The sequence below is a fragment of the Ptychodera flava genome, chromosome 12 (assembly GCF_041260155.1).
Source record: "Ptychodera flava strain L36383 chromosome 12, AS_Pfla_20210202, whole genome shotgun sequence".
Classification (NCBI taxonomy): domain Eukaryota; kingdom Metazoa; phylum Hemichordata; class Enteropneusta; family Ptychoderidae; genus Ptychodera; species Ptychodera flava.
The window spans coordinates 27,004,507-27,076,595 of NC_091939.1; the positions used below are offsets into that span (position 1 = coordinate 27,004,507).

The 72,089-nt window shown below is 37.2% G+C and overlaps 4 protein-coding genes across 5 annotated transcripts in view; 3 read left to right on the forward strand and 1 right to left on the reverse strand.

The window, feature by feature from the left end:
* Nucleotides 1-242: 242 nt before the first annotated feature.
* LOC139145539 (leukocyte cell-derived chemotaxin 1-like) lies at nt 243-4,568 on the forward strand. The gene is made up of 5 exons (XM_070716769.1): nt 243-806; nt 1,656-1,793; nt 2,299-2,412; nt 2,697-2,850; nt 3,635-4,568. The coding sequence occupies exons 1-5, from the start codon at nt 702-704 to the stop codon at nt 3,724-3,726; spliced, it is 603 nt and encodes a 200-aa protein (XP_070572870.1). The 5' UTR covers nt 243-701; the 3' UTR covers nt 3,727-4,568.
* A 4,461-nt stretch (nt 4,569-9,029) lies between these two features.
* On the forward strand, nt 9,030-28,219 carry LOC139145540 (uncharacterized). 2 transcript variants are annotated; one of them, XM_070716770.1, is made up of 13 exons: nt 9,030-9,259; nt 12,443-12,586; nt 14,594-14,808; nt 15,185-15,412; nt 16,224-16,245; nt 16,859-16,919; nt 18,273-18,366; nt 19,685-20,010; nt 22,036-22,156; nt 22,431-22,558; nt 23,382-23,610; nt 24,356-24,447; nt 25,013-26,066. In XM_070716770.1, the coding sequence occupies exons 3-13, from the start codon at nt 14,643-14,645 to the stop codon at nt 25,133-25,135; spliced, it is 1,590 nt and encodes a 529-aa protein (XP_070572871.1). In that variant the 5' UTR covers nt 9,030-9,259; nt 12,443-12,586; nt 14,594-14,642; the 3' UTR covers nt 25,136-26,066. The 2 variants fall into 2 exon arrangements, with proteins under 2 accessions (XP_070572871.1, XP_070572872.1); XM_070716771.1 differs by lacking the exons at nt 9,030-9,259; nt 12,443-12,586; nt 22,036-22,156; nt 22,431-22,558 and having other exon boundaries at nt 14,600-14,808; nt 25,013-28,219.
* A 17,032-nt stretch (nt 28,220-45,251) lies between these two features.
* On the forward strand, nt 45,252-48,419 carry LOC139146136 (leukocyte cell-derived chemotaxin 1-like). Its single transcript, XM_070717564.1, has 5 exons — nt 45,252-45,506; nt 46,136-46,270; nt 46,623-46,733; nt 47,493-47,640; nt 48,112-48,419. The coding sequence occupies exons 1-5, from the start codon at nt 45,420-45,422 to the stop codon at nt 48,210-48,212; spliced, it is 582 nt and encodes a 193-aa protein (XP_070573665.1). The 5' UTR covers nt 45,252-45,419; the 3' UTR covers nt 48,213-48,419.
* Nucleotides 48,420-68,858: 20,439 nt separating this feature from the next.
* The window catches only part of LOC139146223 (probable serine/threonine-protein kinase pats1), a 15,547-nt gene continuing 12,316 nt past the window's right edge, over nt 68,859-72,089 (reverse strand). The window contains exons 4-6 of the mRNA XM_070717631.1: nt 70,748-70,893; nt 69,677-70,123; nt 68,859-69,455 (exon numbers count right to left, since the gene is read on the reverse strand). Of these exons, the coding sequence (XP_070573732.1) occupies nt 69,441-69,455; nt 69,677-70,123; nt 70,748-70,893 (608 nt within the window). The 3' untranslated portion in view covers nt 68,859-69,440. The remainder of the gene's footprint in view (nt 69,456-69,676; nt 70,124-70,747; nt 70,894-72,089) is intronic.

Consider the following 72,089-nt stretch of genomic DNA (forward strand, 5'->3'; position numbering starts at 1 on the left):
ATGAACAATTTACGAAAGCGCCAGTGTAAAATTCAGTGACTCTAACCTCAATTATCGATTGCAAATCTGTAAAATCAAGAAGCAAATCTTTAGGAATAGAAGATATTCTAGAGTAAACGTACCATTATTTGGTTGGTTGTGGCATGCCGACATCATGCCAACGACTGCGACCCCGTATCCTCATTACATCAATCACTACGAATAATGTTGTTTGGCATCCTACCGTATACATAAAATAGCGCATTAAAAGCTTCACATTGTGCCTGCCCAGGTAATTATCGTTACCACTCTCTTTCTCATAAACACGGTCGGGTAGCTTCAGACAGGGTGGTCCACATTTTCCTTCCTGGTTCATTCTCTTTAGCTTTGCAAAATGGTAATCGTTTGCTTTTAAAATTAAGAAAATGAAGAGTGGACCGTCGAGACTAAAATTTAAGAGCTCTACCTGTATGACCTTATACAAAGATTTGGCATGTTTCCAACGAGGAACACTAAGTGTGCTACCTTTAAGACCTTGTACAAATATTTGGCATATTTCCAATGAGGAACACTTCCCTATCGATGGAAATGTATATAAGGGCATAAGTAAAGGCGACAGTCTCATCTCCAACAGACGGCAGGGTCAGTGTCGGTAACTGATTCTAACATTCAAGTCGTACCCGTAGTTGAACAAGTCGTACCCGTAGTTGAACAAGTGACCAATGAAGACAATGAAATCTTTGGTGATTTTCTTCGTGTGCCTGTTTACGACGGCAGTCCAGTCAGCTCCTGCTGATTCTCAAGTGACAAAGGAGCCAATTAAACAGGTAAAAAACATGCAATTTTGTCTTTATTTCTGTCGTTATACCATCCTTATCATATCTGCTGATTAAGGGAAAAAAACCGAGGGGCCCTAGAGCAGTCAGTGTAAAGCGACATCTCTGGTGGATCGGTGATTTACTTTTGTTTTTCGTACAGCTTACCTTACAGAAGAAATGATACTGCTGAGGCTCTTTTATTCTTGTCTTTAAAGCTTATCATAATCGTTTATTTTTAAGGCAGAAACCGCAGCAGTGTACATATTGGCTTTCGATGTGGGTAATATTACTTATGTATTTTGACGAGCGCTTAATGCAATAGTACATTATGTTCGTTCAATAGTCGACAATTGTAGAAAAAACATTTCGGCCGCGCTAACTTTATTATCATCCAAGCCCCAGACAACACACTCAATCAGTTAATGTCATCCGCGCAGTGCACTGTGTACCATCCGTTCAGCTTTGTGGTAATTCGGTATAAAGACACACAATCATTGAATGTGGCTTTTGACCTAGAACAAATGCCCCCTCGCGTGGCACAAGTGTAAACAAGGCTTGGTGAATACCACCATGTTCAACGTTATGTTCTCTTCCGCCCCTTGCTTGCCTTTTGTTTTCTCGTATTTTAACTTGTTTCATATCGGCAAATTTTGAGATAAAAAATGAATAGATGCCGTTTAACAAAGTCTCGCGACATCAATAGTGATGCAATAGAAGGTAAAACAGCTTCAATACTAGATGCTAAATTTCACGTTTAGACTGTGTTGGTAAGTTTTCCTTCCCTTTCCTTCCTTCTTTCCGTATATATTATATTCATCTTTATTAATCTGTCTTGATGTCTTTTGCTCTGTATTCCAGGGAATAAAATACACCATCCCAGTTAAGTTCGAAGGCGTTAATCAAGAAGAGACCGTTACCATAGATGAAGAAAAGAACGTAGAAATATTCCAAAGTATCGGATCAGATGATGTCGAGATTGTGGAAGATTTTGATGCGGTAAGTCTCGAATTTCTCAAGAAATTGGACATTCTTATTGAAATAAACAGTGCACTGATCACATTAGATTTACATCGTGATCTGGTATATTTCGGATGAAATATGTTAGTGTTGTACCTTTCTAAATAGGTACATCATTACTTATGGATGTAACTCTCATTTCGTTCCTTATATTGTCTTTTGAATTATCTCAAAATGGCGAAATCTTTGAAATTCCGATTTCAGATATATACGTAAACTCCTCAGAGAAATCAAACGGATTTTGCTTGATCAAAGTGTGGTCGGCAACATTTGTTATTTTCGATGACTTTAAATTCGCTCGTCATCAGGATATCGATCATTAAGTGAGTCGCCATAGCGAAGAATTCCATCGTAATATAAAAATCTAGTCTCTCATTTCGACAACACACGGTAACACCGAAACTGATAAATTAGACAGGTTTTCCCATCACAGTTTAAGTAAACGAGTACAGTTTTAATCAACCTCTACCACTATCTGTCATAGGGCATCGAAGGAATGGTACCGAAGGGTAGCGATTCGTGTTATGTAAGACCTTTGGACATGGAGGAGAATATCCCGCCAAATGAGCTGAAGTTATACATTGAGAACAGGTCACAGGTAAGGCAATCTAAGCACTTCTATATCTTTATGAGACAAATTTGTGCTTCAGTTCAGTTTGTAGCTGAGGGATGGAATGATCTCGACTACGTAAAATGCTTGAAAAATATTATCTAAAAGAAAAGTGATGAACAAGATTCTTATACTGCAGCGCGCAGTAAAATCATTTGAAAAGATCTATATAATCTATTAAATAGTTCAAGTTACCCTGAACTGAATCAAGCAATAATGACAGCTTGTAGCCTTTGTAAACCTATAAGGAAAATTCTCTATAATTTGTCCAGAATAAAAGTCAAGAAGACGAGGGCACGAGATATAAATTTTATACCCTTGCTGGCAACGCTATTAAAAATCGATCCGTCGTTGGAGACACCATAGCTGAAAAGTGTGAAGGAAGGGACATCTTTTGGCTGAAACCACTTCCTCATGGCGAGCATGGTAAGTCTACTGTGGATGTAATGTATGGGATATTGAAAGGTTTGTTCCTTAAAAGCACGGTTTGCAACGAGTATCTGCTCTTGGTAATCTCAAATCTTTGATATTTAAAAAACAATTAAAAAAAATCCCATTTGCAACAAGTGTATAAGGGGTCCTATCAGTGTTTTTACGTGCAGTCTTAACGCATTAAATTGTTAAATAATGAAGAGCAAATGTAACTTAAAGGTAGCGGACTCGATCCCAGGGATCGAGTTTGTTCCAGTCTGTAAGAGAATTATTGAGGTGTGATAGCCTTTTGTTTTCCATTGAAATTGTAATCTAGTGAGTGAATTTCCCAGCAAGTCAATCTAGCGCCTGTCCCATGCCTTTAAGTCCACAACGATCGACAATGCGTGACTTTTCCGTAGCTTTGTAGGCCTTTACATGATTTAGATAAAATATTTTTCCCTCTTTCATTGACCTTTCATCATTTGAGTAAGGTGAAAGTGTTCAACCTATGAGAGATTTAAAGTTGTTTCTTCTTGCTATTCGCCGTTTGTCCATCGCAAAAGCAGGAATAGTCAAACCATTTGATGTACATATTTAAGCAAAGGACGGAATAACCGTTGCAGGAAGCAAAGGACTTCATTGCATTTGAGAGATATTTTGATAGCCTCACTATAGTCCACTGTACATAACTTTTCATCTAAATAAAAATCTGAAACTTGAACATCATAGGCAATATTAAACAAAATACAAAGTGTATAAGTAAATGTTGTCTATTTTTACTTGTTCTCTTCAACAGCACGTCACAAACGCGGATGTTCCTATAGTTGTGGATGCAGGGCATCCTGGTCGGGCATTTCCTGTGGATGCACACTTCGCTGCTCATGGTAATAATTCGCATCGTATTCATCGAAGTAAGGACAGCTACTCTCGCCCTTGATGAAAGCAAACTACTCATGATTCGTTCAAACTATGTGTGAAGAAAACATTCCGAATTCCCATCTGAAGGTAGTGTGCGCCTAGCTTCCACAGTGAAAGACTTAAACTTGTGATCAAAGTTTCCTAAATGAGACTGTCAACCATTCTCTCACTAAATCAAGGCGAGAAAAAAAATTACCTAACATATACCAATATTTGAGATTCAAAATGGCTGCGTTAACTCTCTTGGACAAGAGAATTTTCGAAAAGCAAAGACGAAACAATTTTTACTCAAGGAGCTTTTAAATGAGTTTCCATAAGTGTTAGATCAAAAAAGAATTTTAAAAAATTGATAGTTTGGTTATCTGTTCCCGACAAGTTTTTACCCTATGCATTGAAAAATACACAGTAGACACGGATTCGGAACATTCATTAATTGAATCAATTTTCCTCATTGACATTTTAATCAAGTGTTCTCTAAGACCGTTAAATTCTTTACTTTATTGTAGAATTGTTATCGTACATATCGAATGATCTTATTTTCTTTGTTGATTGGAATATAGGACGTTAAACAGACAGGTCAATTAAGTTAACGTCAATAATATCTGTAATAGTATTAGTTTAAATCCCACGTGATTAATTTCTTTTGATCTCATGTTTATTCAAAGATTGCACAACTCTTGTATGGTAAGAAGATGTATTGAACAATTGAAATTTTTTCATGTACGCTTCTGAAGTCACATTTGAGTATTTGTAAATGTTTTATTATTTTACTAACGTTTCGAATTTTCTAATAAAATAACAACTTCATCTAATGGCCTTGTGCAACAATTGGTTATATCAATATAGGGGTGGTAAAAAATAAAAACTACTCTGTCTCGTTCTTTCAATGACATCAGTTTAACAGGATGACGGTATTGTATGGTTACCTTGTCAAGCGATATCACTTTATGATGAATAATGCATGCATTTGCTATAAAATAAGACGTCAAGGAGATTTGAAACGCAAAACTCCGAAAGAGAGAGAGAGAGAGAGAGAGAGAGAGAGAGAGAGAGAGAGAGAGAGAGAGAGAGAGAGAGAGAGAGAGAGAGAGAGAGATATCTTGATTTTGCCGTGAGATGTATTAGAACTGCGTAGTATTGTGTATCTTTGGTTATACAGAATCAATCTTTGGACATATAAATCCTAAATGCTCCTTATTGCATTCTATTTCGGGGAGTATGCGTACACACAGTACCACTTTCAGAACTTCATGTTTCTCGATGATGGACTGCACTTCGCCCTCAGTGCTCCCTGATGATGATATCGAGGCCATCTCAGAGGGAGATGTTATGTTAAACAGCTTTTTCCGAAGTTACTTGTCATTTGTGCACTTTTACAACGAATCCATTTCACGGAAAAGCTATATTCTACAATTTAGTGTTGAGCAAAATAAAAATAATTATCTGGTTCGATTGTATGCCTTGAAAATTAGGGTAGGTAGGCCGGGATTATTTTTGCCATTTATTTTTGCAATTATTCAAAACAGTGTAGCGGTGAAAAGTTTCATCAAAACATGATTTCAGATTGGATGGTGTTGTTATATCACAACAAAAGACCAGTGTTGATATTGCATCTTTGAATGTTATCATAACTGGGGTGACTCATCACAATTCTTCAACATGAAATTGAACTGTTTATCATCAACTTCAATCCAGGTTTTCGTAGATGAAACGATGATTCACTCATGTTAAGGTGCTCTCAACAATAGTATTCATGTGAACATCAACCCCATCTCTTATATAACAATAAACTCCATCCCTGAAATAAGGGGATATCAGACAATACTATCGATGTACACATGAAAATGATTACCTACCCTAGTTTTAACTCGAAATACAGAATTCAAAAATCGACGACAGTATAGCTGGATCGATCGATCGTACGCGTATATGTAAACTTCCGTTCGATTGACCAAATATGGATTTGGAAGATAACTTTACTATCGTATCTCAAGGTTATGGCGCAGACCGATGTTACGATGGCAGATGTAAACGTGTGTGAAAGGACGAAGAACGTAGGGCTTAAGGGGCAAAATATTCATCTTGAGAAGTTCACATTGAATAAGAAATTTTTATCATTATCGCTTTTCAGTCCAAAGAAACTGGTAAAAGTGTTAAAATAATGCAAAATTAAAGTTATTGTTGCTTCTTTTCAAATGTTTACCATGTACTCTGTGGTCGTGTGCATGACGTACTGTACTGGAGCAGGGTTGTTGAAAAGTCACGATTTTACTAACTTGCCTTTTTATCAGTGTTAGGTTATTTGTTCTGAAACACAAAAGAATAAACAACATTTCATATTACCAAATTATGTACTGAAGTACTTCAAAATTCCTCATTCCTCCTGAGAATGGTATTTGTCGATTTTTCTCGTGGTTAGCCAAAGAAAAGGCAGCAAAGTTTACCTTAACATCTTAAAGTTGTTGCCATAATATTCTGAAAGTTCTGAAAGCTTACAGCGGTGCTAGTGGCGGCTATCAAACGAGCTCGGGTCAAAGGTCACCGCCATAGTACCGCTGCGAACCAACCATGGGCTTTTTTGGTAGTTTACTACAACACCGATCGGTGTCGCTGATTTAGGTCGCGGAATAATAAAATGAATTAATCTTTGAATAAATCAACCTGTACCTAATGTGTCACTGAACATCTACGACTCATCACCTACTCCTGCTAACTATCCCGATAGTGACAACATGTATTTTTGACCGTTTTTCGATGAGCCGTTGACGGTTCCTGCTCGTATTTGAACTTTTGACCTCCAACGTATTCAGTGCGTTGTACGCGCGAGCGGGCTAACATCGCAGAAACCGTCGACGGCTCACGGAAAAATGGTTGAAGATACACGTTCTTATTGTCAAGGTTGTTAGCAGGCGTAAAGAATGAGTTTTTGACAGTGAATGAGTGAGATGATACAAGTCTATTTAATCAAAGACGAGTAGATTTCATCATTTTGCAAAGTAAATCAACGACACCTATCGGTGTCCCAGTAACTAAAAAAGCGTATGGGCTGGCACGCAGCGGTACTGTGGCAGTGACCCTTGACCCAAGCGCGTTCGATAGCGGCCACTAGCACCACTGCGATATCATATTTGTGTAGCGTGCATCAGTGAATAGAGTTCAATAACGATCAAACGCATTTTAGGACATTGCACTGTCATGAACATGTCTCTGGCGAATTCTGTTTACTGCCCTCAGGCTTGGATTTTCGCCCATGTTGTAAATATAATATGGATGCCCGATTATCTATTTGTCTATCTTCTGTCATAGTGTCTAATCGCCTGCATATGCTTCTATGGCCTTTTTTTCGACCGTTTATCTTGATACGCCTGTAAGTGCATTTATTGTCCATTTCTCCTTCGATATATCCATCAGTCCATTTGTCATTCACTTTTACAGCCTTTCTATCTTCATTGCGTTAATAGCCTGTTTATCCCTCTATCTGTTTGTAAATCTATTTTCGTTCATATTTCTGTACAAATGCAGCATAAACTCTTATGCCGCTTAAGATGCATGTTAGTATATATACGGTTTGAAGACTTCTACGGAGATGAGAACAATTGCCTATAGTTCACATATAATAAGACCTCATTAATGCTTACATCAACTCTGTTTTATCGCTAGAGGTGCACTGAAGAAGGCATTCAATTGCTTCAACCTTTGGCAGGATGTACATTCCTCTGCTAAGCCTTAACCTTTTATATGGAAAATTGCCTTAGGGTAAATCGAAGTTTGATTTTTTAAAACCTCTTAGGCTATTAATCAAGACGTTAGGGAGATGTCGAACGCAAATCTCAGGAGAGAGAGAGAGAGAGAGAGAGAGAGAGAGAGAGAGAGAGAGAGAGAGAGAGAGAGAGAGAGAGAGAGAGAGAGAGAGAGAGTTGGAGAATAGGCGTCTTGTTTTTGCACAGAGATATAGTAGGAATGCATATCTTGTGTTGCTTTGACCACAAAGTATGCATCTTTGCATATAACTCCTGAATACTGCTTATAATCGCTGCATTCTGTTTCGAGCAGTATGCAGACATTAGAGTACAGCTTGAACAACTTCACTGTTTCCTATGATGGAATTCACTCCGCCCTCAGTGTTTCCTGATGGTGATATTCATGCCACCTCAGAGGGCGCTGTTATAATTAAAAGCTTTTTTCCGAAGTTGCTTGTCTTTCGTGCACGAGTCCATTTCAGGGAAAAGTTATCGTTGTGTTAAATAAAATAATTATCTGGTTCCGATTATACGATATCAAGAATAGGGTAGGTAGGTCGGGATTATTTTTTACCGTTTATTTTTGTATTTATTCCAAACAATGTAGCGATGAATAGTTTCTTCAAAACACGATTTCAGATTGGATAGTGTTGTCATAAGTGACTCATCACAATTCTTCAACATTAAATTGAACTGTTTATCATCGACCACAATCCAGGTTTTCGTGGATCAAATTATGATTCACTCATGTTAAAGAGCTCTCAACAATAGTATTCGTGCGAATATGAACCCCTGCTCCTATAAAACAATGAAATCCATCCTTTAAATAAGGGGATTTAAGACAATACTGCGGATGTACATATGCAAATTCGTACCTACCCTAGTTTTTATTCAAAATAGAGAATTCAGAAATCGACGATAGCATGGCTGAATCGATCGTTTATGTGAACGTTTGCTTGATTGACATAATACGGATTCAAAAGATAACTTTACTAGTTATATTTTAATGCTACTATGTCACCAGGGCGATGCAACGCTGGCAGCAGTACCAGCATGTGTGAAAGGACGCAAACGTAGGGCTTAAGGGGCAAAATATACATTTTGAGAAGTGCACAATATAATAATTGGGTCGGCAGGTAACATTAAGGATAGCTTGGGTTACCGGAATCACATGACTATTTTTACTTTCATGAACATGCAACTATATAGCAGCTTCAATTGATCTACAAAGTCCTGTGCCAAAATAAACTACTTAATGTCATGATCTGATCATGCGCGGTAATGATGTACAAATAACTCATTTCAGTATAGCAACAGCTTGTGACTAATTGCCGATTGTTTTCTCAGAACATATGTACCTTTACAAAATGAAATATGACAGATAGCAAGGAAATTACTTTTATGATATGTTTTCCTATGAAGCGATAACAATTGATCTAATGTTTGCCTGCTTGACCTAATAAAGGTGATTCTCATCGTTAAAATGAAAGTGTAACTATAAAAACAATGTCAATAATTAGGCAAACCAATTTGTCGAAAGGGGCAGTTTACAAAAAAATGTATCTGCGCTTGCATCATGATGAAGTTTAATCAAGCAAACAACGACAGGGGGAAGCTGGTAAATTAGCAAGCAGGTTTATCTTATCAATACCATTATTTCTGCGCCGTTTTCTATATAATACGCTGTAATTTGTAATTAACTACAATGGATCTTCAAGCAGTCATACTCTTGATGCTCCTTCTTAGGCGCCAAACTCATGCAGGTAAGTGACAACAGAGACTAATAGAATCTCACACCCCAAGGACCTGGGATCAGATTTCTCACACGAGTTGGGGATATTTTGTCTCACACGAGCCGCAGGCGAGTGTGAGACAAAATATCCCCAACGAGTGTGAGAAATCTGATCCCAGGTCCTTGGTGTGTGAGATTCTTTTTCTCACATGACCACAAAATGCGTTAAATTCATATTGGACACGTACAATATTATCAAAAATCGTGACAACTCTGTCGTCTGCCGCTGTACTTTGACCTGCTTACTTTGTAGTTCTAGTCCGTGTGTTACTCGTCGTGCCATTGGATAACATTTTGCGCGTGGAACAAAACAGACTGCTTATCATCCAATCAGAGGTCGTGTAATATTTACTGCAGAGTGTGGGACGGTTTCTGAGAGTGTGGGATCGATTTATCCCACACTCTCGATCCCGCACTCCCAGCAGCTAGGAATGTGAGAAAAATTATTGAGTGTTCTTTTCTTGAAAATTTAAGTAGTCGTTTTGTGTCCGCTTTTCTGGTGTTCTTATGTTCTCATCTAGTCATTCTACACCTTTAATCTTTGTATACCTTCCGAATGACAAATTTACATTACAGAACGAAGTGACTGTGGCATCTATCGTCTTGTAAGCGCTTTATAAAATTGGCAATGGCAATGTTTGAGGTATACGCTAAAGTTTTCGGTAAAGCAGTTTTGGTAAATTAACCAAGATGGCGGCCGCTGTACATCATTGCCCACGCGACGTTTTAACGTTTTAACTTTGAAAAGTGGTACAACTATTTAGAAATGGTATGTAAGATATAACTAACAGGGTTTCTATAATCCTATAATTTCGAATCTCGGGTGTACAGTTTTCTTTTTGTCCCGGAGATAACATTATTTCGGTTGTATTTCGTGTGTTGCGACCCCATTTTGAAACTTGGCTGATCGTGTTGGTTCTTATTAGTTGGAGAAACAATGCTCATGCAAATCACACAGAATTAGACAATGTTTTTCATTCAATATCAGCGTAGACAGAAGAAAATGTCTTTCCGCGATGTCAGTTGGTTCGATGTCAAAAAATGGTTTGGTAGTTTCAAGATATGATTTGGTCCGTTTTGTAATTGAGAATTATGAACGGCTAGTAAACTCACACGCACTATGTCTCGATGTAATTTAATGGACCTTTTGAAGTTTCCAAAACTATACTCTCATGTTTACCTAACTTTTATATAAATCTAGAGTACTCACAGTCTTTTCCAATTCGTATCGAAAACATTCTGCGACTCCGATCCCCACGTACTACGTGATCAAATTGTCTTCTTCACTGTCGGTGTAGCATGTCGAAAACCTGAGCACTCCCACTGTGGGAGTGCTCATGGGCACTCCCATGCCGATTTGTTGTACGGCATGGGCAAAACGTGAACGAACGCAGAGATTGAAATGTAAAATGCCAACTCGCATATTCATGCTGCACTTCCACGTTGAAACTTCATTTCTCAGCGGTATCCCATTCCAAACTCAGAGATATCAAACATCGCCTGATAAAGTTCCAGTTGCTGTAAAATTCAATAAGGAAAATGTTAAGCTTTTATATCTATTTGCGTCTCATCTTTGTTTGGCAGACGATTGCGTCTGCCAAGATTTGCCGACATCATCAATATGATCTGCCCGATTACGTTCGATCGTTTGTGGTTTAGGCGACACATGAAATGGATATTTCAACGTATTCCGCACACACACACACACACACACACACACACACACACACACACACACACACACACACACACACACACACACACACACACACACACCGACACAGCATAGGCAAATACACAACACATATCCATTAGTTGATCAAACCACGGTCACTCAGAAAACATATCTGTAATGCCACAATCTTGCTCATTTCAACCACCTCTCATTCATTTCCACTTCAACTGTTTTGACGATTGGATTTGAAGTGGGCAACAAAAACCTGGTCTAAATGGGAACAAACCGGGAAGTGTATACTGATAGCTCTGCCGAATTCTTGTTTGATGCAACACTTTGTTGCCACTTCATATATTTGAAACAACATATGTTTTATCAGCAAATGAATTGCGTTGTCTCCGACGCCCACGCTGTGCCTGAGTCTTCGGTCCATGCCGACAAATAAATCATCTTGCGGCTAATTATCGACGATCAATTATTCATGAGCTTATTTTAATTAACTTGCTAATAAGGGAACAATTACAGGCGTACGTAGGCGTGAGTGGGCTTGTAAATTAATGAAGGGGGTGGGGACAATTAACAGATGTGGACTGTTTTCTTTGAAATACTACACAGAGATAGCGAGGGTAAAGTAATAGGCACAACCCGACACAGGTAAGGCTTGTATAATTAAAAAAGTTTAATACATGACATTTTTTGATCATATTCATAATTTCTAGACGAATAATGCCTGCAGTACCCTGTGTGGTTGAAGCCCCATGTAGACAACAGGGTTCGCATATTTGCTGGACTGCTGTTGCGGTTACTCTGCACGGTTACTCTACCAAACCAATAATAGCAGAAAATTTTCTTTCCGAGCGTCACATTGCAAGTGCGCTACTAAAAGCTATGACTAGTCTTTACCAATCACCAACTTCGTTTTGCATCATAGTGCAACAAATAGGCATATAAAAGTCGCTTTATGACACTTATAGTCACCGTAAATACTGACTCTCGGTTGCTATGGTACTTCTCCCGTTGTTTTTCCCTTTTTCTCTTCGCTCACCTGTCTATCTATCTGTCTCCTCTTGTCGGAGCCCCTCCCCCTCGCTATCCCGAAACAGTAAATTCGTACGAATCGAAATCGTGCCCTATTATTGTCCCAATTCAGATATTAATCAGGTCTTTTAGCATATGAATTTTCGAAAATGTACAGCTTTCAAAGGCACTCACAAACACACAAACGACAGGTTGAAACAATCGTGGCAAAAAGAGACCTATTCACAGCTCACCATGTTTGATGAGGCAAGCACTGAAGAAATACAATTTATGCGAAATGCAAAAGAAAAAAAACAATTCAAAGGTACAGGTATATCTCACGCGATAACTTTACTGTAGACTGTCATGCCAACTGCAAATAGCCGATAGATCATGGGTGCATAGAGAAAAATACATCATATTTCCATTTGCTATAGATACATTTACTAATTCCAATTTCAGTTGAAGATGTTCATGCAAATATCCGATCAGTTGGCGGAACTGGTCAGAGGCAGAAATATTTCATAATGGAGAATGGGGCACTGTATGTGACGACTGCTTCAATGAGCATGCTGCAAGAGTAGTTGGAAGACAGCTTGGAATTAGGTACTGTAGTGCTTTGATATTTTAGGATCAAATTACAATATACAATGAAAAAATAATGGACTCTCTGATCTGATGCAATCAATTGTCGAGTGTTCCTCTTTAGAACCATGGAGAGTTAAATAAGAGATGGGCAGGAAACTGTGGAAAATATCAGAGAACATGTCACTTCCACTGTGAACAGCCACAGACTCGCCAACCCCATGATGCCATCAATTCTACAGCATTCCTCTCTGTATGACTTAACATGGTAACTTTGTACAAAAGTTAGCATTTGTACAAAAGTTCTTTTTCATATGAAAATTGGCCCAACACTGTCGGTTTAGTGGATTTTGTAAACTTATGAATTCATGTGGATGCGGAAATGATCATAACGTCGTTTTACCATGCCCATCGAAAAATCGAAAATTAAATTATTACTCCTACCTTTCAAATTATATGGTGTCTAATATACCTCCCATCATATAATAACTTTGTACCAATGACAAACAAAATAATCGCTCCAATATTATCAGCGTTGTATGATGTGGTAGTACCTTTGAAACGGAGCTAGGGGTGTGCTTTTGACCATTACTTTAACATAACCTTTGATTAACACTGCAATTTGGAATTGTCACGGAAAACGGTCCCGTCGTATGTGTAACTTGTCGATATAATGTTGCATACGGTATGATGACCAAAGGAGGTCGACTCTGACTCGAACAGAGCGTTAAATTGAGTCAAAACAAGACTTAGTTCAATTCGAGGTAGTTCGCACCTCGAAAGCGAAAGGCTTAAACTTTTGCTCAAAGTTTCCTCAATGAAATTTTCGATCATTCTCTTATTTACCAAATCAAAAATCAAAAATCTGGTGTTATCGTGCAAAATTTGGTACTAAGGAGACAAAATAACCTGACATTTCCTGCTATTTAAATTCAAAAATGGCCGCCATCCCTGTGTTAACTCTGTAGAGAAAAATGAAATTTTTCTATTTTCGAAAAACTAAATGGCCGTCAAGGTGAAAAGTTCTCTTTAGCGAAGAGCTTTAAAGTGGTAGTGCCCTACAAGTGGTAGGTCAGAAAATAATTTAAAACGTTTCAAAGTCCGAATATCTGTCCCCGAGGTTCGTTCTGGCTTAAGCAATCAAAAGGGCAATACCTACAATGGATTAACAAAAGAAAATGACGATGATATCAATGACAGAAACCCTGAGCCGCAATTTATTGTATAGCGCCTTGACTCTTTATGATTCCCCAGTACTAGTATTATCCAATTAATAAAGTTTAAAGCCAGTATTTGTACGGTTTGCTGCTCGTTTACCATTTCAACCAGAACGTGTCTGACAGAATGCTTTTGTATTGTCCATAGACAGAATACAACCATGTTCTGTTACTATCGTATTGTATTTGTAGGGTCGACGATGCCAAGACGAAATTCGTTCAATTATGCCTTTATTGCTACAGTTCCATGCTAATACAATATCCAAATCCGTAAAATGTGACCTTATCTCAATTTCTTGTGAACTTTGACCCCAAGTTCCACAACCATTTATAAAATTCAACCTCTCGCTGATTTCCATCCCCTTTTCTTTTAAAATGCGTTTGAGATCCTCATTTCAGGTCATGACATTCAAGAGCTACTACCACAAAGGCAAAATAAAAACAAATATTTTTAATCAGACAAAACCCTTCAACCCAAAACATTTCCCCCCCCTGTTCAAGTTTCACGCGTGATTTTGTCAAGTTTTGCCTATTTCCAGAAGGCGCACTAACGGTAAACGCGCCAATATCGTTTTATACGTTTGGCACATATATAATTATAAGATTTAATCATGGTTTGGCAACAGAAATTATGCATAATCAATGCTGGCAAACAAAATCTCTTAAATATACCATGAGAATTAATCTAAAAGTGTCGGAACGATACAAACATTTCAGCACTGAAACTCAGATCCACTTACCGCCAAATTGGTATGACTAAACATAGGTATAACTTACACATGCTTCTCTCCCCTATTGTTGATACATGCAGTTGTATTACTACGCATGTCACCGATAACCCCTTCGGCACAGGCAACGGTATGATATGGCTTGACGATGTCTTTTGCACCGGAACAGAACACTACCTTGATCAGTGTTATCACCTTGATTGGGGTTCTGATAACTGTGAACACTGGGAAGATGTCAGTATCAAATGTGCTAACTCATCTGAAGAGATTAATCAAGAGCTATCATATTGTTGCAATAGTACGTATCATATTTTGACTTTAATTTTTCTTTGTTTCAATATACGTTTTCAAACATAGTCGTTTATGTTTTTCTCATAATTCTGAAGTTAAACACACGAAAATAAATTTCCGCCTTTTCCTTCCTTTTTTTAAATTTATGTTTCGTGATTAAATTCCACTGAGAAAAAAGAAAATGACGAATACAAAAATACCACATAGACAAAAGTGTCCCACCATAAATGTTTTATCATTTTTTACCTTATTTCCGTATAATTGAGGAAGCATAATCTGTAGAGTAGCAGGGCGTCAAATCGCTGCATGATGACATGAGATCTGTGATAGCCATGACTAGCGAACTAACAAACATATTTCCTTGTTCGTATTTTAATTTACAGATCAGTACGGTTCTCTTATGTCCTGCCCAGAAAACATTGAGACATATGTAGATTTTGTAAACCAAACAGCAAAGGTATCATGGTCAGCCGAAAGATTATTTCATACAAATTGCCGCCACCCGAAAGGAAGCCATGAGCCGGGAAGTTACTTTGGCGTCGGTGATACTAATGTTACCTATGACGTCATTGACGATGGTGTTAGTTGCTTCTTCACTGTAACAGTGAAAGGTATTGTCGTGCTATTACTTCGAACAAATAAAAATGCCTTACTGTTAATTCATAGCGTGTATTTTGGCTTATAAACAACGTTTAGATTAATCCATTTCATCAGACATATGACGCATGATATCAAAATTCAAAGAAAGGTGTTCGAAATTAGTGGAAACGTGCAGCTAAAGTAGTGCTTGGTGTCCTGTCATCATGTTCCTCGACTGCATGCTTAGTATGCACATATGGGAGTATAAACTTTACAGAGTCACATTGGGTGAAAAACAGTAAGTTTATTTCAGAAAGGACCTTCCGTCATTTGCTGTTGCTTAACCACATGTTAAATAGAATTTACATAAAACGGGTAACATGTCACTGGAGTGTCTATCCATTATTTCCTGATGAGCGAAGAATATTGGGATTTTTTATATTCCTTCCTGCAGAACTCTATGATTCTTCACTGTATATGTTGAAGCAGACTTCCTGTTTAGACTTTCCTCTTCCCTCCTAATTCTCAATCTTATCACATTAAAACAAAACCAAATTATAATATATGTTTCAAATAGCCATGAAAGCCTGAGATGGAATAATTCTGATTTGTTTGCAGGCACTATCAAACCTACATTAAATAAACGTTATTTTCTAAACTTTGTTGTTAATAGACAAATAAATCATACAAACGTGTATTTGTTTTCGTGGTTACTGTCCTTGGCAATAAATAGAATTATTACAATTTTCTGATCAGCGTGTCACAGCATAACATATGTTGAACATGAAAATAATGTTTGTGTGTACATATTTTCCCTCCTATATTTACACCTGTACATCTTAGTACAATCAACAATCAATAAAGGGTAAGTTATATATATATATATATATATATATATATATATATATATATATATATATATATATATATATATATATATATATATATATATATATATATATATATATATATATATATATATATATATATATATATATATATATATATATATATATATATATCGTATATCGTCATCCTCTAAACAAGTCTTAAGTTTTTATCGAGCCTTCTTACTATTAAACTAGTTTCCTAAAATTAAATTTGGCTGACTGTTGATGAAAAAGCAATGTAGAGTGGTAATTGTAGTGGTAAAGTTTAATTTACTCACATTTTCAAGGGGCCAAACAGCCTCTTGAAGTCAAACAATCTAGTACATTGAATTGACTTGTCTATTCTCTCTCAACATGATCGTGACATAACAAACACTATAAGTAAACATTTAAAGTCTCAACAAAGCTGTTGATTTTTCCAAAACGTTTTTGAAAATATCTTCAATGTATAAGATGGTGCCGTTTAAAAATTAAGAATATTGCCCATAGAAGTGTTACAATGTATAGTATGTCCATTCATACATTATTTAAAAAATTGTATACATTGTTTAAGTATTACTGTGCATGTATTTTCTAAAACACCAATAGGAAGGTGGAAACACTATTCAAGACTTCAAATGGAACAGATATGAATATGTCATTGTCGCAGGTTCGTAAGTATTATGCAAATTGTCCTTATCTTATCATTTTGCTTGTCATCAACTCAGCGTCTAGTATTTGACTTGCTTTATTCCATAATGTCATTATTGCTGAATACGGAAATTATCTTGTGCCTATCCGTCAGTAGTGTCCTGATGAAGATAAGATAACTCGGTTTAAAATATAACCTATAGCAAGGGCTCCAGGAAAACAAATGACCAATTATAGCAATTGAACAGTTGATAAGTTAGCAAAGACAATTTACAGGGCTCGAAATTAACATTTTTGCCTGGTAGTCCACTTGGGCTACCATTTTTCGAAGTTGGTAGCCCGGTGACAATGGCTGGTAGCCCATGAATATTTTAGCATCTTTTGTCGTTAACCAGACAAAAACGACTATAATTTTTCAAGATTTTGCCCATGAAGTGAATTTTCTAGTCATTTGATGTGAATACTTGCACACCTTTAATACTCAAGGAAACAGGTATAATGGACGATAGTGATACTCAAAAGTTTGGTGACCTATTGACAACCCGTTTCACTCTCAGAGTTGTATGCAAATTTTGATAGTCGTCATGACAACAACACGACCTTCTCAGTATTGAGACATACTGTAGCAGGTCATTGGCCATCATTTCCTGTGCTTGTCATTCAAGTACGTCAGTTCAGATATTGAAACTTTATTGCAAAGTTCCACCGAACGCCTGGTCGTCTTCGTAATTTGCATTACAAAGTCATAGTATGGCCTTTCTGTGTCTAGCTTGGTTTGACTGCATTTAGCTTGTCCAAAAGTGACGGACCAGACATTGCATGCCAAATACTGACTGAATTTCAGGTCCCAGGATTTGGTAGTCCGTGTGGGCTACCATTTCATGGATTTTGGTAGCCCAAGAGAAAGTTGGTAGTCTGTGGACGCGGGACTACCGCTAATTTCGAGCCCTGAATTTACATGTGAATTGGTACTAGCAACAACGACATGATGCACATTTTGAGAGCATGTTTGATCGTCAATTCAGTTGTAGCAGCATATTCAGCAATTGCGAATAACATTTTAGTTTCGACAATCAACAAACTGGATTTGAACCTGAGTTATTTTGGTCTATGCAAGTTTATCCAAGAGAAATGTTGTATTTGTTGAGAATTCACAAACTGGCGTGACATTACTGTGTAAATATCAACGTCTTCACAATGGTGGAAAATCATTGTATGGTCGAGTGGCTAATGCGCCTAAAAACATATGCATATGATAAGGTGTACTTACATTGATAAGAGAGTATTAATAAGGGATGAAAGCAGAGAACATTGTCCATTTAAACGAACCATTTGGTGACAGATTCCGTTTACATTCTTTATATTCTGACAGATTATCGAAAGATTTAGTGAATTTCCCGCCATAATCTCCAACCTTGACAAAATATCTTTCTCATCACCAGAAGAAATTCAGGCCATGGTAGAAGGTTGGTAAAGTAACCACACCATAGATTTTGAACAACTCGTCGCATATCCTGCGCAATATCAACAAAATGTCTTTAAAAGTCTAGATAAGCAGTATATAGCTTGTCATCCTGCCTTTTAATACCTATTTTGCATTGTTAGCGTTGACAAAGTCTAATACGAATTACAATTTATTCGACTGTCAAGAAACGAGTGCACAGTACAAGCTGCGTTGACGAACTGTATAGCGGCCGTTTTAACATGCTTCGGGGAGTGTAAAAAGATGTGTACATACAAACACGGACAAATATAGAAACAGACTAGCAACGCTGCTTGCCTTTTGTTCCATGGTCGTCTCGGTAGACTATTGCCTTTTCATATTAAAATGAGCTTCAAAAGGTTTTAAACTCTTTGGAGATTTTGTTTGTGCTTGATAATTGCACGAGATTATGCGAAAAATACGACGAGATGGCATCGTGCTGCCAGTCGCGTACCAACCATAGTTACTTTGTGAGCTCTCAGGGCAGAAATACTGCTTCACGCCACTCAAAACATAACACGCCAGCAGTTTCATAAACATGTCCTTCCTTGACGAACGTATAAAAGACGGTATGACTGACCGTAAACTATTGAGTAAAACCAGACAGTATCGATAAAAGACTTTCAATTTGGTTCAAATACACTCATTATATATTCCTAAAAATATGACAGGAATTTTTTAAAACGGTAAAACTCACTTTCCTGAAGCTCAAAACACTCCCGTTTTCGCCAGCACGCCAATTCCGCTCAGCACCACACGACAACAACAACACAAACTTTGCCGAACATACTTTCGCTTAACAATTGGCGAAAATCCGAAAATTACCGAAGGATGCATGGTCGGCACTCTACGGAAAAGCGAGGCGAGAGCTACCTGAGGCGAGGCGAACATGGATGGGTTACGTAACCGCTTCACGCCTTGAACAATACCCGTTGCTAGTCTGTTTCTATATTTGTCTGTGATACGAAATAAAAAGAAGAAAAAATCATCAAAAATTAGTCAGATGCCATTTCAAAATTAGTGCTGACTTGTTGTACTGGTCATTGCTCCTTTAAAATTTTATCTTCAACCTATATAAAGATACTGCAGTCAGTGTTAAAGAGCTCTCGTACGAGTAAGATTTTGCATGATAGATATCCTAAAGGATATGCGATGTAGTGCTTATGCACAAATGAATAAGTAATTTTCACTTTGTCTTTTGGTCGCTCACCAGATAAGACAGATTAATATACTTAATAAATTAAGCTTGTTTCAGATTGTTTTCAACGTGTTAACCACTCTGAAATCCCCGTACCTTACAGAGATTCTGGAGGACATAAATAAGGGAATTATGGCTATCTTATCAGTCAAAATGATCAACGAAACCAGTGTTATTGGCGAAGAACTGCTAATTAAAATCATACTAGACACGACCAACAGCCTCTCTATCTTCGTTCTGCGAAATACTGAACCAGGAAGCGGTCAAGTCGTATTGGATACACAATACATTCGTTTGAACTTGGAGAGTGACTCTGCAGAGAAAGTGACAGACGCCATTATTAAACTTGGAGATGGCGATGGGTTTAGCATTCCTGCAGCCAAGAAAATATTCTCCAATCAGTCATTAGATGGAGCTATTAACAGAATAGTAAGTTTAAATTTATATTGCTCTTCCTCGACAAAATAGATTGGATATAAATTCTCTAAAATTGCTCGAGAAACTCAATTTTCATCCAACATTTTTTGCTTACAGTGTGATTTTTTTTTATAGAAATGTAAAATGTTGCCGGGCAAAATGAGATACAAAGGACACTGGTGACTGTACTCTTTGTCCCGTTGTAAGCAGTCAGAATTCCCAAAACATTCAGACTTTAGGGTTGATTTAATCACAGGGGACAGGAGTAAATCCCCCGGGGATGGGTTCTTTGGGCAAAGGTTTAATTTATTTTATTTTATTAATTTTGACTGTGATATTTCAAATAAAGATTTAGACTCCTTTCTTTATTACCTACAAGTCCTTATCTCCACTCCAACCCTTGTACACAGCACTTGAATTACTGAGCTAACATAACCCTGTTGAAACCATCATATTGCCAACTAGCTCATCGGCTGTCCGTATCAACACATTAACTGATTAAGTCAAGGTACGCCGCAGCTGTCCCACGAGTGGGAAAATAAGTTTTATTATCCTACGTGAGGCACAGCTGTGGTGTAGACTTAATCAATTAATGCTAATGCTCATCGCCATCTCCGAATGCAATGATGGCGTCTGTCACTTTCTCTGCAGAGTCACTCTGCAAATGATAATCATACAAAGCTAGTAAATATACCTCTGCCGAACTTCAGAAAGCGATATTACAATTTTCTGGCAGGACAGCGTATTAGAAGGGCAGGGCATTCGATAAAAGTTATATACAAAATATGTATCAATCCCGTATAGAGGAACGGTATGACTGTATTAATGTTTCTTGAATGGTCTTATCAGCCCTCACAGAACAAATTTGCACTGTATTCATCAGACAATTTAAGTGAAAATTTGATATCATATCAATTATTCATTGAATATTAAATTGGTATTTTTAAAAAACTTCATAACAAAGGTGCTGTTTATTGTGCTTCGGGGAACTTTTAACGGATAACAAAATGCATTTAACTTGTTTTGCACAAGGCGATTAGGAAAACAAGTAATGTTTTTATTTGTGATGTTAGTCCTCTGTTCTCCTCTGAAAGTCATGAACAGTCATTCGAAAGTTGCTCAGAGATGAAGCTTTTGAAAAACTTGCCCCTTGAGGCTTTCTTCTTACAATTAATCATTGAGATGCCCATGATGTTTCAAGCCTGAGCCTGTAATTTCTAGAGATATCGACGTTCCAGATGTTTTGAATTGCAACCTGTTGAATTTTGCCTAACATTCGGTACAATCAGTATTAATCAGTCCCAATTATATGGTACCTTTCCCTAGTACCATTTGACGCTCTTGAACCAAAAGTTATCTAGGGAGGGTCCATGTATCAAGACTTCAAAAGCCTCCCCAAGTAAATTATGTCCATGTCCTTGACCACCACATATCATCCTCGATGATATACATTTTTAATATTGTGTAAACACAGCTATCGTATCTGTTAGACAAATTATATAAATTATATAAATGCTTCACACTAATTCATTTTTATGACAGTCCTTAAATCTATTTTAACATTTTTTTCAACTGTCTGCAATTAATCGCACTGAATCAGCGAGAATAATAGCATCCAAAATCTTCGAGGTCTATGGATGGGATTATTCACAAATTAAGATATTTCGTCTTTCTTTTACCGCATCGGCACTAGTGTCACATAATGCTTTCGGCCTTCCCACAGTTTAATATCGATTTATCTCACACTGTCGATCTCACACTCCCAGTAGCAAAGGGTGTGAGAATTGTATATTCTCGCTTTTAAACTGCGAGAAGTACAATTCAGACTTGACGTGCACAATCTTCATAGGTATGACAAAATGGCATTTATCGCAGGCACATTATCTATTCTGATACAAAGAAAAGAGAATTCTCGCATTTAACGAGAAAGGTGTCTATTTCTCACTAAGTTCTCGCTCTATCTTCCCATGGTGACAAAGATCTGTTTAAGAATTGTGCACATGTAATAAGTATATCTTTTCGAATTGTTTCTTCCAGGCCACACGATTCAATAGACGATCCTTCAAAATGAAAAGTGACAACAATGCCAATACCATTTCAACAGATTTCAATGTGCTTTCCTTGTCTTTCACTGACAGAAATGGCCGTGAAATCGAAGGTAAGTTTCTGTGTTGGAATACCTACGTTTTCCAGGTTGTCATCATATAACATTAGAATCAAGCAGAAATATATACGTATCACATACTGTAATAGTTATGGTTTTAAATACTGTTATTTGCCTGGCACTTGTTTTTGCTCTGTCTACCATTTCAATTCTAGATAGCAAACTTCCTTAACTGTGACTATGAACAGGTTATAATTTTGCATTCATTGGGAGCCACACGTCATTAATGTATTTCTGTGTTGAAAATCATTCCTATCAAATATCCAAGCGAAAGAAACAAATGAAGATATTGGCATTTGCTTCGCAAGTGATCCACCTCCGCAGGAAACGTTTGTGCTAGTGACTGGTGTTTACAACGTTATTGATAACGTCACGTACTTTGGCATGGGCATTGAGGTAAGATGAAGCTAATCAATAAGTTTCCTGTACTCCTTCGCATTTGAGAGAGAGAGAGAGAGAGAGAGAGAGAGAGAGAGAGAGAGAGAGAGAGAGAGAGAGAGATATCCCCTAAATGTACATACATTTCAAGGATATGGCCGGCGACGATAGAGAGATAGATAGTTGACGAGTAGTTTAGAAGGTTTTGTGTAATGACGGCACCTGGAAAACGACTGAAAAGGAACTTTAACAACATTTCTCTGACTTTAAAGTATTCTTAAGTTTGTAAATAAACAGATGCATATTTTATAGAAATAGGGGGTGACGCACTAACCGTTAAATTTTATTTATGGACAAGAGCGATAATTTTGGATTTCGTCTCGCCCGCGCCCATAAATAAACATTAATGGTCAGGGCGGAGTCTGTTATTTCCATTATATTATCAACGAAACAAAGAAAGCCGACAAAATTTAAGAACATTTTCCGCGCGAAAGACAACGGGCCCTTGCAAATCCGGAGATTGGAAAAAAGTGTCTAATCGTGGTCGAGAAGTGCTCCATTCGATGTTTCTAGATCTTCTATTGACAATTTACGTTTCAGCTGTAAAGTTACATGTTTCCGATACTGTGAGTTGTTAATATTATTACTCATATTATTCACGGGCATAACCAACCATTACTGTGTACTGTTGGTCAGTCACGTGGTTAAGCTCGATCAAATAAAATGGGACGGACAAGGCATGCTAATACAATGTTTGTTCGTGGTCAAGTTTATATCTTTATGATTTTGATAGTTTATTTATGCACTTGACAAGTTTAAGGTCATCCTTCTCTTTTGACAGATAAAAAGGCTATTTCATGCAACTATAATCTGGTTTGAAAATTCCGACATTCTCTACGGAAACGCGACAGCATATGTTTTCAAAGAAGAAGTGGAGTATTCAGAGGAGTACCGTGGCTACCAATTTTCTGTAGAGGTCCGTTTTGATGTAGACCACTCCAGTATCTTCATTCCTGAGCAATACTTTATGATGAATGGGGATTATTATATGACCTTTACTCTTGTGTCGAGTAAGTTTCAATAAGTTCCTTATGTGATTTTGCGTAACGTACATGTATAGTTTACACAAAAGATTGGCAGACTCAGCACTTTTGTGGCGCTGAAAATCAACCGTTCGCCTTGGGACTTCAAATGGAATTAGCAGCATTATTTTAGCAAAAGTCTTGACCAAAAATTTCAAAAGTTTAAAATGAAAGCCCTACACCGGCCCAAAAAGGAGCTGTACCATAAATTATATGTTGATCGTATACCAACGATTGCAACGTAAATGACGTCCGCTGCGAACGGTACATGCACACTGCCTGGCCAAACACAGTCGCTTCCTCTTCTGTTAATGGTAAGGTGCGTATCTACAATAACTATTCAACTTTCCAACTATTTAAGGACAGATTACTTTCAAACATTTGAAATGACTGATTGAACTTCTCTCTCCGAATGAGAGACCACGCAGCTCTGAAGCACACAATAAGCGAAACTTGTCAAGGTAATACAAGAGAACCTCATAACGTTCTGGCAAACCAACAATTGATTACGCTTGCAGGCATCAATCACGCATCAACTTTCAAATTTCAACCGCACATACAGTAGACATCAATGTCCCTCTCTTCGTCAAACTTTCACAGTCTCTCTCTCTCTCTCTCTCTCTCTCTCTCTCTCTCTCTCTCTCTCTCTCTCTCTCTCTCTCTCTCTCTCTCTCTCTCTCTCTCTCTCTCTCACACACACAATCATTTGAGTCGCCTTGTTTATTCATTGTAGAAGTGGACGTCACCTTCTTGATGACTTTGAAGCAAACCAAATGCAACTACCTGGATGATGGAAGCTCCGTTTGGAATACCGACGGATGCAAGGTGTGCACTGTTCTTTGTTCATGAAGTGTGAACAGGGGTAGGAGATAACTTATTGTTCTAAACAGGTCGAAGTATGGACAATTAGCAGCAAAGACGGCTGACGAACACGTTTTACCAACCAAAAATGTTCAATTTTACAATCTTCAAAAAGCCGGCTTGATGAAAACCAGTAACTGTCTAACACGCCTAGGCCTGCGATAGGCACTATTAATCCGTACCGGAAAAGTCGTTTTTTTAATTTCTGGGCAATACAAGAGAACCGGACAACGCCTTTAGAGCTTATTTGACTATGAAATAATAAATTTGTCAATGATATTATACTTTATCGGTTGAAAACAAACACAAATGCGTATAGATTTTCAACAAATGAATTCATCTCGTAACAACAAAATAAGCACCCATGATCTCAGAGAGAAGCTAAAATGGTCAAATCTGGAGTCGACGAATTTTGGGAACAATTTTATAATCCTAAATGGCCCAGATATGACAAACACGTGTCTTTTCTGTGTTATATCTTTATCCTGGATCACATTGTATCACGTAAATTCTATTATTTTATTCCTAGATATCGCCTGCATCAAATATCACAACAACTGTGTGCTCGTGTAACCACCTGACGACATTCACTGAAGACAAGATCTTCCATAATGTTGAATATGTTCTGTCGAAAAATTTGAGGAATTTGTAAAAGCTGTGTCATTTGAAATACTTTCTGCAATTTATAAAAGAATATATTTATAATACCCTGTTGATGTGTGACCATTCCAAAGTGCTCTCACTAAAAGTTTTTGTTTCTTTACTAATCGTACATTCTTTTAATGTAGTTCAAAATAGTTTTGATATTTTAATTCCCGATCAATCACTTTTGTTCCATTTTAGTGCCTATTGAAACCTGATTGACACACTTGCCTTATTTCCATAAAATATTTATTAGTTCATAGGAAAAGAAAAAAGTATCTAACTTAACCAAGTAATTCAAATGTGACTTAAAGGGTGTTGCACGGAACTACGATTATATATTTTGAAGCTAGAATAACTTAAAATACAATTATAAATAAAGATAGTGTAATGTTATCTTACTTGAATTAGCAACGTGCATAGCACAGCACAAGTAGGACCGTTTCCAGCTTTAAGTATATACAATTGAGTCGCATGATATAGAAAATACTTGAAAATACCACATTGGATAGCGTTGAACTACAATGACATGTTGCGAATATATATTTTAGGCATAGTGACCACAGGTCGCATTATACCATTCCGAGTTTTAACTCGTATAATAAACACTGCTAGTAATAGTCACGGTGCGGTGTTGGTGTTTTTGTCAGGTTTTGAAATACCAACTATATTTGTTTATACTATTCGTCATAACGTTTGCCAGTCAACAGTGCCAACAATTTCAGTTGCATTGATATTCATATTTCAGGTAATCTTGTATACACACACTTAGTCTAGTACACAGACGTGTTTTTTTCTTTACATCGAGCAATGTAATATTTATAAACTTTCTCCGAATGTAAATAAGTCTCGTGTCAAAATAGCCATTGATCAAAGAGCACCTGTTTAGTATATATTTGCTTTTCGATGTATCAATATTTTGACGTAAAACATTTACAACGAACCCGAACACGTTTGTTTGCCATATTTTGATGCATTCTATTGTTCTTTTTACCTTTACCATTGGATATTAGCGTACTTCCATCCCCTCTTGTCCGTTGTCGACAGCTGTATTACCCCTATTTGTAACAATTAACCCTATTTGTAACAAAACCTAATTTTCAAAAAAAAATTGCCGTATTCCTTGAAATCTTAATGAAATATGCATATTTGTATGTTTGGGGGCTATTTTCTTTTTTTTCCTTGTCGAAACTCATTTTTTCTGAAACTGCTCGTTAGATTAAATTTCGTTGTACATGTTCCTTGGGATAATAGGTCTACTCATAAAAGATAATCAAGTTGTGCAGATACATGCCAAAAGTTCGTTTCGGGGCAATTTTCACCAATTTCGGTCAAAAATGTCAAAAAATCTTGTTTTATGACAGAAATCATACTAACCCCATATGTGGTTAACTTTTGTTACAAATAGGGTTGATTTTTACAAATAGGGGTGACATAAACCAGAAGCTATCCTTAATATTCGATATTCGTATTTCCTACTGAAAATCATTTTTGTATGGATGCATCTCTCTCTCTCTCTCTCTCTCTCTCTCTCTCTCTCTCTCTCTCTCTCTCTCTCTCTCTCTCTCTCTCTCTCTCTCACGTATTACATTCTAACGTAGACATTCTAGCTTCTGTATTTGAACAACAAACGTACGTGGAACAACATACTGACACATAAAAACAATCAACCATTCAACACGTCTCACCAATAAAATGAATTTTAAGCGACTGATGAAGAAAACTCTGTTTTCGAACGAGGCGCCAAAGGATCTCAGTGTCACATTAATCTTGCGCTCCAGTGCGGATTAACATAAAGACACGTAGATTACGGGTACGTCTCGCCATGGCTAATCAACATTTGACATAAAACAGCCAAACATGATGTACACTTATAATATACACAATATCATACACAAAACGCAAACAACCCAAATATGAAAGATGTGTGGAGTTGCTTTCCCTTTACTACCTACAGCTAGGCCGGTCGTTCGTCAAGTGTCATTCAAGTCCCGTGCGATCTGTACACCATCCGGGTAATAAAAGCCCCTTTACCATTGGCTCAGCTATCCCACCTGGTTCATCCTGTCTATTCAGGTGCGGCTATCTAATTACAGTACTATAACTAAATAAGTCTAACTAAATAAGATATTGGTCAGTTAGTTTTTATGTAGGGCTAATTAGACAGCATTTGGGACACTAAGCTATACTAGGTAGATTACTTAGCTAACACTGAATACCATGCTGAGTCTCACAGCAATGATGTCACCAGTGTGCCCTGTCTGTGCTTTGACATCATTCTATTAAAATATATAAATTATTAATATGTTTCCTAGCAACCGTTGATATGAAACTCTAGTTGTAAATTGCCTTAAGGGTGATATTAATAAATCAAATTTAGTCTAAAATTTCCTATTTGACTTATTTACAATACATATTATGCGCTGGTTGCTAAAAGTAAATGTTGTCATAGCACTGTTGCTATGGAGTAAATATCAAACGTCGAGTTGTGTATCTATGAAAATTAATAATATCATAACACATGCTTGTAATTTAATTTTTTTTAAGAATTTCTTAAGCAGATTGTTATGGAAAACATGTTGCCTAGCAACAACATCATAAAATGACCTCCATGTTATTTTTTTGATGGCTAATGGGATTTTCTGTAAGAGTAGACTTAAAATATTATTCATACCAAATTGGATACTTGAATCACAAAGTGAACAATTCTCATGAAATTTGGACCTAATCTGCTGCACTATATGGACAGATAGACAGACGGACGGACGGACTGACAGGCAGATAGACAGAGACAAAGAGAGGCCGACGGCAAAAGTAAGTAAGCTAGTAAATTTGGGAGCTGACATAAATGACTTCGCGGGTAGCGAACCCGATCATGTCTGCCAACACCTCCTTTACATATTTTGCACCCTGCTTTTTTTCTTGTGTTTTTATTACGTCGAAAACGAAACAATTGTATCTGTCACTCTGGTCATGATAAGCTTACTTTTCTTTCATATGGACAATTGTAGTTCATGTTATTTGTTGTTTCGTTTTAAATGTCATGTAAATGTTAACGGTTCCAACGTTTACAGGAATAAAACAGTGTTTGCTGAGATTTAAGCTGGTCGCTAATATATCACGTGTTGGCTGTCCTTAAAAGACACGGGACACCCTGTCTTGTTATCAAAAGTAAAAATTCATAAAACAAATACCCGTTTACGTTACACTTCGTCATCTATCCCATATTGACAATGGAGAGCCAATACCATGACATTTTACCTTTGCATATATATGTATAGAAATAACGTAAAAATGAATAGTTGTTTTGTTACGTTTTCCATCGTGTCAGGTAAACAAATGACGCTACAGGTAGAGTTTGCACGTTCTAAATATGACCAACTCACTGAGTTTTCTACCAGCCACTTTATTTGTACATTTCTCCTAGCATAAATGTAAGTTTTTATCTCGCGTTGAATTGTCTCAAAAATTAAATTCTGCTGAGATTATGACGGAAGATTTTGATCTTCCCGACGCTTTGCCCTTCCCTGTCTCAATGAAATGTTCCCATGACGTTGTTTCTAGTCAAGCATGACTGAAAGGTGATTTCAAGTTCACTTGGGTTTTAGTGGTGTCAGAAAGCCAGTATGGAATGATTTTCCCAATATCGAAGTTGGGTTAATGATGAAACAGGAAACAACATTGAATCCGACTGTTTGAATACAGTTTTTATTGTAAACATCACAAATCAAGATAAACGGCAGTCCTGGCTGTACTTCCCCAAAACCATTATTTTACGTAAGTATCACAAACGTAGCCAAACCCATTGCGCCATCATACCTTGCTCTGACGCATCGTTTTTCTATCCTGCTGTACATACTTAATTACGCTGATTGAGGCAAAATATACCCAATAATATAGTCGCTCACAAAAGACAGGCTTCTATCATTCACAGATGTAGGCAATACAATTAATAGGGCTAGAGCAGTACATTGAACTCAGACGGAGCGACATTGTCGACAACTCAAAAAAAAGATTGCGGTTTGGTCAAGCCCAAATATCAGCCGTTTACGTTTAACCACCCGATATCTTGTGATAAATTGCGGAGAAAATTTCGCTGCTGTTCAATTTTTTAAAAATTTACTGACTCCCTGAGTTGGTGTTAATTATAAAAAATACCCATCAGACCTTGCGTGCCGCTGCAGATAAGCACCTCATAAACGGAAGGAGAGCAGCCATTTATGCACCTATTAACGTTTCCACCACGGGGCGGGGGTGAATGCAGGACTAATTCCCCTCTCTGATGTCAATTGCACAGGGTGAAGGAAACAGAGGCTCATGCACTGGTTGCATATGGTTGATGAATGCGAGAAAATGTTTTCTCAAAACAAATTTACCCTCTATGGAGGATGGTGTTCTCTAAGTAACTGTGAAATGGCTGGTGATCTGTGGAAATCGCTCTCCTAAAAACAGCACCAGAAAAAAAAATTAATCACTGTGTCTTTTTTGTTATGTATAAAGAGAAGGGAGAAAATACCGGATGTGTATTTTGATATGATGTAAGGAATAGGACAAGCAGTGTTCTGCCACCAACATTTTCATAGCATATTGGCTAATTTTCAACATTTTTTAAATACTACATATGTTTAAAGGCCTCTGTTGCATTCATGAAGAAATATATGAAGTTATACTTTTACAAGGACAAGTATCGTAAGTCTTTTATGATTTTTTCGTACAAGTCTTCAAAATAGTATACGGCATACATATTAGATAACCTGACATTAAGATAAAAAAAACTTGCTAAGACAAACATGTTTGGCTTTTAACATATAGGTATTTTTAACTCCATGGCCGGGTTTTGAACTATGCCCTATACAAACACTAAATTTTACAAGATTGTTCAATCGTGCTACCAGCAGTCGACAGTCAAGTTGTTGTTTTGCCGCGTTTATTTTGTGGCCTACTACAAGTAAAACATCATGTATGCTCGTTGGTCTTTAACCAATTACAAAACGCCGATTGTTACCGCGGCGATACCGCTATATCGACGTGATAACAAGTTCGCATTTCATAAAGCAAAGTGAATTTATCATAACCATTACGCCGAGGTGCACGATCCGTCATGTATACTCTCGGAGGCCGAACGAAGGGCTGCAAATTGTTTCGACAGATACCATTTTACGACAGACAAGCAAAACTCACTGTTATCCTGAGCCGTAGGCCCAGATTTCGCAAAAGTTAACATCTTTTTAAAGTTTTACACTACGATAACGATCTTTTTTCAGTAGTTTCGAGTGTCGGACCATAATTTCAGGGTCATTTTAATTATTTTTAGCTTTGAAAGGGCTATTGGTTCTAGCAATCGCTAAGATAAAACAGTTCGATCAGAAATTATGCATTCATTTCTGTGAGTGGCGATGTGTGCCATTCATCACGTCGTCCGTAATTTCACCATACATGATCTCGATAGCATTATGATCCGCGTTTGTCATGCGTATTTTCCCAGTGGGCCTATGAAATCTTGCTGCGGCAGCATAACTGTTCGATGAACCGTTTATTTAAACGCTACAAATGAAAATCAAAGCCAAGAAAACGGAGTCAGTTACAAAATACGTGAGAAGGAAGGGCTACATTTGTACGTACGTGTAGTTTGTAAATTTCGAATTGGTTTTAGTATGAAATAGTGAAGTGGTAGGGTATGGTCGTCATTGTCAGGCCAGACACTGATTCACTAAAATTAGGAGAACACTCACTAGACGAGTATTATTGTAATATTTTTTTATATTGTTACACCAAAATCGATCCATTCCATTGCTGGAATCTGTATGCCGAGACGTAATTTATACTGAACTGAACTGAAAATTGCAAGCATAATGTTTTTAGCGACACCATGCTATGCACGTCGACCGGAGGAGACCAGAGTAAATGTCATGTAACGTCGCTACACAAAAATTACTATTTCGGGAGATTGTCAACCCCCCCCCCCCCCTGTTTGTTCAGAAACACTAATAGGTTGTGCGAAAAAGTCAGCACATATCTTTACCATTATGAACATGATCGAACTAAAATCCCTCGAAATATAGCTGCATAATAGCTGAAATTTTGGCTGTTTTCTTTCGAATGTTTAGCCTTGGCTAAAGACTACATTTGCAGGTATTCTTATATATCAGTGGGCATCAGGGGGACCTCAACCGCCAGCGACGCAGAAGTTTCTTCAAAGCATATGGACGTTTGTGTGTCATGATGGCTGATCGATATACAAAATACAGCATAGTTGATACAGCAGACTTCATCACCTTTGTCCCATTCCTAGTTTTTACTAGAGAGAGAGAGAGAGAGAGAGAGAGAGAGCACATTAAATTTGCTCCAAAGTGTTCCAGTCCGCAATATCAATTGCACGGTTGACTTTCCAGACAGCCTCAAACAAGATTAAAATGTTAGAGTTGTAAGGTCACGTAGGGTTAAAGCACTTATCAATGTTTTCCACGGGGGTTGGGGAATGCGAGGCAACAGGGGAAATTGATCGCACATCGTATCCGGGAAGTTGGGAATTTGATCGCTACGGTACGCCACATGTTCATATTGCAGTATTTGCGTAAATTTGCCTACCTATTTTCTCTCTTTTCTTTGGTAAGATATTTCAGTAGATTCTCGATCGGATTCAAATTTACAATGAACGGCACACAGTCACCAGCGAAGACAACATAGCCAAAAGCGCTCGGCTACATCCCCATCTTTGAAAAAGGGTGGCTCACAACCGAGCTGAGTTGTTACAATTTTCTGACTGCGACGCCTCCACACATTGTTGAGTTCATGAAACATTCATACACACACACATACTATGAGGTTATTACGACAATACCGCAAAGGATGCACGAGGACATTGGCGCAGTTCGCGTCGGGCGATGCGCGGCGCCAATGTCCGAGTGCATCCTTTGCGGTATTTCGTAATAACCTTATTATTATACATCTTACATTCCTGATCGGGGCATCAAAATGTCGGAGTAGTGACCGTTTTCGTGCAATGTCAACAATTTTTCTTCCGATTTTATCGCGCCAGTGTGGAACGCTACCTCGGACGCGCTTCTGCAAGGTTTAGAGTGTGTGCACTACACACATACGTACGTACGTAACGTACAGAGCGCGCGCGAGACTTGTTTCGTTCTGGCACTCGTCCAAGGGGATAGGGGTAGTGCGCGCGACAGGGAGCCTGTCACCTGGGAAATGGAATGTGTCATGTGGGAATGCTCACGTTTAGTCACGGAATATGAGATCAAAGGTCATAGGCCAGGCTTTTGCGCAAGCGCTTCCCTCAAATAACTATTGCTGTTCGTACATATATCTATACTGCATACAACTGTACAGTCTTCTCCGCTAGGTGACAGGGTACCGTACGTTGTGAGTTCGAAATAGAGAAAGTGCATGAGCACAAAGTGAGTATCATTTTTTTGTCATTTGTGATAGACTTGTAACAGAAGGGAATGAGACGCAACAACTGTTGCAGCACTATGACTATGACTTATCCATATCTCATTCATTTTACGTGGAAATGTAGAGACTCGCAACATATCTCTATTCATAATAATAGGTTTTGCTTATCAGTGTTTTCCTTCATGTTATTCCTTGGTGACATATTGTATTTGAGCATTGACATTGACATTTTATGATATCCATTGACATTTAGAAAATTTGGAGTTGCACACCTGTCACATGGGAATGAAAAGGCTCTCAACACATCTCCAACCGCTAGCATGGAATTATCTATAAATGTTTATCTTCATTTTCTTTCTGGTGACATATTCTGAATCATTTTGAGCATTGACATGGGAATCTTGTTGTATTGATTTGCATTTAGAGCATTCAGAGTCACACACCTGTCACGTAGGAATTGAGAGTCTGTCAACACATCCCCAACAACCATAATTGTGTAACTTATCTATGTTTCCCTCAATTTTCTTTCTTATTGACCTATTCTGAAACAATTTGAGCATTAATATAGGAATTATGTTGTATTGATTGACATTTAGAGCATTCAGAGTCATGACACACACACATGGGAATGAAGAGTTTCTCAACACAGCTCCGACACAATATTTTATGTCTTACACATCTTCTCATATCTTTTAAGTTTTCCTCACCTATTCTCAACCCCTTTAATTTATTACATTTGAATTTTGTTTTATTACTTGTAATTTAGACCTTTGGGAGTCCCACACCTGTCACGTGGGAATGGAGAGTTTCTCAACACAGCTCCAACCACCATATTGTGTGTCTGACACATCTTCTCATATCTTTTATGTTTCCTGACCTATTCTAAACCCTTTTTAATTATTGCATGTGAATTTTGTTGTTTAACTTGTAATTTAGACCTTTGGGAGTCACACACCTGTCACGTGGGAATGGAGAGTTTCTCAACACAGCTCCAACCACAATATTGTGTGTCTGACACATCTTCTCATATCTTTTATGTTTCCTGACCTATTCTCAACCCTTTTAATTATTGCATGTGAATTTTGTTGTTTAACTTGTAATTTAGACCTTTGGGAGTCACACACCTGTCACGTGGGAATGGAGAGTTTCTCAACACAGCTCCAACCCCCATATTTTGTGTCTGACACATCTTCTCATATCTTTTATGTTTCCTGACCTATTCTCAACCCTTTTTAATTATTGCACTTGAATTTTGTTGTATCACTTGTTATTTAGACCTTTGGGAGTCACACACCTGTCACGTGGGAATGGAGAGTTTCTCAACACAGCTCCAACCACAATATTGTGTGTCTGACACATCTTCTCATATCTTTTATGTTTCCTGACCTATTCTCAACCCTTTTTAATTATTGCATGTGAATTTTGTTGTTGAACTTGTAATTTAGACCTTTGGGAGTCACACACCTGTCACGTGGGAATGGAGAGTTTCTCAACACAGCTCCAACCCCAATATTTTGTGTCTGACACATCTTCTCATATCTTTTATGTTTCCTGACCTATTCTCAACCCTTTTTAATTATTGCATGTGAATTTTGTTGTTTAACTTGTAATTTAGACCTTTGGGAGTCGCACACCTGTCACGTGGGAATGGAGAGTTTCTCAACACAGCTCCAACCACAATATTTTGTGTCTGACACATCTTCTCATATCTTTTATGTTTTCTGACCTATTCTCAACCCTTTTTAATTATTGCATGTGAATTTTGTTGTTTAACTTGTAATTTAGACCTTTGGGAGTCGCACACCTGTCACGTGGGAATGGAGAGTTTCTCAACACAGCTCCAACCACAATATTGTGTGTCTGACACATCTTTCCTATCTTTTAAGTTTTCCTCACCTATTCTGAACCCCTTTAATTTATTACATTGGAATTTTTTTGTATCACTTGTAATTTAGACCTTTGGGAGTCACACACCTGTCACGTGGGAATGGAGAGACTCACATCATATCTCCAACCACTATGCATTACTTATGCATATCAAGTTTTTCCTCGTTTTCTTTCTTGGTGACCTATTCTGAAACCGTTGAAGTATTGACATGGGAATTTTGTTGTATCAATTGACATTTTGAGCATTCAGAGTCACACACCTGTCACGAGGGAATGGAGAGTCTCAACATATCTCCAGCCACTATAATGCTGTGACTTTTTCTTGATCTCCTACATTTATGTTTTTGTGAGCTATTCTGAACCAGTTTCAATAATCACTTTGGAATTTTAGTTATCTATTGACATTTGGAGCTGTCGGAGTCACACACCTGTCACATGGAATGGAGACTCTCAACACTTCTCCAAACACTATAATGTTGTTACTCATCAATGTTCTCCTTCATTTTATGTTTTTATGAGCTTTTCAAAAGCAGTTTGAATATGACATGATAATGTTTACCTATCCATTGACATTTTGAGCAGTCGGAGTCACACACCTGTCATGTGGGAATAGACACTCTCAACACATCTCCATCCACTACAGTGGTGTGACTTATTCATGTTCTTCATCAATCTAAGATTGTAGTGTGTGATCTATTCTGAACCAGTTTGAGCAATGACATTGGAATTTTATCTGTATTGCTATTTAGCCCAGTCGGAGTCATACACCTGTCACGTGGGAATGGAGTCTCTCTTATACCACATAAACCTCATAATGACCATCATCCTTGCCACTTATACCAAACTTTCACAAACAGTGCATGAATCTCTTGTAACAATACTCACAGCAATCATGTAGATATCAAGATAATGGGAATTTTAACATTCGGTCAATTTAAAATCTGTGAGCAATAAGAAATAATGATGATGTAACTATGCTGATGTGTTGTAAGAGTATTTTGAAGAGACATTGATTTGAGAAAGTAATAGTGCATTTTATCATACACTTTAACACCTCTTACCATCCCCCGTCAAAACATTAGATTTTCATTGTTGTAAAACACTACACAGGTATATTAAGTTGTCTTGCTATGTTTTCTTTTTTGTACTCAGATTGGCAGTTGACTATGTAGACGAGGTACTTTGCAAAGAAGCAGTTGTCTTGTGTCAAGAAGGAAAGGCATAAGCCTGGAAGATGCAGACATTAGCTTTGTATAGTAATAGAGATTTTGCACATATGAGGGTTGGGTGAAAAGTTTTGAGCCTAACTACAGAGCGATGCCAGATCAATGAAGCTTGGTTTGAATATATTTCAACTCTTCAGATGGCAACCTAGAAAAGGGACAAACTATCAATGGAAAGTACTATTTTAACCTGTTGAGGGAGTTACGGGAGGCTGACAAAAATACGACGAGGGAAAGTTGAGAAAAGGTGTCTTGTTCCATCCGGACAATGCTCCACCTCACAAGTCAGTCATTGACATGGCAACAGTGCATGACTGCGGCTTCAAACTCATTCTACGTGCCCACCATACTCTCCTGACCAGTAGCACCCTCAGACTTTCATCTCTTCCCCCACATGAAGAAATAGTTCGCTGAAAAGCATTTTGTATTTTTAAGGCAATTTTTGTCATTTTTGGTCAAAAATCTTTTTCATAAAAAATAATTGTCATAGCTTTGATATTTAGTATACAGGTTCAAAGAGGTTATCAACATGTAATCTATTCAAAATATGATGAAATGTACAATTTTGTAATTTTGGAGCAATATTTGCCATTTTTGGTTAAAAAGTGTGTTTCTAAAAACCTGCTTGTCTGATAGCTTTGATATTTGGTATACAGGTTCCTATAGGTCACCCTAGTGTGATATATTGACATTGTGATGAAATCTTCTATTTTGTATTTTGACACAAGTTTTATCATTTTTTGTCAAAAACTTTGTTTCGCAAAAGTTACTCATCTGATAGCATTTTTGTCAAACTGCCTGTATAAGTGTCCACCTAGTGTCAGAGACGGATGGCAAAGACACTGTAGGTATAAATGACAGTTTTCTATGCGTGCTACTGATGAATGTCTGTGTAAATATGGATCTGTAATGAAACATTCTTCTGTCATAACAATACATTGTATTGCCAAGGGACCTCTGCACTCAGTATATATTTCATAATTTGGTGTTATGCTATGTACGTCCTCTATACTGTCCGCATGCCTAAAGTAGCTACAGGGACTTTGACCCTATGTTTCATTGTTCTCCTTGTGTACCGGTAGTTCTAGTCTGTTTGTACATCACTGTATTTACACAAAATGAATACAACCTGAAAACTCCTGCATGGTAAGCCATGAACATGTTGTATTACCTATGTGGTCCAGTATTTTAAAATAGCTCAGACGTAGTACACTCTGACTCAAAATATTTAGGTATGAAGTATTTCACATGTACTTACATATTTGCTCTGCTTCAAATGCATGATTGACATAGCTACGTCTAGAACACTACAATATGTATTTACAAAATGGGAACACGATTAGAAACAAGAAGTGACATAAATGTGAAACACAAAGTTCAGTTCTAAAGAGAACAAGTGATTGATCTTCATGAAACTTGTGGAAAGAGCATTGGTTGCACTGAACTGTTAGCAGAACAGGAAACAGGCAAGCTGTGTAACTGAGGAGTTGCCAACAATGTCAGGTGTAATTATCATCTAGGCTGTAAATGATTAAAAAGGGAAACTCAAGCAAATTGCTAAAACTCTGTAACCACATACCAGATTTTGTTGAAACTTTGTATGGAGGTTCTTTATGGTAATTCTAGTTACATTTGTTCAACTTGTGGTTAAAGTTTTGAAAATTGTCTTTGTGATAAATTTTCCCTTTTTGGGTCAAAATCTTCTCAAGAAGTGTTCGTCAAATTGCTTTTAAACTTGGTACGCGTGATCCCGGGGTTCGCCTCTGTAAGATATGTTCAAATTGTGGTAAAATTTTTATATTTGTATTTTGGGGTAATTTTTTGCTTTTTTGCTCAAAAAATCATTTTCTCTGAATTAACGATTTGATTTATTGTAACTATTATTGTAACCATCAATATTAGTAAGATTGAGTGTATGAGTCGCAGAACAGGAAGCTAAACTATTTATGAACTGAACAAAATTCATGTGATTGAAGTTTAAGCACATCATGTTACAAGTGAATGCAAATTTACCATGCAGTAGTCAATCAGTACCAGCAAATACCCGCCTTTTTAATGTAGGATATTTGTAAGATTTTATAAGAATACAGCCACACAATTTTGACAAATAGAATACATTGGTACTATGCAGGGTCCATAACACTCATGGAAAGTCCTAAACAATATTTTAATGTTGAAGCTTCCCATAAAGTTCATTGAGTAATTTTGTCCTGAAAGTCATCGACAATTGATTATTCGCATACAATTTCAACTGACATGAGCATCAGAAGTGATATATTGTGAAGTGGTATGTTGCATTCTGAAAGTGTTCTTTTAAATTGCCATTGACAGCATGGAAACTCTTTACATTTTATTTCGCTTTGATTAGGTGGAAATTAACTTTTTTATCACTGCTTGTTCCATGTTAACTTTTTAACTTACAATTTTGTATAAGTGAAAAATATATAGAGTATTGTTACATTATTCAAAATAATAAAATCTATGAAAGGTATCATATTGTGTGTTGTCATAATTCCAGTGTTATTTGTCAATCATACATAAATCATGATATCATACGTAAAGGATTATGACTTCTTTCACATTCTGTAATTCATTTTTGGGTGATTTGAGCAATTGATAAATCACTACCATCAGTATTCTATTAATAGTATATTTGTGTATCAGCTATCGAACTGCCAACTGTCGGTTTCTGTAACACACAAGTAAAATTATCAAATAAATAGCGAATAGTATGGAGGATGATTCCTTGTTAAAGATAAAATGAGAATGTGAAACAAATATGTCTGATGTCCATCAATGAGACATAGATGTAACAAAATAGGCAAACTTTTGTCAGTATATTAGAGTTTACGGACAAGACCACATACTTTCTCAGACTTTTAACTCCTGATGAAGGGGTGAAAGATATACTACGCGTTTGCTGTACAATCGGGCCAATCCTGGTTTACCAGCTGATCTCCATGTAGTGTAAAGCAAGGCGTGCATGCAGTGTTTCCTCCAGATAGAGGGATTCCCCCTCTGTTGACATGTTAGCATTTGTCAGGGGAGCGAGGCCCTCTCCATGAAATGCTAGTTACACCTTAGAGATACAAGTAGAACACATGAACTGGTGAAATCACCCCTGTAAATGTTCTGGTAAAGGGGGAATCCCCCTGAAGATGCCATCCTGGATGAAACATTGTACAAGCTGCAGTATATGCTTCTTTGACAACATCATTCCAACCCGGTATTGAATGATAGTGCTTTTGGTTTTCTTGAATTGAATACTTGCCTTGGTCAACGCATTACAAATTGAGTTACAAGTTGAATAATATGATGACGAAAGAGCCTAGCCAGCTCTCTGTAAAAGACAGATATCGGCCACATTAAAAAGGTTCTTCATATACAAGCGATGGGTTGGGTCATCAACAATCAGGCCTACAATACACGATTTTCATCATTATGCAGCGGCCTTTTAGAACGACTACCATAGAAAACTTTGGTCACAACTTTAAACACACATATATACACATAAACACATACACATACATACATACATACATACATACATACATACATACATACATACATACACTCTTTAGAAATTACAGTGCTCAATGTTGAAGCAGAGCATTATAAATTATTACACAAATTACTTCAAGTACAAAGTAATGATATCAGATAAACTTAATGGCAATAAGTATGCATGAAACTTAAGTAACAGATATAATTACTTTGTACTTGAAGTGATTTGTGTTATATATATATATATATATATATATATATATATATATATATATATATATATATATATATATGAGAAACACACGCATTTCTATGGTAACATTTTGCAGTAAAAGGGGGCTCGGACAACGCTATATAAAATATTTTTGCATCACTGTTTGTTTTGTCGACCATGATCTGGCTAACCGGCGTTACCGCGGCCCTCTCTCGAAAAATTGAACTCCTCGACACTCTTTAACTGCGTATTTCAATCGCCGACGACCTCGCACAAACCCTACGTTTAAATCACAGGCGCTCCTTAGCTTGGTAGTCTGCTAAGTAGATCGATTTTCGGATCGATCTATTGATCCCGTAGTCGATAAGCCCGCCGCTGCAACCTAAGTGTCGGGCATATCAACTACGGGATCTACAATAGATCGATCCGATAATCGATCTACTTAGCAGACTACCCAGCTAAGGAGCGCATGTGGTTTAAATGCTCGTTAAACAAAATATACATTTCACATAGCCTGATTTCCATGATTTCCTATATATTGCCACCCGCCGGTTTGATTATAAACGATACGTTTATAGTACAGAGAGCATACAGAGGGCGTTCGTCGCAATGCGGAAGTGCATATACGTGACCTGTCAAAATTTTCCCACATGACAGTCTCCGGGTGCGCGCGAACTCCATAAGTGACGAAGGGGTCCCTAGCCTCTCCAGAGGGCGCCGCGCATGACTTTAGCCTTCTGGCCCGAATGTCATACACGGCGCCCTCTGGAGAGGCTAAGGGATCCCTTGAAACCGTTCTACAGTGAACGCGCAGATACAGCCGCAGGAATGGGGCGCCTTGAAACCGTACGTGTTACAGAACGGGTGCAGCGTTCCGTACGGCTTTTTAGCGCACGCTAAATTCTATTGTTCTCGATGGTAGATGTATAATACTATCACACATCACACACACACATTTTATCGAGCTATGAATACATGGCGTTCTTGGCAAAAGACGGCGTCCGGGACAATTCTTTCCACCAGCAATGCTATCAACCCAGGGTAAAAGTTCGGTAAAGTTCTAACAATCGAATAATAGCACAGTGAATATTACAGCTTACCAACGCCCCCGTGCCCTGAACAGGTATAGCCACTAACAGGTATACGCGCTCACCATACATGTACATAATGCTCGAAAGGGGGCAAGATGTGCCATTGTTTGGCTGAATATTATTACCAATGTCGCAACGTTTCCAACCTTTATTCTGGACCAGGTTTTGCTGAGGAATAGCTTCAACCCTTGTGTTGCGAACATAAGTCGCACGTTGTCCAGTCCTTACAGATATAGGAGGTACCACGGAATCGTAATACACGTGTAACTGAAGACGAACACGCTGGTAGAATCAAATTTAATGGCTTTATTTACAAAATGGGAGCTCATCCCGAGTTGTAACTTAAGCTCTCTGATAATCGTCTCTCCTCCGAATGAATTTCATTTCTCATTTATTACAATTCAAGTTTACTTTCTTACGTAATCTACATTTACTCTAAGGGTAATACTCATTGCATTCTAATAACACACCATCTCGTTATACAACGAGTTGCCGACTCTTCATAATTTGTTGATTCTACAAACTTATATTCACTGTTATGGTACTTTTATTGCCACCGTGGCACAAAATCACGTAGAACCATTACGCGACATCACCGTGTTGTACAAGGCCGTGTTGTACCAGGCCGTGACACAATTATGAAATAATTTTCAAACAGTAAATTAGCTACAATACAACCGTCATTTAAATATTGCCACGTTGCCGTGAATTATTAAAATCCACCAATCATATATGACCTTCCTAACTGCTGCACATCAGGAGTTCGTAAGTTGGAGGAGAAGCACAGTAATGTAGCGCTACTTTACCTTACAACTCTTACATTCTAATCTTGTATATGGCTGTCCACAAAGTCGACCATACCATTAATAATTGTGGATTAAAACAGGTTTGCGGCAAATTTTATCACCCTAGATTGTTACTGCGCGAAAAATTATTGTTGAAGACCATCAGGTTCACGTGTTAGTAAAGGGAAAGCAACTCCACACATCGTTCATACATTGGTGATTTGCGTTTAATGTATGGTAGTGTGTACTTTTTGTTTCACTGTCTTGTGTATAGAACCGATTGGGCACGGCGATACACAGCGGCTGTAATCTGCGTATCAGTGCAGACTTTGCTCCAGAGTGGAGAGACTGAGTACGACACTGCGATCCTTTGAAGCTATGTTTCGAAAGTTTGCCAGACTTTCTTCATCAGTCGCCTCAAGTTCATCTTCAGTGGATAAAATGTGTGGTATATTGGCAGATTGTATGTATTCCTATGTTGTCCCACTGGAAGTTTGTTCTTTCATTCTGGAAGCTAGGATGTCGAAATTTATTCAGTTGTGTTAAAGGTCGTGTTCGTATTGTGTTTACTAGATTGAGAGATAGATAGATATATGTGGTCGTCAACATGTTTAATATTGTGCTTTTCTGTCAAAATGTTGTATTTTTTCTGTGTTTTAAATTGTCAGTTGTAAACTTTGTTTGAAATCATTGGTTGACGAGTTATTTTTGACGCTTCCTTATTATGTAATCATTAGTGTTTTACATTTTCCAATTCCAAGTTTTTGTAGGTAATTCGATGAAAAATGAATACCATTTTATGCCATCCAACTGCTGTAATGTTAGTAATAATTTAAAAAATCAAGAACCATTTTGCCACATTTTATTACTTTTATCTCTGAAATCTAATCATGTGTGTTTTGTTGTAAAAACCAAACTTGAGCGTAGTGACAGGGCAGAAGCTGCAACTGTTGATAATTTTTTGCAATATTTCTATGCAATTTATCAACTACAGTTTTTTGCTGTCTCCCTACACCATGCCCAAACACACAATATTCAGTTTGTCGACAAAGCCTGTATAAATATGTATCAGGTGACAATTTACAATTAGAGTACAGACTGACAGTCAGTTGTCAGTGATACAAATGCATGGCACGCATACACAGGCTGTGGTAGCAAGCTGAATACTGAACAGTTCAACATGCTGTAGGGAGTAGAACAAGAACACAGTTGTATAAACTGAAAAAAATATTGCCAAAATTATCAAAGTTAATACAGCTACTCCCTACGGGCTGTGCCACAATTACGTACCACCCTGCTACTGCAGTGTTACTGTCACTGCATACCTCAGCAGTGACAGAGATAGCTCTGACCCTAATTTACCTTGGTAGTTGAAGAAGAGTTTGGGTCAAATGACGCTCATGTCAGTGAAATATACTTGTACACAAGATCATGCCAGATACACATGGAAGACAAGGAGACTTGAACAATTATTGGACATTTTTGAATTCTGGCATATGAGAATAATCAAATATTAAAGAAAAATGATGGGGTTAAAATGCTTGATTTCTAAATTTTCACATTCTTGTCATAAAATAATACAAAAGTAAAACTTTGAATCGTAAAGACTAAATGAAAAAATATGTGACAAAATTTGCCATTATTACACCCAAAATTTTAGAGATTAAAACATTCATCTGATGGAATGTTTTACCTTCCAGTATTGTCAATTTTGAGTAGCATCTAATTCATATATGTCCTGTACTTTTGAAACAAATTTTTGGTAGGTCATTGTGCTCATTTTTTTACAATATGGCAATTAGCCAGAATTAACAATTTGCGTACTCTCTCATGATCGTCATTTTGTGTGCTCTTCGGCAGGAGCAAATAACCTGGCCAGAGTTGGATTAACTCAAGTTGGCTTAGACCGATAAATCCAAAAAATTCACCGATAGCTTTAAAAATGAATCAATTTACGAACTTGCCGTAGGAATATTACTTTACAAACTGCTAAAAACAGATAATGTTGAACACCTGCGAGCGGGACGGCGCAATACATGTTTATTTTTTCTGCGTGTACATCCTTTACAAATACACGGGCTTGTGATAGTTTGGGGGGGGGACTTGAAAAAATTTGATCACGTAGAGGGGGGCATTTGAAAAGACCTGAAAAAAGATTTCAATTGAGATTCCTGCACCCCCAAGCGTTATTTGTGAACGCAGCCTAAAACAAACTTGTACAAGTGAAGAGTACTGTTTAAAATATTAAGCTAATATTTTAAAGATGACACACTGAAAGAGAGAAGTCATATACCTCATTAACTTTGCGACCAAAACGGTTGTCTATACGGTTGTCAATATCTTGTTTCTGCAAAGGACGTCTATGGACGAGGTCCCCGCGTTTGTCATGCGTATTTTCCCTTTGAAATCTTGCTGCGGCAGCAAAACTGTTCGATGAACCGTTTATGTTTTGAACGCTACAAATGAAAATCAAAGCCAAGAAAACGGAGCCAGTAAAAAAAACGTGAGAAGGAAGGGCTACATTTGTACGTACATGTAGTTTGTAAATTTCGAATTGGTTTTAGTATGAAATAGTGAAGTGATAGGGTATGGTCGTCATTGTCAGGCCAGACACTGATTCACTAAAATTAGGAGAACACTAACAAGACGAGTATTATTGTAATATTGTTTTATATTGTTACACCAAAATCGATCCATTGCATTGCTGGAATCTGTATGCCGAGATGTAATCCATACTGAACTGAACGGAACATTGCAAGCATAATGTTATTAGCGACACCGTGCTATGGACGTCGACAGGAAGACTAGAGTTAATGTCAAACATGTAAAATGTCGGGAGATTGTCAATTCCCCCCCCCCCTCTGTGTGGCGTACCGTAGCGATTAAATTCCCCACTTCCCGGACACGATGTGCGATCAATTTCCCCTTTTGCCCCGCATCCCCCTTCGGTTGAAAACATTGAAAAGTGCTTTAACCCTACGTGACCTTACAACTCTAACATTTAAATCTTGTTTGAGGCTGTCCACAAAGTCAACCGTACAATTGATATTGCGGACTGAAACAGTTTGGAGCAAATTTAATGTGCTCTCTCTCTATATCGATCAGCCATCATGACACACAAACGTCTATATGCTTTTTGAGAAAATTCTGTGTCACTGGCGGTTGAGGTCCCCCTGATGCCCACTGATATAAGGATACCTGCAGATGTAATATTTCGCCGAGCCTGAACTTCTAAAGAAAACAGCCAAAATTTCATCTATTATGCAGCGATATTTCGCGAGATGTCTGTTTGATCATGTTCATAATGGTAAAGATAACAAACTTCAAACGCTGATCATTTTGTTTCGATATTTTGGATGATAATAGTTCTTTTAATTTCGTTAAGCAAAGTATATGGGAAATTTAGAATATTGAATGACTTTTTAACATAACATAGTAATTTTGCAAATGATTGTTTATGATGCAAATGATTCTTTAGTTCTACTGCACAGACTTGTCAGACAACTTATGCAGCCAACGAACTGCATAAACAACATCCCTCTTTCATTTCTTCTTTCATCTACTGAACTCAATGTATGCCTTTGGAAACGTGGCATGTTTATTACCCTGTAATTTCAAATCGATACTATTATTCTGTAAAATACAGAGCGGTGTCTACTTTGTTCAAAATGTTCACCTTACGACTTTATGAATTTGCTTAAGCGGCAAAGACAGGTTACCGACGAGTAATTGATAGCTTACAGCCGTTATCCGATAATGATATGTTGATACAATGAAAAAATACAATGCAACTGATTCGTAAATAATTTAAAGGTGGTGGAATCGATACCAGGCATCGAGTTTGTTCTAGTCTGTAAGAAGATTATGAAGGTGTCATAGCCTTTTGTTTTCCATTGCAATTGTAATCTAGTAACATTTCCTTGAAAGACAATCTGACGCCTGAACCATGGCGTTAAGAGTAGAAAGTAGCGGGTTGCCTGTATGTGTGGAGCCAAATAAAACTAAACTTTTTAATCATCGTCGAATCATGTTTTCACCGGTTCGAAAACTTTTTTTGAGCAGGCTATTTGCGTTCGTCAGCAAAATCCATATTTCTGACTCTTTATAAAGGGAATATCAAGCTGGACTTGCCCAGTATTACGTACCGTTATCGCGAGAGGAACTCAAAGCAGAAGGAACCATGGGCCACGTTTTACAGTTCGCTATCTTTTGTCTGGCTGTCACTTGTATTCGATCAACTACTACTGGTTCAAACTCTGGATCTGAAGTAAGAAAATATTGTTTCACTTATCATCGTTCTTTAAATTGATTCGGTTTATGTCTATCTTTCAGGGTTCCCCCTGCAAGCTAATTATTAAGAGGTTGTTAACGAATTTCATACCTTAAAACCACTTTAACAGTTCTAAGGCTGAGTATACATGTATGTAACCTTAACGCATCTTTTCTCACGGATACGTATTTTCTGACAGTCATGTCAAACAATGGCATAGTAATATATACTTAAAATATTTCTCTATATTTTATTTTCACGGTATATATATATATTTAAACGATAATTTCGCCAAGGGCGAATATTACTCTTACTTGCTCGTTTAGGTCTACCAAGTGAACGGTGAATGTTCCACTTTTTCTGAATTTTATTAGTATAGCACATAAACACATCTTCGGAGGCCACTCTCCGAGAATAACGAGTAACGTGGACAATAGCCACATCTATGAAGGTACATAATCCTTGTGTATTTCATACCAGCAGGTTTCTTCCTGTTTTTGACGAGTTTTTATGTATTTGAGATATTTTATATACGATGTATATACAAGTAACTATCACGACCCCTATGCGTTGCTGTTCTGTATTTGAGTAAGTAAATACATTAGATTTTAAAATCTTGAATTCAGGGTAAATCGTACACGGTGAACTTCATCGATAAAAAATTCGAAGATGAAAATGTGTTCATCGACGAAGACAAGAACATCGAAATCTACAAGATTACAGATCCTACCCCAGCAGAGATCGTCAAAGATTTCAACACGGTCAGTTCAGATAGAAATTGAAATAGCTCAATATTCAAAATATAGGAGCGAATTATTGAATTGTTGTACATGTGTTATGTGATGACGAACGCTGTGGGACAGAGGGACCTCTAAATATTTACAGAAGTTCGAAAATCGGAGAGGCAGGCTGCCTCTATTAATCCCTGTTGGTTCGTCCTAAAATGTTGTATTAGACGCTTCTCAATCGAGGCTGTGCCCTATGATACTAGCTTTGAAGAATAGCGTCAGAATTTCCACTGTAGAATCGATTATACAAGTACAGTCTACCTATACATAAACGTAAATTACTCACATGCCACCGAAACTAAATAGACTCATATTTCTTACACAGGGTGTGGAAGCTATCGTTCCAGAGGACGACAATGTCTGTTACATCTCCCCAATGGATGCGACGCAGAACACACAACCGACAGAGTTAAAATCTGTACTTGAGAACGCAAAGGTAATTAAAACAAAAACAGTTCAATAGGATGTAAAACATTTCCATAGGGCAAAAGTAGTTGTACGTACTTGTGCTGTAGTCCTGTTCGTGGGATTTGTGAAACGTTAAAAACATAATTATAATATCCATCACACAAAACATTAAAATGAGACATTATATCTTCTATGAATGACTTTTGACTGGATACATTTATAGTGGCAGGACAGCTACAGGCATAGTGTTTCGTGGAATCATTACTTTTGGTCATGTCTCTTCCTTTCCCAATGTTTTCTCACTATTTGACGATCTTTGAAGTTATTTTACGGCAGGGTATCGCCGAGGAGACATAAAATTATGAGATGTATCAGTAGTGAAGTTGTATCTCTTCGAATTAGAATGCATGCAAAGAATTTACCTTTTAGCCAGGAATGACTGCATCGAAATTCAATAAATTCAATTAACAAGAGATTAAATTTGAAAATCGCCGTCATACACATCTACTAACGAGTAGTTTACTATGATGAATCGGAATAAGATAACGTTGTGAGTATTTAAAATGCTGTATGTTCAGTAGGTTCAGATATTTTACTTTAAACGGACTGGTGAACCTCATATGTAATCGCCCTTATACAATTTTAATATTGTTCATGGACACGAGGAATTTACTGACAAGGGAACCAATTGCAACAGTATCGAACCCTATCCTGTACTAATGAGTTATACCATTACTATTTAGTCACAGGGAAAATAACTTGGAGTCATTTTGATCACATCCGACAGGGTGTTTCACAGGATGTAGAGGAGGAGTCTGAAGAGTACTTCTCGATTGCCGGCGATCCAATTAAGGACTCGTCGGTCCTAGGCGACACTATTGGCGAGAAATGCGGAGGCAGAGATGCGTACTGGTTGATCATTGGCCAGCAGTATGGTAAGTGAACAGTGATGTTTTTGCCCGTTTTGTTTACATTACCATACTTTGTTCAATGTTTCAAAAGAGGTTACTCGAACAAAATGAGAGGGATTTGCCTTTGAGGTGAATCGATATTTTAAAACGTAAACATACTATATCATAGGGATGCACTTACCATAAAGTTCTTCCGTAGCCGACGCTATACTAGTTTTAGATCACTTGACAGATTAAGAGACGAATTAAATAAACTCACCACAAAGCGGCAAAATGTAGGATTAGCCTCTCGCAGTTTAATGATCATTGTCAATAAATGTAGAGCGTCAATACAAAAGACATGATTTTTTATACCAGAGATTTCAACGATATATAACTCGACATCTTATGTAAGATTCAACAACATAGAGGTCACTGTTTCTGAGTAGAGAATGTTGTTTCAAATCACTGGTTTGAAGCCTTTGTTCACTTGTATTATGTCTGTTGCCACCCTAGGCCGCGTAAAACGTGAATGTAGCCTTCAATTCGTGTGTGGGGTTCAATTCATCAATGGTCGTTGGCAATTTATCTGTGGAAACGTGTTGAAATGTTCTTGAGGGAAAATGAAGTCACCAAAAGCGCCATCAATCCAACAAGAGTAGACCTGCCCTGGAATGCACAGTAAATATGACTGATGATATTAAATCAAGATCACTCAACGAAATTGACTCTATCTCTTCTTGACAAATTCTTGAATAATTTGTAACTGATGTACGATCTATAAAGAACACATGGTTAAGATCAAATAAACTAAACTACTGCAACAGTTTTTATGTGTTTTTATTTTTTTGTTGGAGCATCTTGTCAATTTGATCATTTAACTCCATCGATTAGCTGTGTGTTCTACCAACGTTGAGAGGATTGGTAAAGAATGTGTAACCAATTTTAATGCGTGACTAATGTAAGTAGGTGCTTGCACGAGATAGCTATAACCATTTATGCAATTTCCACAACCCTGATCATCATCATCATCATCATCATCATCATCATCATCATCATCTCATCATCATCATCATCATCGTTGGTGATGTTAGTGTTGTAGTCGTCACCAATGCCATCATAATTAAAGTTTTCCCGATATTTTTGTTACCAATGATTGCATCGGTAGAAGGTGATCTCAAGCTCATACGAAAATTGCTATCGCGGACTTGATATCACATTTAAAATCTTTTGTCTGCAAGTGTATATATTAAAGAACTAATCTGGTGGTCCTTATTTGACTAACATTTTCTACTTTACATCGGAACTGTCGAGTTGGAGTAGAAGCAATTGTGGTGTACCCGGTCGATGGCAATTGTGTTGTACCCTATTGGTGTTAATTGTGGGGTACCCCATCGGCGGCATTTGTGCTGTGTCATATCGCTGGCAAGTGCGGTGTACTTTATCAGATCAGGGGCAATAGTTATGGAGCAGAATTAACTTTCATTCAGGTGGAAAACGTATTTAGTAACCTCTGTACTTATGTGAATCTCTGTGCTTCTGTCCCTTTTCGAAAGTACGTACCACGGCCACCCAAGCCAGGTCAATCTCGTGGAGGGACTTTGCTCACAGGAAACGCGGAGAGGGGCGCTCTCAAGCGACTGATCTGCCAGTCTGATGCACAACTGTACATCCTGATTTCCACTTGCAAACCTTTTGCTAGCTCTAGTCCGAAACACAAAAGTGGAATTTAAAAAATGAGTGAAAAAAATTACAACCACGATGTGGAGACGTAATGATACAATGTATGGGTCGATACGCTAAAAGCTTAGTTCTGCATGCTTTTATGAACATTAAGGACTCTCAAGTCAACATGAAGTGGGTTTCTGACATCTATAATGTCAATAGTATCCATGTGTGAAAAGAATTTCGTAATTTCATTAATTATTGCCACGCATGTGTGAGTAACTGCTATCTGTATGCGTCCGTACATTTCTCTTCGTGCGTAGTCTGCTATCTCTTGTCTCCTATTCATAGTCTGCAGAGTAAACATATCAAAATGTAAGGCCGTGATCTGTTGTTCTGTATACTCGCTTTAGTTTCCGTATTCGGACGTCGGCACAAAAGGCTCATGCAGTGCTTGCTCATCACGTTTTCAAAAGCGAAGGCCCGCTGCTACTCGTAATTGAATATGGAAAGCAGATGTTGATGAGGTCATGAAAATGTTGGTGATGGATTTCTTAAATAGAGTACGCGTTTGTAACTGACATGAATTTTTGTGTACATCTTTTAAAATCAATCTCTCTCTCTCTCTCTCTCTCTCTCTCTCTCTCTCTCTCTCTCTCTCTCTCTCTCTCTCTCTCTCTCTCTCTCTAAAAATTTGGTTTCCCCGTTCATGACCGACATTCATTCATCAAAAACAACACAGTACTTTCTCACTGTTGTTTCCGTCGAAATGAATTTTAGAGGTTAACGCGTAAGGACAACTTTATTAATTTTTCTCATACTAGGTGAACAATAGCTCTCACCATGTATGACACTGATTCCAGGTATAAACTGGTCAGCATAAGCAGCCACAAAAACATTTTAGAGAATGCCGAACAATCTATGTTCTTGGTTTGCTCTGTTAAATTTGGCAGACGATCCTTACTAAACGAGCACGTCAGTAAGGTCAGCTTGTCCCACTGGCAGCATCAACCCTAGGAATCATGCACTCAACACAACCTTACATTAGCAGCCGGGTGCCGGGTAAATAACCCGCCTGTTTTGCATTATTGCCGGCTACTTTTAACGTAATGAGATTATTTTTATAGACCTATTAATTTCGATATCGCACTGCCAGCTGTTAGACGGCACACGTACGATTAGCAGTTTCGCGACCCCTTTCCCCGCTTGGAACTGCACAAACATAAAACAGTTTCTAAATACCAATTTGTGGCTTTTTGAGCCCGATCTTTTACTTGTTAAAAGTGTGATTGGCTGATGGACGCGCCTATGGTGTTGCCTTTGTTACGAGCAGCGTATTTGGTTTGATTAGAATGCATGTCATCTTAGGTCATCTTTAACGATGGCGACAAAAAGAAATGTGGCGTCGGCCACTGGTATCTTGCCGATGGAATATATTTTTCCCGAAGAAAGACCGTTCAAAAGGTATACTTGATTACAACAATACATTCAGTTTATGTATCAGAAATTTCCAATTTCGCTGAATTTGTGAGCGAAAAGCACCGAAAAGATGTGATTTTGATCGATGATTCGAAGTTCACGAGACTGGCGAGCTAGTTTTCCGCCGCCGCGCTGGATGCCAACGTCACTACAAGTATGATAATCTTCTAAACAAATCAAGTTGTTCTCAGAGCAAACTGACGCATTAGATTTAAAAAAATGAGCTAGAGCTGATTTTTCTTAGAACCAACTGTTTATTTGAATGGGTATTTTATTTTATTTGATTATTTTTACGTACGGTCCACAGTCACGGCATATGTTTCCGACCGTTTTACGCCGTTTTCTCTGACAGCCTCGCCTACCTACTGATACGCTATAAGTGTCTGCGTGTATACGCACTGTTAAATAGACATCAAATCAGGTCAAATAATCGTTATCATTCAAGGTAACTAAGAAAGTTACCAGGTCCAAGGAACATATTGAAAATGACAAAGGCAATGGGGTCATCTTGAACCACAAAGTAGTGGTGGTACCAGGTGTCCGGAATGGGTAAGCGTACCCTGCCAGCTAGCCGCACCCGTCAAGATTGACCCAAAGCGACAAATCCATTGTTATTTGGTGAATTCACCAAATTACTTTTGTGAGTCAAAATTTGGTATGCTGTCACTCATCATTAGAGTAACAGACAGGTCATATTTTGATACAACATCTCCGTATCTACCGTAGAACTTCTTAAATGATTTCACTAATCTACTTTCTGAGAACCCTTGCCTCACTAACTTTTGAGCTAATAGGCTGTGTCTAACTCGAAAGTCTTCATATGAATTGCATGCTCTACTGTATCTAAGAAGTTGTGAAATATACACACCATAAGCTGGAGATGATGGTATATTGCTCGACAAAAAGGGAAGTTTATGATTTCAAAATTGAAATCGTCTCTTTTGTCATACAGCTTAGTATATAGTGTATTTTGTCTTATTTCAAACAATACGTCTAGGTATGAAGCCGAGTCCACACTTTCAGTTGTTTCTTTTATTTCTAAATCATCTGGGTAGATGTGGTGTAGATAATTGGATATACCAGGATTGTTTAAACTGATGAGATCATCGATATATCTGTGGGTGTTGTTAAATCGCTTGGCAATCCTCTTACATCCAGATTTCTGAAGTGATTGTATGAACTCTGCTTCATACGAATACAAAAATAAGTCTGCAAGAAGTGGGGCGCAGTTTGTGCCCATGGGAATGCCTATGGTTTGCCTTAATGTCATGCCAGCAAACTTGATAAATATGTTGTCAATAAGGAAATATAGCATTTGAATCACCTCAACATCACTGTATTTGAGTTTGGCATCGCTGTTGTTGGTGAAATAGCCCAAGTTGCGCTTGATGGCAATGTATTCATACCTACGACTACCATTCTTGTAAAAGAAGGCTTTCTTCACGAGAGATGATAGCCTGTCTTTAAGTTTGTTATGTGGGATGGTTGTGTACAACGTTGAAAAATCAAATGTGTGGATTGAATTGTACATGTTTTTGTTATTTTGTAAAATATGTAACAATTCTTTGGAGTTCTTTAATATCCACATTTGATTGACCCCACTAGTTTCATAAACTTTGTCACAATACCGTACCAAACCAGATTTCATGGTTGATAAAATGATGGTTAAAAGTTGTGACAAGCGTTTTGTTGTACACTTACTGGAACCAGCTATGAAACGTTGTTTATAAGGATTCTTATGGATCTTAGGAATCCAATATAGATTAGGTAATACCTTGTCATCTTGCGCTAACTTGATGCTAAACTCACTTAAAACTGTTGAATGGTTCTGCAATATTTCCTCTTCAGATAAGGTTGAAAGAGAGTATGTTGTACTACTCTCATCATCTGAGTTAATCTGAAGTTCGTTCTTCAAACATTGAATGTAATATTGCTTGCAGACAAAGATGATGTTGTTTGATGCTTTGTCTGCAGCACAACAACATATTTATCGTGTAAAGCATCTAGACATTCCCGTACAGAAGGGTCATCAATTTAAAATTTAGGGTATATCAGGATATTTCATTTTATTGGGTGTCATTTTTAGATAATAAGGTTCATCGATAGAGTATGTTACTAAAGGACCATATCAAAAGGTCGATGTCGGATAAAAATCTAAATTCTTTAAAAATATTTTCATCCGACAAAAACGATATACTAGTTTGATTTGATTGAAAATTTAAAAAAAAATGATGTAATTACATATTTTTGCTCCCTACAATACCGTAATTGCAACTGGAAAATTTATTTTTCTTCTAGTTGTGTGATTCAAGGAGTGGGGCAAAACTTAAAGAATTAAGTTTTTTATCCGACATTCATCTTTTGACGTGGTCCCTAAGTTAATCAACTCTTTTCTGATTGAATTGAATATCTTATTTAAATATCATCATGAAAACAATATAAACAGTTATATAGGTAGGCCTGATGGTGAATACTTACTAGTATTAATTTAATATAGATTGTACTTATCTTCTTTCTGACTATAATTTTAGCATTTTTTGAGTGAGTCCAGAGTTCAGATTTAGTTATTTGTACATTTCTCTCAAACATTAGATGACCAAGTTCTATCAAGCACTAAACAGTCTGATCCCTCCTCTAATGTCAAATGTCACTTCAGATGCCACCAGAGAACACCATTTCCACTTCAAAATTTCATTTTTCTCCTCTTGAGAGAGGGGACAGCCCCCCTCGCGCTCTCCCCCTCGTTCGCTACGATCACTCGCCACTCGGTCGCTTCGCTCCCTCGCAGTCAACCCGCCTACTTACTTAAATACCTGGCTACTTTTAAATATAAGGGCAACACTGTACATATGCCGTTTACAAACACCAACTCTCGACCATCAGCATAAAGAAAATAGGATCAAAAATGCTTTCAAGTCAACAGTAAAACCGTATTCAATTATTTGTTCAATACCGTTCTAGTACTCTTTGACTTTATTATTAGTTCTTGATAAGTTTTGTCTTTTGTTTACGATTGGTATTTATGATTTACTGTGTATTTTTTGTTAATTTTTGGGTTATCGACTCGACTTAGTCCAAATTGACATTGTCCATGGCAGAACCTTACCCAATGTAATACTTGTGATAATTAGGTATGTAAATTTGTGATAACGTTTTTTGCTTCTTTTTGACAGAATTTTATCGCGCTTTCAGTAAAAAATTCAAAATGACATAACAAATGTGTACACAATAATACAATACACGTAGTTTGAAGGTTTCTTTGCTTGAAGGAGCGTTCATAATGGCCAAATCTACAAAGGCAAGTATGGTGCATTTAATACCTTTTACCAGCACAGCAGAAATAATATATTCACGGCATGTCACGCTTTGGCTGGAATAAGGCGAAGGGCAGGTGCAAACTGCATTTTAATAAACATAGACCTTGCCTTTGTGCTGTTTGATGGCTATACTGTTTATGTCTAGTTGCTTCATAAGTAACAGAACACGCAAACGTTATCTTAGGATATTAAAAACAGGGGAATATAAATAAGAATGTACTTATTCATTGTCTATAACTATTCCTCTCATAATTAATATTTGAATTTGATGTATATGACGAAAGTGGTTGGGGAAAAGAGAATTAAAAACAGGGAAAAAGAGGATTCGAACCGATTGATTGCGCAACTTGTGCCACGTTTCAAGGATCCGATACAAAATTTCTATTTTTGGCTTCACTTTCGTCAAAAACTGCATGCCAACGTGTCAGTTAATGGTGCAAAGTGGCATGAACCGGGGAAAGATTCTGACAAACTGAACAGTATGCATGTAATTTCAAAAATGTGTTGTTGTATGGGCTGAAAATTGTCGTGTGAACAACTGAGTAAAAGCTGCCATATGTGATGAAAAATACATTTGTCTCGTAAGAAGACAACTTAATCTGTCACGACATGTCTACTTAGAGCCATTTTACACTTCCTAGTGCAAGTAAGGTTGTTAAAACAAAATTCGTGTCATGATATTAATGCCTCACCCATTATTTCCGGGTTCGGGACAGGGTAAAGGAGACAACAGATTTATTGTGGAGGGATTTACAAGTTTTTGTCGAAATAGGAAACTCAATGTAACAAAAATAGTACACATTTTACATACACATTTAAAAGCAAAAGAAATTAAACTATGATTTTAATAAAATTTCAGGCTTGAGGGACGCAAACCACATGATATCAAAAAACAAAAAAGTAAAAATGATATTTTTACGACAGTCTCCTGAAGTTTGAACGAAGCATGCAACTACTTTTAACGCGAATTTATCGATTTATGGTTGAAGCACATTGTTACTATTCATTGACATGAAGAAAAAAGTGATTCTATTGTTTTCATAAAACATGTTCACCAAATTGTGGAAGATAACTCCTTCCTTTTACGATGAAAGTGATATGAATGTACAGTGATCATGATAAATGAAACATGACGCATCTTACAGTCACTGTAAGTTCAATGTCAAACATGATATATCGATAGACAGAGTGATGGACGGAAAGATGGATGAATGAGTAGATAGATAGATAGATAGATAGATAGATAGATAGATAGATAGATAGATAGATAGATATTCGATTATCAATAATTCTATTATTCAACTGTCGAGCACGGAGTAGAAAATCATACATTACCAATGACTTTGAATTTGAAAATCATGAGTTTTAATAGTTTCATTTCATTTACTGAAGGAATTTGACATTCTTTGTACACCAGCGAAATTTGGATTTCACTCTCTCACTGACCACGAACAGTTTAGAAAGCGTCAGTGTAAAATTCAATGACTTTTTTAACATCAATTAACAATTCTGTAATTATTAATTATCAATTCTGTAAAATAAAGAAGCAAACCTTCAGAGTTAGATGTTATTCTAGAAAACACGTACCATCATTTTGTCGGTTGCGGCGTGTCAACATCGTTCCAAAGACTGCGACCCGTATCCTCAAAGCAGCAATCACTACGAACATTGTTGTTTGGGAGCTTACCGCGTAAACATTACGTGCCCGCATCAAAAGCTTCATATTGTGTAGGTAATTACCGTTACCACTCTCTATCTCATAAACACTGTCGGGTAGCTTCAGACAGGGTGGTCCACATTTTACTTCCTGGTTTATCCTCTTTAGCTTCGCAAAATGGTAATCGTTTGCTTTTTAAATCTTTGTTATTTTATAATGAGTATTGCCCTAATATAGATTGCAAAGATGTTTATCAAAGGACACAAATGTTGTGATTTTAACCCGTGCAGAAAGTTTACCAGGATTCTATCGGTTTAAACAATTATGTTTGTGTGCATAACAAGGAATATAAATACTATCTTCTCACATAATAGTATGTCCGACAGTTATAAACAATCAAATTGAAGTAATTCTTGCAGTGTGCTCTTAAAAAACATCTTCGGCCATAGTGGTTTTTAAAATAATGTATAATTTTACCGTATTTGGATTTGAATACGCAGTATTTCTTGAACCATAACATCATTACAAGATCTAACCTTGTAATGTCCAAGATATCGTAAGTGTATAGCAGAGCGACAGAAATGTGTATTTTTGATGAAAGAATGCATTTTTTCGCCAACCCTGTTGAAATTGAAGTAATCAAAGTAAACTGCTGCATTTTAAATGCAAGGGATATGAAGGCATATAAAAATGTAGTCTGCTTGTGCCTTTCAACTTGCTGATACTGTCTTAGTATGAGAGGAACTTTCTATACATACTGGGTCCATCTATGACGTCTGTTGATGTTAATGATCGTCAATAATCTGGTTCTTTCAAATACTGAGCAGAATGGGTTCTTGACAATTAAACTAGCTGAAGCAACCAAAAGGAGGAGAAATTAAAGTCTTGACATTTCTGCTTTTAAAAAAGTAACTTAAACATACCATTTAGGACTACTGCACATACAAACTAAGTATAACAGATGCAAAACAATTCATTCACCCAAAACAAACACAGACAAAAAATAGAAATTCAACAAAGGAGTGAAAACTTGTCAATATCGAAAATGGAAAAACAAGTAGATACAGACGGAAAAGTGAGTAAAAGCTATAAGCAGGAGAAATAGGAATAAAGGACTATCACTTCTTAAAATAAATATTTTGACAGAAAATAAATTATATTCTAACCGAAAGATACACCTGACACTCAGACCAGCAATCATAAAGGAACTGCTGATATATTTTGTCTAGTTTATACTGAAGGTAAAATTACAATTCTAGATTTTTGTTGTGTATGATTTTCTCAGCGGACAACACAACTGGTAGGTGACGGCCTAGCAGCCCCAACTTCATCATCAGATTTGCCTAACGGGAATATATTTCGTTGATGAAATATTGATGGAGAACCACAGATTGACAAGGTGTATAGGAACTCTTCACACATCTACTTGTGCAAGAAACAAGGACTGAGAAGGACGCTTTTATTAAGGTGTATATACTAGGTGTGAAATATTTGCACAATTGCACTAATTAATTCTTTAAGCTTAATCTTGGCATCCGGGCAGACTTTTCACATGATATTGAACGTATCATCTTTACCCGGGAATAACGCCATCCAGTAAACTCCAATATCAAAACAACTAAACAGAGTGTTGCTATTGAAAAAATCACAGAGTTTCTAAACACACACCGAATATTTACATATACGACCACAGACGGTGTCCGTGATATGACCAAAATAACACACGACAGTCTAGACCAATAGCAGTCTCACTTAGGCATCACAGTTTCCAAGGCAAACTTACAACTCTACCTTGACTACAAAGGAATATGTAGACGATTAAAGCAATAATAACGTTAACTACGCATTTTCTTCATCATTTTCATGATTTTATTTTTAAACCAAAGTGGGAGTGTGCTAACTAAGTGACGTGTATAGAAGTTAACTGCTCGCTGATTTGGACCATGCCTACACGATTTAACAGGTTAAAAAATAAAGGGGTGCCGCACTCATAAAATGGCGCCCTCACGGAAAAGTACAAAAAATGTGCTATTTTGTGCAGATACACATATTACCATCGAATTTACCTTCCTTGGGGAATCGTCATGCGAGAGGATGTTGGGATACAGAAACAGCGTAGAGAATCCAAGTCTTCAAAGATCTTATATATGGAGGTTTTATATTGCCAGATAATTCCTTTTCTCAATATGTTCTCCCTTCGTCTGCCCGGGTGTTCGTAAAGATATCTTTTATGTACAATTCAATTTGTAAAATTCTTTTTTACATACAAATTTAAATGCAAAGTCGTTATGAGCGTCTTTCCCAGGCTGATAACAACCTATATGTTGCCAAGGTACCTACATGTATTAATGGCCAAGACCATAAACACCAGAATAATTATGTATTTGCCAGACTTCTCACACCATGTACCGCAATCGTACATAATTATTAAGTCTGAACCTTATTATTGACCGTTATGCAGAATTGACGTCAAAGTCAATGACCTCTGTAACACACATCGTGATCATCTTAAAAACACGAATGACGCCATTTACTTGAATGTGTGAAAGCCCATAAAGGACATATTTTTATTTTGTAGTTTTTATTTTTGCGAGATACTATCTTGTGCGAACTTGCAAGTATCTGGTGCGCACCAGATAGTATCTCGTGCGCACCAGATACTTTATCGTGGCACGAATTACTATCTGGTGCGCACCTGATAGTATATCGTGGTCATTAGATACTATCTGGTGCGCACGTGTTCGTATCTAGTGCGCATGATATACTTTCTAGTGCACACGAGATGCTTTCCAGTGCGCACGTGATAATATCACATGCGTACTGGATATTATCACGTGCGCACTAGATACTAACACGTGCGCACAAGATAGTTATCGAATCTTTTATTGCCTTGCTAAGGTACCTACATTTCTAATTAGTCATTCTTTGGCCATATTGGTTCCCTTTTATGTTTGTTTGTGCATTTGAAAATAAATTATAAAGCAAATATTGAACTTTATTCTACCCTCTGTTTTATCAGTTGGCTGACTTGTTGTGCTATACGCCTTCATAATGTGTAAGCAATTTATGGTTAAAATTTAGATTAGTATTGTTTCATTTTTTTCTTTGAACAATCGAATTAATAATTGCAAACCAAAAAAATATACCTCAGTTCCGACTTGGTTCACACAACCATCATGTGTGTGTAAATGTACGATTCCCGAATAAATTAGCCAATTTGACGTCCTTTCTTGCTAATACTTTTAGATTTATTTTATGCTATCCAGACTTTCCATTCGGCCGATATCCTGTCCTCTTAATGAAGAAAATGTATCTTGCGAACTGGCTGTCATTGTATTAGTCGTGCTGCAGAGCTATCAGCTTTGTGTAAAATGTTTCTACACATTTTGTCGTGTTGGTTTTTAAGGTTAATATCGTCTGATTAGTTTTGCATAGAGAATAATTTATTCATAACACGGTTATAATATTTGTGTGGGATGCCGGGTTTGATATCGTGTAATCTTCATTTATCTTTGTGTCATTATTACGTGTATGTTTTAGGGGACAATTAGTTACTGATGTAAGGCTTTTCTATATTTTTATGACGAAAAAAAACCATTCTGCTCTGTTTACAAGATCTAAATTATCATGTGTAACACTCCTCATGAATAAACTGCCGCGGACGAATTTGGCGGTGTCACGACCGTTTCTTCTTCTTGATTAAAATAAATTGTCGAACAAATGAGCTACAAACCAAACTATCCCGCTCAGTAAAATGTCAAACATATATACTGAAAGACAATGCCTGTACTAGTTGAACAAGACTGGCGTGAAAGAGGATTCCTGACAACTTCTGTTTATTTTTAAACTTCTTAAGACAGAATGAAACATATTTGAAAGAATTCTACTGTTCCGATCATCATGAGCTAAAACCTACTTCCGATGTGCCACCCCAGTTGGTTTAGCCCAGCATCTTTTCACTTGATATCTCAATAGAGCAAATGAAGTAAATTGTTCTTCATCTCCTGTGTATGAATAGTTTTCAAAGACGTTATTCTTAATTCATTATTCAGTCCGTACTGGACGGTGCGCGGAGATGTTGGATTTCGTTTGGAAACGTTATCTACTGTGTAAAAATAAATCCTCTGAGTATGCTGATACAACATCGATTCTAACACCTGTTAAAATAGTTAAAAGATGTTTCATGCACTTTATTGTGATGCTTAGTTAAGTGATAACATATGATAAGCCTGTGCTTTTCGCGTGTGTCATAAGATAGAATTAATGATGTAATGATACACATTATGTTGTAACTTTTACCTTCTACTTGTATCTTGCAGTCACAAGATAGTATATTTTGTATACAACAAACTTTCTTGTAAGCGCAATATATTAGCTGAACATGGTTAAACTATTCAGAAGGCAAAAGATACCATTATAACATTATGTTCTCACAAGTATGATAGTAACATTACATCTGGTACTAGATATCATCTAGTGCTAACTAGATATTATGTCGTACGCACCAGATACTATCACATGCGCACGATATACTATCTGGTGCATACGAAATACTATCTGGTGCGCACGAGATACTATCTTTTAAGCACCAGATACTATATATAGTACCTCATATGTGTCATGCAGTATCAGCCACCGTCGTGCTTCATAAATCAGTATAGAAACTGTAACAGTAGCTCTCACAACTCTCTCCCTTCCATGTACTATCTGAATTTGATTGACAGACATGCTTTTTAAGCAATCCTCAAACATTTGCCTTGTGAACTTTGAGATCATGTTGCTGGTCAATTTTGCCATTCAATGATGAGAGCCAGAATACTATGCCTTTGAGGTAGTCAAGTCTACTGATGATTCCTCAGGCTAACATTTTCTTATCAAGAGATTCAAAATCTCATAAAACACTTATTTCAACTTGCAAATCTTCCTACGGTATAATATTTGTCGAAAGGTACGTTTTCGGATAAAATAAGACATCGGTTATTTATCTCAATGTCAAACATTCGATATGAAATATATTGTCATAAGGGGACAGAGGAAGTCTACTTTCATTTAAAAATCCGACATCGGCAAAGTGTCGTTTAAATGATGATTGCTCAGACAATGTCAACTGAGTCATAAATACACTGATAAAAAGAGTTTACAACCAAATTTTCTTTAAAAAATGATGAGGATGATATTGCAATCATTCTTAAGCACTAAGGGTGATTGCTACTCATTGAACAAATTACAAAAGGAGAACAAGAAAGAGGTTTAACATTCAAATCAGCAAAGTGTGACCAGGTGAATAAATTGAACAGCTGTCAACGAGATGCAAGCTTGATGAGATGCAAATATCAACATTCGGTTTGTTCTGGCAAAAATAACCTAATACAAAATCTACGATTCCCATTGATTACCGTCTTTACTTTGTTTATCATAAAGGCAGAGCAAACCGCGCAGTCAGATGATAAACAAGAGGTAGAACAAAGTTCAATATTTGCTTCAAAGTTTACTGCCAACGCTTAACAAAAATAGAAGAAAATCAATATGGCCAACGAATGACCAATCAGAAATTCAGACACCTTACCTAGGATCTAAAAGGTTCAAAAACTATCTCGTGCGCACATGATACTATCACGTGCGCACGAGAAACTTCCTATCATGTGCGCATCTGATAATATCATCGTGCGCACGAGAAACTATCTCGTGACCACGGGAAAGTATCTGGTGCGCACCAGATACTATCTGGTGCGCACCAGATACTTTCACGTGCGCGCAAGATAAAAATTATTTTTTCTCATAAAAAATGTCCCTTATGGGATTTCATATGAATGCACACACACGATGGCCGACATTTTGTCGTAATCTTTTTTTTCTCTGTCATGTTATTAGTTTTAGAAAAAGGCTGGAAAACTAAAATTATGTAAAACATTTGAATTTACATGCCACTTTCGACATTTATGACAGCGTTTATACCTTTTTCCGGTCGTTAATGGTTCTTTTTCAGGAGGCGTTACTTTACACTCTTTCTTCACGTGGTGGCGCTCCACAAGCCTCACCTCTTGCCAACATCGGGCGATCAACTACATTTTCATGAACTGAGAGAGCACGATAATTTATAAGGTAATCTAAAATGAAATAAGTGTTCAAATATGGTTGAGATTGGTATATAGTAAAGTAGACCCATACAGGAAGCCATTAATTCATATTGATGTCGTCGGATTGACCAAACCTATCGTCAACTGATGTATGAATATTGAATACAAGTCACTATTCATCTGCGTTGTTATTCCATAGGACGACATTTGACAAACTGGGGAACATTTGTTTTTTGGTTTTATGCTAATTTACCTGCCGCAGCATTATAACGCAGAGGGCTTGATCCAGCATGACCGAATTTCAAACATATCGCAACGGCATCTCTGCTTTTTCACACCAAAATCTAACCAAACACAATATAATCTTTATCCCTAAAAATAGTATGCCCAGCACCTGAAGTGCAGTGTACTGGTGCTTTCCCTCTGTATCACAATGCAACCTATGTTCGCTCAATTTTAAAAGTTTCGAGTTTCAAACGAAATATTACATTTCATAGAGTAGTATTAAGCTTTTGACTTAAACAAATTTTTATCATAGTATTACAGTTCACCGTCTCCCTTCGGGATACGGAAACAGCGTAAAGGCTCAAAGTCTTCAACGTTGACACCGTTTATCTCCTATACAAAGATTTTACATCCTGCCAGGTGTAGTCCCTTCTCTTGAATGCTTGTATTCATAAAGACATCTTTATACAATCTATGCAGCGGTTATTTACATTTAGTAACTTGTCATAAGTGTCTCTTCTGATAGTGACGTATTCATGGCTAAGGTACCTATCTATGGCCAAGACCATAAACTCCAGAACAATTATTTACTCGTTTGATTTCTCACAGTACGTACAAGCACACCAGTTGAGAAATAATTTTGAACCTGATTACTGACTTTTATGCAGAACTAAAACCAAAACTGAATGATCTTTATAACAATAATAAAATTAAAGTTTTTCTACCCAAAAGTATGAACCCCTTCCATGCCGTGAGTTAACTGTTGCTACCATGGTAAACGTTAAAATTCTCTGCTTTTTGAAAATGTATAGTGTATAGAGGGGTTTTCAAGTCATCTTTGATAAGAAATATTGCTTTGAAAAAAGTATATCGGTTAAGTGCAACGCTATACCTTAAGTTAAATTTGACGGTAGAAGTACAGCAAAGGCCAGACTGTATAACGTTGGTGTTTTCCGTGTAATGAATAACAACCTAAACGCTTCGCGAAAGATATTAAGTCCGCCAAAAATCGCGCTATGTTAGCATGCAAAAAAGTGCTCGAGTGGTCTTTCAGAGTGGCTATTTCTAAGCGTCTACAAAGGCGCTCTGGATATAGTAGCCGTGCCATCGACTTATCTTTAAAATATGTTCACATGCCAAATTTATTATTTCATGGGAATCGTGAGCGTCTTACGGAACATGTGGTGACACGTGAAGTTAGCATTGCGTTGTAACTTGAAACCTCTTTTGTTGTGGTACAAATAAAATATTTCAAAGATCTTTCGTATATTTTCGTTGCTTGCCTTAGAAGATTAGGAAGATAAAGTTGTTAATTGACCTACACTAAAGTTTGACTTTCTTCGGAGTATCTCATACAATAATGTACTTATGAAATAATTATGATATTAGAAATGACAAACAAGCATCATTTTATTTAAAATCATTTATTACCATTTATCATAGTCTCGATGGAGTAAATCCTAAAAATGTCATCACAAGAATTGAATCAAAATAACTAAGGATTAGCAACAACATTTCAAAATTAAAGTCACTTACAAGCTATAAAAACTTAACAATTATCATTTGTAGTTTAAAATACCTAATTTTTATTTCTCTTGGCTATGATAAAGTTGAGATCTGGTTGTTATAATTACAAAATCACTACTCGTAGCATTCTAATGTTGATTATTAATTGTTACAAACACACTTGACCTAATTAACACAAAATGGTTTATCTTACAGTTGTGATAGGACATTTAATTTGTAATCTTAATAAGGACAAGTCAGTTTAAAAATGACACCAACACAAAATTGAAGTGTATTTTGGATGATGTAGTTTGTTTTTGCTCTTATTACATGAAAGCTGCTCTTTTACTGATATTTTTGATGAATGTTCGATTTTTTTTGTACCTAGTGTTTCCTACAATATATGTAAGTACAGGATAAAAATCAAATAAAACGTATAATTTCGTTAATTCTCCGTCTGATTCAAACCCACGACGTACGGCACCTATTCACCAAGCTAAGACATCACAGTCAAAGCCATTAGGCTAAATTCCAACCCTTAATAAAGAGTGGTTCAATAACCGAGCTCATGACAGATGTCGCAATTCTTCAAACCGTGACACCTCCTCACACTGCAAAGTACATGGAGCACTCGCATTTGTATACACATCGTATATCGCACAGTAATCTTTTAAATTTACTTGCGCGCAAGTGCAAGTTCGCTTTCAAGGAGACTAAGAAGATAGACTTGATAAAATCAAATTGAATGCCATATTCAAATTAAATCAATATTGAAAGACTTGTCATAACAATATCAACAATTAGCAACGAGTAATTCCAATCCGATGAAGAATTTACTGAATTAATTACCACTGATTCGCGTTTTATTCTTCACCATTAAAATTAATATTAACCATGTTAGGAGGCTTAGTCAAACCAGCTACAATGGCTCTACGTACGATCGAGAAGATTTCGGTATTAAGTATTACCACTCAAACTTAGAAAACAACTCCAACTTCTATAAATTTGAGAAGATATATTGTGTGGATACCAAGAGTAGAGTAGCATAAACGTCGCATTAACAAACATTCTACTTAATCTAAAGTGAAGTATGGATACTTTTAAACTTGTCTAATAAACACGCCATAGAAAAATGATATAATACAATAGAAAAACCGTACAAATGCATGGCATAAGTCAAATCGATATATCCCAACCACCAAGACTAATATAAACTCAAGTCCTATAAACGTCATGTACCAGTGTTCTTTTTGTTTTACATATCACGTACCACCTGATAATATTACATTCTAAAATTTTTGATCTTAGACTTATACTTGGATGTCGAATCGAAGGCCGCCAGAAAGTGACAGGATATGAACGCACGTCATTTCCGTTTATCAAAGTGGCGTGGTTTTACGGTTCTCTATGCTAATTTTAAAATAATTCTTACATAACTAGATCTTTACTTAAAAAAAAAACGATACCAAAAATGAAACAAGATAAAGTTCAAATGTATAGCGTAGATCAAAACATATCCTATAATCACAGTGTCTTCATAAAAATCTATATATTGCCTGGCTTCCTTTAAAACAACACATAAAAACATACAGTACGTTTAGATGTGTATTCCTATATGCTTATACGGGAGGCTGACGGAGTTGAAGTTATCAAATTCAAAAGTAACATGAAAAACGCCGTCTTCAGCTCCCTATATTCGGATTGTGTAATGATGTCTTCGTGTAAAATCATATAACAGTGAGTTTATAATATGGCCCCTTAACTTCTTCACCAATAAGCCATTCAACAAATTCACAAATGTTACTACATGCAGTCCCTAATAGCCAATTAATACGTCAATATTTCCTTAACACGTTAGAAAGACTACTATATAACAAACACTCAAGTGTCTGAAACAATTATTAAGGAAATAAGAAATACTAACATGGTTTTATTGAGAAACACTGTGGAAACATTTCTGATATAGGAATGGCAATAAAAAAGTGAACAACACCCAACGGTCACAAACTTCATTGCAATTGGAAAAAGCGACACCGAATTGTTTTAATGTTGTCTAATGAAAACATCATCGAATGGTCACATTATCTTGCGCAGCATATTTAAGTGATATGCTTGATCTCCAAGATCATTTTTCTAACAATGCAACTAAACCCAGTTACTTCCTACCTGTTTAAAAGTGATACATCAATGTCATATTAAGTGGATATACAATGCCAGCCATTGCCATAAAATCAACAAAAGTTTTCTGTAGAACCAGATATCTGTAAGTCTAGAAAAAAGTTAATGGTAGAAATATCATAAACGATTAGAAATTGTCAACGCTTATACATATTAATTATGTAAGGTATTCAAAAACACAAGTTTTCCAAAAATCCAAAACAACACTGAAGTCTAAATAGTATAACAGATGTACGGACGCTGTCGCTGTATTTCATAATACACAAGTATGAGAAACGCCTTTGTGTGACAAATGATTATCGTCCAACTGCTTATTACACACGGCACTCTTTCTTGAAAACTGAATGTGTTTCTGTAATTGCATTACAATCATATAGCATTTTCTTCATATCTTGAGCCCTCTTAAAGGCATAATCGTAGTCGCCAAACACTTCAGCGATACGGTCAGACCATTGACGAATGTCACGTCCCCGATCTTTATCGGTTAAACCAACATCTACGATGACAGCGGCTGCCGCATCTCTGTGCATGTACTTAGTGAGGAATTTCGCTAGGCCTGAGTTGCTGTTAACAAGGACTGGTACTCCTGCTGCTATGGCCTCCATGCCAACCATACCGAAAGGCTCGATGTGTGATGGGATGAGGCAAAGGTGACTTTCTTGCAAATCAACTTTGGTTCTTCGCTGGACAAGTTATGAACCACTTTACAGACCAAATCAGCACTAGTGACATGCTTATTGATGAAGTCGCGCGCAGACTGTACCTGCTCTTTACGGACACCGCTGATTTGCCATATTGGAGGATTCAGAGTAGATTTCAATCTCTTGAGAGTAGTTACGTACTCACTCAGACCATGAGCGACGACATCAAACCCTTCCAGATGGGTCATATGATCTATTCTTCCGTAGGTGAGAATCTGTGGTTGGCAGGTAGTTGATGGTTTCTTGATTAGCAGTCGAAAGAATGCTTCATCAGGCATTGGTAGGAATAGCTCATGTTTCACGGATGTCAGCATACTGAACTTGCTTTCAAAATGATGATATACACGTGGTCCGACGGAGAACACAACATGTGCTCTAGCAACCTCTGTCAAAATGTTTGCCTCCTTCTGCTTGACTCTAGTAGGTGTCAATTCATCTCTTGTAACTTCGATGTCTTCCGGTAAGGCATGGTTGAAAAGGATGACTTTTTTACCCTGCTTGTGTTTACTATGTATGTCAAGGGCAACCTTGGAGGTGGTCGGTAGGTGACCTATAACGACGTTTACATCTGATATCTCTGTGAGTGGTGGGTAGTGATGAGAGTAGTATTTAGTCAGCCACGTTTGACTTGGTTTGGCATCAGAATCTTCATCATCTCGAGGTAAAATTAGTTGAACGCCCCTTGACGCTGCATCATGCTGTTCTTGCTCAGTTGCTTCATTGACCGTTGCTTGTACCTTTTGACCAGTTTCAGCAGCGATGCTAGATGTCAGTCTGTGGACTGTTGCTATGCCACCTTTCTGAGCGCCCCACTCATGGCAAATAGTAAGAACATTGCCACCACTGTAGGGAATTAAAACATAGTAGAGAGAAATAGTTTAAATTCAGAAGTTGCGAAACTTTCATATCACGAATGCACTATCAAAATTGCGCTCTAAAGGGGTGTGAGCAAAATGGCCCAAAACTCATGATGCAAGGTGCCTTTCAGCCAAGCAACATGGGAGCTCGAGAGCTTCAGAAAATCTAGGCAAGCTCTTTCAGTTTGTTTCGATACAAAAGTGACAACCAACCGATGTTGTCTCCATCGTAAATACATCAACGATCGTCGATTACAGCTCTTAGTTTCGAAATCTGACACATCTTTCCAGAAACGATCACTTGTGTATTGAAAATCCCTGTCCATCAAATGAATGAGCGAACCAAATCGTGAATCTCCAGGTGTGTATTTAATTCTAACCCACATTTGTTCTGTAAACAGGTATAAATAATGCTTGGGTCCTTTATGAATGAGTCACTCATGCTAAGAAGGTGACCATAGTAGAATCTGTTACGTCCATGCAATTACGAAACGATGTAGCGTCACAGAAAATATTTGAATAAAATATAATTTTTAGTGTATTGTTTATGCCGCGTAAAATTGCTATATTCTTTCATGTCGAACAAGTGCCAAACCCACGTTTGAGCGAATTTGTGAGAATCAGATCATTAAAATGGTGCAAACCAACATAATGTTTTTCGGACTGTTAGAGTGCAGAGAAGAATCGAAAAGTTATAGCGTGTTTGCGCATGTTTTTTCATACTATCTTACTCTGCAACGTTACTTTAAGATTATACGTTATTAGACTTTCTGTCTGAAAACTATAAGCTGAGTGCAATTTCGGTCATATGAAACATCTTTCTCGAGATTGAGTGCTTTCTAGGACCACGCTCTATTCCCGTTAGTCCATAGCGAACGTTTTGTATGTAGTATTCCATTTCTTTCATGTGTACACCAAACGTGCTAAACGGTTTGAAGTAATTTGTGTACACAGCGATAAAGCGAATGTAACACTATATTAAACTGATCCGTGTTTGATTTGGCAGAAGATACCATTGAGAAAAAAAAGTGGTCAAGGATGAAATCTAGGATCAGCAGTATATGATAAAAATGCATGTTTCCAATGTAAGTAGAATAACTCATTAAATGGAGATATACATGTAAATGAAAAAAAGTACGTGGCAGAGCAGATTTATTTCTCTTTAAATTCTTCTGACCTTTGTCTAATGGTGTCTTGTTTAAGAGAGTGAGGATTCGCAATGGCATTATCGACATCTTCACTGCTTTTCTGGGCAGCGCTTTCTGTTGGTATGGAGAAGGGAGAAATAAATCAGCGAAGTAACGGTGTCTCCGTGAAATGATCGTAATTATTACTGACAGAAAACAAAGCGAAGGTACAAATACTTTTGACCATATGATATAAATATTTCATTCACATATATGAACACTGTACATGATCAAAATGGAGAAGAAATTTGCTGCACCTATATTTTCATTCTCAAAAATTGCATAAACATCAAAACTTAAAATTTTACATACTTTCCTCGTGTTCATTGTTGAATCCAGTGAGTTAGACAATTGCAGTTGTTATAATGCGTTTACAACACAACTGAATAAACTTAATCAAAGTCTTACCTACGCCATACCATAATTTTAGATCGGAGTACTGCACAGGTTTAGCACTTTTTTTGCAGATAACTGTAAGCTTCCCATTATCTTCTTTGACTGCGACACATCGATCATCCGTGTCTTCAGAACCTGGTAGAATTTCTCCGAGATGATGTCTGGAACAGTCACACTTAATGCATACCTGATATGTCAAGTTTGGGGTGTATGTGTCAATGATGTACTTCAATTCCTTCTCAACCACACTTCTGACAATCCTAAGTTTCTCAGGCTTGAACTCTGCTGTACCCTGTGATTCTGGCATAATAAGCGCATTCAGCTCAATATCGGATCCGACCTTGCACATGGTAACGTGGAAATCATCATCGTGGATGAATATGCGGGCTCTGTGTTTTCGAAGGACAATTTCCTCATTAGGCCATTGCTTCAAACAGCGAACTATCAATCGATAGAATACTCCATCGGGCAGGAAATTACCATGGCAATGGAAATAAATTGGGGCGCTATGCTGGCTGTTATCCGGGAATATGATGCCATTTTTCCCATCAGCATCTTTCTGTAGGAGGCTTGGTAAGTAGTACAACGGGTTTTTGGTCGTCAGGCTGTGGCATTCTGAAAAGAATGTCATAAATTTCCGTGAGATGCAGAAGAATGACCTTGTCTTGGGGTCGATCATGACGTTTAAGGAGATAATCCAGTAATTCTTCATGTAATCTACCTTCTTTACGTAGCTCTTGAATCAAATAACGAACTTTTGCGGGTACCCTCTGAAATTGCTCTTCATACAACACCGACTGAGTGATCAATATCTTAAAAAGATTGACCAACCATACCACATCCAAGATTATGATGTTTTCCAGTTCAGGTATTGTTTTGAAGTGAAGTATTTCTCCGACGCTATGATAAAATGCTAGAGCTTCATTTATGTCATCTTCCTCCATTTCTAACTTCTTTCCGATCTCCTTCGCTTCTTCCAAATTTATCTTCTCCCTTTGCAGCTGCCTCATTGACAATTCCAGACGTATCCACTTCACTGGCACCTTTCCAAGGAAGAAGTACTCCATTGCATAGTCCTGTACAATTTTTCGAAGATTTTCAATATCCTGATCAGAAGTGTTGTCATCTTCTCCTCTTGATTTGTTATCAATGGCAATCATACCAACAAGGTGATCATTAACTGCCTTTGTGGCGTGTCTTCTTATGTACTCATCGATTTCTTTAAGGCGTTTCTTCGCTTCTATTTCGACGTCTACGTCTTGAGCACCGGGGCGACTATTACTCTGAATCGAAAACATATAAAATGATAAAGATTACTTTGCAGGCCGTGACTTTGGCAGTTTCCTTCCAATTATGAGTGACATTAGTGCTAAAATACACCAAAGGCCAGCTGTTGACGAAACGATAACGAGAAATAATTATGAAACTGTTAATCAATTTCTTGTTTAAAGCCCTTATGCATACATTATGTTGGATTTGATATGAAGTAGAACATCAGGCTTGTATGAACACGACACCATGTAGCATGCAAATAGTATTGTCTCATGACATGTGAACTTATTTAACAGACCCAGCAAATCTACTAGTAATTAGTGCAGCTGTTTTACATTTATCGATCAATCTCACTGTAAGGCATTAAACACTAGCAAACATATCTTCCCCTTTATGCAGGACACGACTACCGTATTCGTCAGTTGCATTAATTTTGCTTTTAAATTTGCTTGACGTAATGTACATTACTTTAAATTTGACTCTTTCCGTCACCAACAATTGTCCATTAATTTGAGAAACACCAAGAGTAACCATGTATTTCTAGTAAAAATATTTTTTTTCGTATTAGTATTCAAATGTCGGCAGCAGTTGCATTTGAGCCAAGTACGACAGCAAATTCGGAATGTAAACCATACCTCCCTAAGCAAGTCTTTCTTCGTTCCTATGAGAATGACTGGTGGCGCAGGTGTGTTCTTAACACTTCCGTCTGAAGATTCAATTCTTATGTTAGATCCAGGAATGGCATGGGTATGTATGGAGTTCATCCAAAACGACAGGAAATCTGAAGCAAAATAAATTGATATATAAGCCCAATATCACTCCACAAAGGCCAGGAATCTCTACTGTTCAAATATGTCAATTGCAAGATAAGCTTGTAGGATGCGAGTTTCGCTGGCTTTGGCTATTGACAAGGTGACACCGACGGCCATGTCCTTTATCGGCTCGCGTCGGTGATGGCGTATTTCGCCATCGATAGAACAAAGAATATAAGGGTTGACGAAGAAATAAAAAAAGGAGTAGAGACAGTAATATCCTATGGGTACTGTCGACTGAAGAAAATGTTTGTATTCATATCATGTAACCTCATATTTTCACATGTTCTCTCAACATGCAGAAAACGAAACTTTCTTCATGAGAACTCAAAGAAACATGCAGACGGCAAACATATCATTAACAGAAAAGTTTAATACAGTGTGTGCACATGATTCAATAAATATTATTATGAAAATGTAGTTTTCATTCCCTTTTTCCATTTCTGTCTGTATGGCCTCTGATGAGATCGTCCGTGTACGTCCGAAACGTTAGGAAAATGAACATCTATTGTATAGCAGCAGATGGATCCTGTCAACTATTTTTCACACCTCAAATATTATTATACGATCATATGCTGTTAAAAGTTTGCGTAAGGGTAGGTTTTGCTGAAATAACAAACGACTTGAAAGCAAATGAGAGAAAGCTTGCTATCTTAGCATGGTGACTTAGGAATAGCAGAAATTATAATTATAGCGTGGAGGCAAGTGACATATGGTCTGCAGAACAGGACGTAAATAGCGGCATACCCTTATAATTATCACAATCTTGAAAAAGTTTTCTACGTTGCTAGTCAATAATTCATGTCTCACCACAGGTGGACTAGACGTTATTAATATTATTGAGTTTTTCTCACTTTTTTCTCTATTAGTTCCTCTCCTGCTCTTCATTCTCTGACTGATCGAGTAAGTAATATAAATGATTGTATAACCTAATGTACCCTCCTTACTCTTTATTTTATTTCACACCCCATCACACGGACGTTTATCTCTCATATACACATCTTATAATTAATTAGTCACACAACTAATTATGCTAATCTGAGGATATATCAGGAATTTTATGGGTTGGTCAACCTCGCGACAGATAGAGATGAAAGGAAAAGGAAAAGGTATGAAGATCCTGGGAAACGTATCCAGAGACGTCCGTAAACCTAGTGGACTCTTA

Coding starts and splice junctions, on each gene's coding strand:
- LOC139145539 (XM_070716769.1), top strand. CDS start 702: ATGAAGACAATGAAATCTTTGGTGATTTTCTTCGTGTGCCTGTTTACG. Junction 2,413..2,696: donor ACATTGAGAACAGGTCACAG/GTAAGGCAATCT, acceptor TAATTTGTCCAG/AATAAAAGTCAAGAAGACGA. Junction 2,851..3,634: donor ACTTCCTCATGGCGAGCATG/GTAAGTCTACTG, acceptor TCTCTTCAACAG/CACGTCACAAACGCGGATGT.
- LOC139145540 (XM_070716770.1), top strand. CDS start 14,643: ATGATATGGCTTGACGATGTCTTTTGCACCGGAACAGAACACTACCTT. Junction 16,246..16,858: donor CAATCAACAATCAATAAAGG/GTAAGTTATATA, acceptor AAACACCAATAG/GAAGGTGGAAACACTATTCA. Junction 16,920..18,272: donor TGAATATGTCATTGTCGCAG/GTTCGTAAGTAT, acceptor ATATTCTGACAG/ATTATCGAAAGATTTAGTGA.
- LOC139146136 (XM_070717564.1), top strand. CDS start 45,420: ATGGGCCACGTTTTACAGTTCGCTATCTTTTGTCTGGCTGTCACTTGT. Junction 46,271..46,622: donor TCGTCAAAGATTTCAACACG/GTCAGTTCAGAT, acceptor TTTCTTACACAG/GGTGTGGAAGCTATCGTTCC. Junction 47,641..48,111: donor GATCATTGGCCAGCAGTATG/GTAAGTGAACAG, acceptor TTGCCACCCTAG/GCCGCGTAAAACGTGAATGT.